Source organism: Paramacrobiotus metropolitanus, unplaced genomic scaffold (genome assembly GCF_019649055.1).
Source record: "Paramacrobiotus metropolitanus isolate TYO unplaced genomic scaffold, Prichtersi_v1.0 Parri_scaffold0000233, whole genome shotgun sequence".
Taxonomy (NCBI): Eukaryota; Metazoa; Tardigrada; class Eutardigrada; order Parachela; family Macrobiotidae; genus Paramacrobiotus; species Paramacrobiotus metropolitanus.
Window position 1 is genome coordinate 1 of NW_026570453.1, and position 71,335 is coordinate 71,335.

At 44.6% G+C, this 71,335-nt stretch overlaps 5 protein-coding genes across 5 annotated transcripts; all 5 read right to left on the reverse strand.

Annotated features, from left to right (window-relative positions):
• Positions 1–9: 9 nt before the first annotated feature.
• LOC129601393 (uncharacterized) lies at positions 10–996 on the reverse strand (the record flags this gene model as incomplete). Its single annotated transcript, XM_055500189.1, has 4 exons — positions 678–996; positions 551–592; positions 305–329; positions 10–177 (listed from the first exon to the last, which is right to left on the reverse strand). Coding segments are annotated over exons 1-4 (554 nt in total), but the record flags the coding sequence as incomplete, so codon positions are not given.
• Positions 997–2,397: 1,401 nt separating this feature from the next.
• LOC129601389 (atrial natriuretic peptide receptor 3-like) lies at positions 2,398–6,346 on the reverse strand. The gene is made up of 13 exons (XM_055500184.1): positions 6,329–6,346; positions 5,828–6,227; positions 5,273–5,314; positions 5,030–5,054; positions 4,598–4,902; positions 4,318–4,361; positions 4,201–4,239; positions 4,039–4,125; positions 3,740–3,880; positions 3,568–3,618; positions 3,189–3,365; positions 2,778–2,937; positions 2,398–2,486 (listed from the first exon to the last, which is right to left on the reverse strand). Exons 1-13 carry the CDS (start codon positions 6,344–6,346, stop codon positions 2,398–2,400), a joined length of 1,578 nt encoding a protein of 525 aa, XP_055356159.1.
• A 592-nt stretch (positions 6,347–6,938) lies between these two features.
• Positions 6,939–10,447, reverse strand: LOC129601390 (atrial natriuretic peptide receptor 3-like). Its single transcript, XM_055500185.1, has 12 exons — positions 10,129–10,447; positions 10,002–10,043; positions 9,758–9,782; positions 9,326–9,630; positions 9,045–9,088; positions 8,928–8,966; positions 8,766–8,852; positions 8,467–8,607; positions 8,295–8,345; positions 7,916–8,092; positions 7,505–7,664; positions 6,939–7,213 (listed from the first exon to the last, which is right to left on the reverse strand). The coding sequence occupies exons 1-12, from the start codon at positions 10,445–10,447 to the stop codon at positions 7,125–7,127; spliced, it is 1,479 nt and encodes a 492-aa protein (XP_055356160.1). The 3' UTR covers positions 6,939–7,124.
• Positions 10,448–11,414: 967 nt separating this feature from the next.
• On the reverse strand, positions 11,415–19,834 carry LOC129601391 (atrial natriuretic peptide receptor 1-like). Its single transcript, XM_055500186.1, has 13 exons — positions 19,567–19,834; positions 19,444–19,485; positions 19,208–19,232; positions 18,942–19,076; positions 13,782–13,951; positions 13,468–13,511; positions 13,343–13,381; positions 12,929–13,015; positions 12,656–12,796; positions 12,485–12,535; positions 12,143–12,319; positions 11,758–11,917; positions 11,415–11,488 (listed from the first exon to the last, which is right to left on the reverse strand). Exons 1-13 carry the CDS (start codon positions 19,832–19,834, stop codon positions 11,415–11,417), a joined length of 1,413 nt encoding a protein of 470 aa, XP_055356161.1.
• A 7,194-nt stretch (positions 19,835–27,028) lies between these two features.
• LOC129601392 (uncharacterized) lies at positions 27,029–27,644 on the reverse strand. The gene has a single exon (XM_055500188.1). The coding sequence runs from the start codon at positions 27,623–27,625 to the stop codon at positions 27,029–27,031; it is 597 nt and encodes a 198-aa protein (XP_055356163.1). The 5' UTR covers positions 27,626–27,644.
• Between the last annotated feature and the right edge of the window lie 43,691 nt (positions 27,645–71,335).

A 71,335-nucleotide genomic window follows, 5' to 3' on the forward strand; every position in this document is an offset into this window, starting at 1 on the left:
GGCACATACAGTCCTAAATTGTCTTGTTCATCATCACACATTATCACCACGTTGCTGTAGTTGAAGTGTGCCAATAATCTGCCCAAGAACATATCCAGGCTGTAATCAATATAGGGCGAGAACATGGTCAATGTGGGATAGCGCTTCTTGTTGGAGAAACCAAAATCTCCCCATTTGCTGAAAAGACATAAGGCAGTTTAAGGTGAATGCAGATAATTAAACACTTATTTGAGCATAATGCAGTTACCATAATATCCCGAAAATAAGGATTTACCGGTTACTTTGAGCTATTACAAGTACTTACGTGACTAGCATCTGTTTGTTCCACGCTGCAAAGCACACGTTTGTTGGTTAATGATAACGGTATTCGTTTCGCTCTTCATGCGTACATATTAAATCATATTTATGTCTAATAAAAAAGGAAAATCAATCGCAAGAGTGGAGCAGCAGTTGCCGTATTGTTAGTGCATTACTGCAGACCTATCTGTATTGTCTGTGTTTTTTTTTCCGCAAAAATTATAACATTATGTGCCGTTGATGCGTAGCTTACTTCTCGCCAGTGCAGCTATGGAGGATGCTGCTGCTGGACATTCTATAACAAACAGCAATTTACAAACATTAGCAGGGACATGTATTTGTCAACTTCAATAACTGTCATATTTTGTTCCGTTTATTACCTGGGCTGAATACCCCCATGACCGGATTACCATCCGCCTCATGGTAAAAATAGCGCGTAATCCAGAATGCTGCTTTTTGATCCATCCCAACGCATGTCGTCACGTTACGGTCATAGATGAGAACTCTGGTTATATTCAAAGTATCCTTGTAAGGTGCCATATCTTCCTGCGCCTTAGCGATCACGGGACCAGCAAAGCTCAGACTGGTTGGTGTCTTGTCGCCCCATAGAAAAAGCTGCACCAATGCAACGTCCACGGGGGATGTCGTTACGCAGCGGATTACAGCAAAAGCCGAAAAGAGTGCGAAAGGAGGATGCATTGGGACGCAGTTACACGACTGACTGATAACCGGGTTCTAAAGTTTCAACACCAGTTACGATAAAAAATACACAAAAAGTTACATCAGAAATTTGTGGTCCTGAATTAAGTTACCGGGTCCAAAGATTCCCATAACAGGGTTGCCGGTAGCGATCTTATCGTGATATTTCGTAGCCCACAATGCTGCTTCCTTGTCCATCATGTCGCAGGTGGTTACATTGCGTGTAAACAACAGGATTCTGGTTATATTCATTAGTGTCTTGTACGGAGCCAAATCTTCCACGGCTTTGGTGAATGCAGGACCAGCCAGGGTCAGACTGGTTGGAGTTTGATCTCCCACAGGTAAACCTGTACCAACGACACATCCAAGGTAGATGCCGGTACACAGCTAAGTGCAGTGAAAGCAGATAGGAAAAGGAATGAAGTCCTTTGAAGGCCCACTGGACGAGGGCTGGGATCCATGAGTAATAATGTCACACTGACAACCAGAATCAAGTAATATTGGGATTTCTACCTGGTAAGATTTTCAAATCGTCAAATTTAGCCGTTATGCATTGAATTTGGTAATAAATGCTGGTTGAGTTTGGTACACAAAGGTGGACAGTTAAAACCTACTCTAAGGCACAGAGGCATTACTGGAGTTTTGTCAATGATGATCTTTGTCGAATGTCAAGTTTTGTGGTTATTGACATGTTCACCACCTTGACTTGTTTGACTTTGTTGGCAGTTCTGTTAAACGCAAAGTTTATGGTGTTTCGACTGGCAGCCGGTCTAATTAACCGGTTGTTACATAACACTAAACATCAACCGACAAAAGCGCACCAATCCGTACTTTAAGTGAGCTAACGACAATTACATTCTACTGATATATGGACATGGACGACGGCGGTGTATACGACAGGACTTGTAGCATCCTTTCATTCCTTAACGCATGCATGAATAAACATACAATGCATGAGAAAAAAAAAACAGGTAACTCGTTTAAGCGTACATAGTACACTGCACAAACAACTGGTTCTTCGTTCGAAGTTCGCACGGTTTTACTGCTTAAATATTAAATTTATTAACCGCGTGTCGGTTTATGCTTGGTCTTGTCATACACTTAAGCTGTGGTCCAAGACTTAATACGGGAATCCCTTGTTCATTTTGCAGAGAATCAATAGCAGCAGTAATAAACAATAGCCCCGAAGCGATCTTAATAATCCTTAACATTACGTGCAGTGTTTTGCGTAATAATACTACCAAAACGTTCAAAAATGTAGCTGACAGTGACTTTTTACCAGCTCCTTACCGTTAAAGTGTGTCAACGACCAATATCAAAATCGTTATGATAAAAGCGGAACAAAAGCTTCGATGTATCTCTTGCAAGTCAGGATAATGAAGCCGGCAAATAAAATTATGCTCAGGGCATTCCTTTCACCGCTTGGAATAAGTTTACGACAGCGGCTGCAAGCTGCTGATAGTGGTTCCCTTGCTTGCTTGCACCTTGCTCTGAAAATCAAAACAAATAGTAACGATAAATTGAATTAATGGCCAGTGTTGTAAGTGACGTTATTCGATTTTTCCCGAATTTTTAGCAGTTATGTATCTGTACACGGCTACATCGGCGTGTGCTAGGGCGTCCTTCTAAATTGAACAGTTTTTGTCTGTTAAATGCAGCAGCGTATGGAATCAGATTCATTAACTCCAGCCGTAGAAGTATAAATTAAACAGCGGCAAAAACAAAATACGCAAATCACATGAAATCCAGTTATAGCTTTTCCCGTTTCGAGGCGCACATACTTATAGCATCGCACTCTGGTTTAATTCCACGATAGCCGCATTTTGGTTCATTAGGAGGCGGGCTATTACGGTTGTACCAAACAATCTGACGAGTGCCGTCATCCGCTGGGTCACGAGAAGGTGTCACGATATTGCGCTTAGCGGAGTAGTCCATTACAGGCTAGAGACATATAGAAATGATAACAGCCGTTCGTAAACAAAACAGCAGTTTGTAAAGTCGGTTTAATCCACAGAGTACAGCAGCAGAATAGCAGAGTAAAGCGAGAAAAGAGTACCGCGGTAAAGTAAGCCGCATTCCACTGATTCGACATTATTTTAGTCTTCAGCGTGACGTTCTAACTTCGCATCTCCTAATCAGGATCAGTGGCGAATATAGTTCAAGAAATGGTTCTAGCGCACTGATTAAAGTACCAAAAACATTCCGGTTTCGGCATTCATCTGGTTCATTGACCAGTCCGTCTCGCGATCGCCATTAGGGCTGATGCTGATATCTTGACCTAAAATGGTGTATGTTCGGTTCCACATCAGCTTGCTAAGCAGGTACCCGTCGTTGGGATCCCGTCCACTGGCTATAGTTTCATTCAACACCTACCCAGTACAGTAGAAGTCACAAACTGAATTTAGGCAAAAGTGACATTTTGAGAGGCGAACAACTACGATTACCATTTTGGCGCGCTGTTATACTTGTAACTGAGGCAGTCAAACTCTACCACGCTTCTTGATTCGAAGAAAGTTGCGAAGCAACCCCGGCTTGTCGAAATCGTCTGGTTGTTAAACAGTTGACCGTTACCTGGGCGTAAATGGCGAGGGCGTAATAGTATGCCATGGCAAATGGGTTGACCTTTCATACAATGAAGCAGAAATGTTTACAAGATTTTCTTTAATATTAGTGCTGCGTTAGACTGAATATTTTTTTAATAGCGTATGATCGGTGGTGTTTAATCAGACTTAATTCAGCTTACTTTCTCCCCGGCGGCATATGTATAGCCGGATGTACTTCTAGAGCGCTGTTTTATTTCATCCGTAACTTTGCGGTATTCGGGTGTGGCATCCGGATTGCGCGGAGATAATACGAAGAGGGAGCGAAAGGCGGTACGGGCATCCTGAGAAGGACACAAAAAAGCAAAATGAAACGAGCTTTCTGCGGTTCAGCACAGCAGTACTTGCACAGTATTATGCAAGGGAAGAATGCAAAATAAGCTAGAAATCCAAAAACTAGCAGTGGGCACTGATCTGATTGTTAGTTGCAGCTGGTTCTTACCGCATCGCGTTTATCTCGGTCTCCAGTATTCCAGGTAACGCTGCCGTAAAATTTACTGCGTAGATAAAGTTCAAGTGTGAAATAAACCTGCAAACCAAAACGAATGATTAGTAGTTTGCACAGTATAAACAGATTCGGTATATTAGTACTCTAATCGCTCACATAATCGCCCTCCGTCATCTTCTTATCAAACGCTGCTAACTGAAAATACACAGCGAAACATTTAAGATATCAGTAATCAGTCACGCTGTTGCAGGCGATGTCCGCGGATTGGATTACCATGATTGGACGAATCCGGTCGCCATGGGCAATGATGATGATAACTGCAAAGACAGGCTCTTCCGCCATCACGAATTATAAAAAACACTACAACAACCACACTCGTGGTAAGCTAGCTGAATTGGAAAGTTAGCATAAACAGCACAAGGAACTGCTGCCGGTCGTACGTTACATGCAGTGATGCAGGTATTACGTCTGTCCAGTCACAAAATTAATGATTGTATTAGCCTGGTTGTAAATGAAGCAGAAAAGCATGTGCTGACAGACTATTGTCACTTACCTCGAGTCAAAGCTTTTATCTTGTCCAAATAATGCCTGACATTGTACTCGTACGTGGCATTCACATAGAACCGGCTGGCGCTGACATTATACTTCAAACGCAGCGTGTCGAATACGGATGTACACGTGGGCACATACAGTCCTAAATTGTCTTGTTCATCATCACACATTATCACCACGTTGCTGTAGTTGAAGTGTGCCAATAATCTGCCCAAGAACATATCCAGGCTGTAATCAATATAGGGCGAGAACATGGTCAATGTGGGATAGCGCTTCTTGTTGGAGAAACCAAAATCTCCCCATTTGCTGAAAAGACATAAGGCAGTTTAAGGTGAATGCAGATAATTAAACACTTATTTGAGCATAATGCAGTTACCATAATATCCCGAAAATAAGGATTTACCGGTTACTTTGAGCTATTACAAGTACTTACGTGACTAGCATCTGTTTGTTCCACGCTGCAAAGCACACGTTTGTTGGTTAATGATAACGGTATTCGTTTCGCTCTTCATGCGTACATATTAAATCATATTTATGTCTAATAAAAAGGAAAATCAATCGCAAGAGTGGAGCAGCAGTTGCCGTATTGTTAGTGCATTACTGCAGACCTATCTGTATTGTCTGTGTTTTTTTCCGCAAAAATTATAACATTATGTGCCGTTGATGCGTAGCTTACTTCTCGCCAGTGCAGCTATGGAGGATGCTGCTGCTGGACATTCTATAACAAACAGCAATTTACAAACATTAGCAGGGACATGTATTTGTCAACTTCAATAACTGTCATATTTTGTTCCGTTTATTACCTGGGCTGAATACCCCATGACCGGATTACCATCCGCCTCATGGTAAAAATAGCGCGTAATCCAGAATGCTGCTTTTTGATCCATCCCAACGCATGTCGTCACGTTACGGTCATAGATGAGAACTCTGGTTATATTCAAAGTATCCTTGTAGGTGCCATATCTTCCTGCGCCTTAGCGATCACGGGACCAGCAAAGCTCAGACTGGTTGGTGTCTTGTCGCCCCATAGAAAAGCTGCACCAATGCAACGTCCACGGGGATGTCGTTACGCAGCGGATTACAGCAAAAGCCGAAAAGAGTGCGAAAGGAGGATGCATTGGGACGCAGTTACACGACTGACTGATAACCGGGTTCTAAAGTTTCAACACCAGTTACGATAAAAAATACACAAAAAGTTACATCAGAAATTTGTGGTCCTGAATTAAGTTACCGGGTCCAAAGATTCCCATAACAGGGTTGCCGGTAGCGATCTTATCGTGATATTTCGTAGCCCACAATGCTGCTTCCTTGTCCATCATGTCGCAGGTGGTTACATTGCGTGTAAACAACAGGATTCTGGTTATATTCATTAGTGTCTTGTACGGAGCCAAATCTTCCACGGCTTTGGTGAATGCGGGACCAGCCAGGGTCAGACTGGTTGGAGTTTGATCTCCCCACAGGTAAACCTGTACCAACGACACATCCAAGGTAGATGCCGGTACACAGCTAAGTGCAGTGAAAGCAGATAGGAAAGGAATGAAGTCCTTTGAAGGCCCACTGGACGAGGGCTGGGATCCATGAGTAATAATGTCACACTGACAACCAGAATCAAGTAATATTGGGATTTCTACCTGGTAAGATTTTCAAATCGTCAAATTTAGCCGTTATGCATTGAATTTGGTAATAAATGCTGGTTGAGTTTGGTACACAAAGGTGGACAGTTAAAACCTACTCTAAGGCACAGAGGCATTACTGGAGTTTTGTCAATGATGATCTTTGTCGAATGTCAAGTTTTGTGGTTATTGACATGTTCACCACCTTGACTTGTTTGACTTTGTTGGCAGTTCTGTTAAACGCAAAAGTTTATGGTGTTTCGACTGGCAGCCGGTCTAATTAACCGGTTGTTACATAACACTAAACATCAACCGACAAAAGCGCACCAATCCGTACTTTAAGTGAGCTAACGACAATTACTGTACTTACATTCTACTGATATATGGACATGGACGACGGCGGTGTATACGACAGGACTTGTAGCATCCTTTCATTCCTTAACGCATGCATGAATAAACATACAATGCATGAGAAAAAAAAAACAGGTAACTCGTTTAAGCGTACATAGTACACTGCACAAACAACTGGTTCTTCGTTCGAAGTTCGCACGGTTTTACTGCTTAAATATTAAATTTATTAACCGCGTGTCGGTTTATGCTTGTCTTGTCATACACTTAAGCTGTGGTCCAAGACTTAATACGGAAATCTCTTGTTCATTTTGCAGAGAATCATTAGCAGCAGTAATAAACAATAGCCCCGAAGCGATCTTAATAATCCTTAACATCACCTGCAGTGTTTTGCGTAATAATACTACCAAAACGTTCAAAAATGTAGCTGACAGTGACTTTTTACCAGCTCCTTACCGTTAAAGTGTGTCAACGACCAATATCAAAATCGTTATGATAAAAGCGGAACAAAAGCTTCGATGTATCTCTTGCAAGTCAGGATAATGAAGCCGGCAAATAAAATTATGCTCAGAGCATTCCTTTCACCGCTTGGAATAAGTTTACGACAGCGGCTGCAAGCTGCTGATAGTGGTTCCCTTGCTTGCTTGCACCTTGCTCTGAAAATCAAAACAAATAGTAACGATAAATTGAATTAATGGCCAGTGTTGTAAGTGACGTTATTCGATTTTTCCCGAATTTTTAGCAGTTATGTATCTGTACACGGCTACATCGGCGTGTGCTAGGGCGTCCTTCTAAATTGAACAGTTTTTGTCTGTTAAATGCAGCAGCGTATGGAATCAGATTCATTAACTCCAGCCGTAGAAGTATAAATTAAACAGCGGCAAAAACAAAATACGCAAATCACATGAAATCCAGTTATAGCTTTTCCCGTTTCGAGGCGCACATACTTATAGCATCGCACTCTGGTTTAATTCCACGATAGCCGCATTTTGGTTCATTAGGAGGCGGGCTATTACGGTTGTACCAAACAATCTGACGAGTGCCGTCATCCGCTGGGTCACGAGAAGGTGTCACGATATTGCGCTTAGCGGAGTAGTCCATTACAGGCTAGAGACATATAGAAATGATAACAGCCGTTCGTAAACAAAACAGCAGTTTGTAAAGTCGGTTTAATCCACAGAGTACAGCAGCAGAATAGCAGAGTAAAGCGAGAAAAGAGTACCGCGGTAAAGTAAGCCGCATTCCACTGATTCGACATTATTTTAGTCTTCAGCGTGACGTTCTAACTTCGCATCTCCTAATCAGGATCAGTGGCGAATATAGTTCAAGAAATGGTTCTAGCGCACTGATTAAAGTACCAAAAACATTCCGGTTTCGGCATTCATCTGGTTCATTGTCCAGTCCGTCTCGCGATCGCCATTAGGGCTGATGCTGATATCTTGACCTAAAATGGTGTATGTTCGGTTCCACATCAGCATGCTAAGCAGGTACCCGTCGTTGGGATCCCGTCCACTGGCTATAGTTTCATTCAACACCTACCCAGTACAGTAGAAGTCACAAACTGAATTTAGGCAAAAGTGACATTTTGAGAGGCGAACAACTACGATTACCATTTTGGCGCGCTGTTATACTTGTAACTGAGGCAGTCAAACTCTACCACGCTTCTTGATTCGAAGAAAGTTGCGAAGCAACCCCGGCTTGTCGAAATCGTCTGGTTGTTAAACAGTTGACCGTTACCTGGGCGTAAATGGCGAGGGCGTAATAGTATGCCATGGCAAATGGGTTGACCTTTCATACAATGAAGCAGAAATGTTTACAAGATTTTCTTTAATATTAGTGCTGCGTTAGACTGAATATTTTTTTAATAGCGTATGATCGGTGGTGTTTAATCAGACTTAATTCAGCTTACTTTCTCCCCGGCGGCATATGTATAGCCGGATGTACTTCTAGAGCGCTGTTTTATTTCATCCGTAACTTTGCGGTATTCGGGTGTGGCATCCGGATTGCGCGGAGATAATACGAAGAGGGAGCGAAAGGCGGTACGGGCATCCTGAGAAGGACACAAAAAAGCAAAATGAAACGAGCTTTCTGCGGTTCAGCACAGCAGTACTTGCACAGTATTATGCAAGGGAAGAATGCAAAATAAGCTAGAAATCCAAAAACTAGCAGTGGGCACTGATCTGATTGTTAGTTGCAGCTGGTTCTTACCGCATCGCGTTTATCTCGGTCTCCAGTATTCCAGGTAACGCTGCCGTAAAATTTACTGCGTAGATAAAGTTCAAGTGTGAAATAAACCTGCAAACCAAAACGAATGATTAGTAGTTTGCACAGTATAAACAGATTCGGTATATTAGTACTCTAATCGCTCACATAATCGCCCTCCGTCATCTTCTTATCAAACGCTGCTAACTGAAAATACACAGCGAAACATTTAAGATATCAGTAATCAGTCACGCTGTTGCAGGCGATGTCCGCGGATTGGATTACCATGATTGGACGAATCCGGTCGCCATGGGCAATGATGATGATAACTGCAAAGACAGGCTCTTCCGCCATCACGAATTATAAAAAACACTACAACAACCACACTCGTGGTAAGCTAGCTGAATTGGAAAGTTAGCATAAACAGCACAAGGAACTGCTGCCGGTCGTACGTTACATGCAGTGATGCAGGTATTACGTCTGTCCAGTCACAAAAATTAATGATTGTATTAGCCTGGTTGTAAATGAAGCAGAAAAGCATGTGCTGACAGACTATTGTCACTTACCTCGAGTCAAAGCTTTTATCTTGTCCAAATAATGCCTGACATTGTACTCGTACGTGGCATTCACATAGAACCGGCTGGCGCTGACATTATACTTCAAACGCAGCGTGTCGAATACGGATGTACACGTGGGCACATACAGTCCTAAATTGTCTTGTTCATCATCACACATTATCACCACGTTGCTGTAGTTGAAGTGTGCCAATAATCTGCCCAAGAACATATCCAGGCTGTAATCAATATAGGGCGAGAACATGGTCAATGTGGGATAGCGCTTCTTGTTGGAGAAACCAAAATCTCCCCATTTGCTGAAAAGACATAAGGCAGTTTAAGGTGAATGCAGATAATTAAACACTTATTTGAGCATAATGCAGTTACCATAATATCCCGAAAATAAGGATTTACCGGTTACTTTGAGCTATTACAAGTACTTACGTGACTAGCATCTGTTTGTTCCACGCTGCAAAGCACACGTTTGTTGGTTAATGATAACGGTATTCGTTTCGCTCTTCATGCGTACATATTAAATCATATTTATGTCTAATAAAAAGGAAAATCAATCGCAAGAGTGGAGCAGCAGTTGCCGTATTGTTAGTGCATTACTGCAGACCTATCTGTATTGTCTGTGTTTTTTTTCCGCAAAAATTATAACATTATGTGCCGTTGATGCGTAGCTTACTTCTCGCCAGTGCAGCTATGGAGGATGCTGCTGCTGGACATTCTATAACAAACAGCAATTTACAAACATTAGCAGGGACATGTATTTGTCAACTTCAATAACTGTCATATTTTGTTCCGTTTATTACCTGGGCTGAATACCCCCATGACCGGATTACCATCCGCCTCATGGTAAAAATAGCGCGTAATCCAGAATGCTGCTTTTTGATCCATCCCAACGCATGTCGTCACGTTACGGTCATAGATGAGAACTCTGGTTATATTCAAAGTATCCTTGTAAGGTGCCATATCTTCCTGCGCCTTAGCGATCACGGGACCAGCAAAGCTCAGACTGGTTGGTGTCTTGTCGCCCCATAGAAAAAGCTGCACCAATGCAACGTCCACGGGGGATGTCGTTACGCAGCGGATTACAGCAAAAGCCGAAAAGAGTGCGAAAGGAGGATGCATTGGGACGCAGTTACACGACTGACTGATAACCGGGTTCTAAAGTTTCAACACCAGTTACGATAAAACTGCCGAAAGTTTGATTGTCGATACTGGTTTGTGTAATGGTTGCTTTTGTATAAGCAACGGGAAACTGACGCGCAGCTCAGTGTTGCGCTTCAGAACTGAACGTAATTTTTCATGATAGGTTCGGCACTTCCATGAAAATCCTTATAAGCAGTCTTTGTCGGTAAACTTGATGTATACATCTAGCTGGAGGTTCTTTGCTGGTATTATTTTCGCCATAAGCGGTTTTAGCATAATTCTAAACATTCTGTTAATTGTTAAATACTGCATGATTGCTGATTATAAAGACGGTGAGTGTATGGCCTCACTTTTTTCTCCAGTAATTCCAAATGGTTTGCTGTCGCAACAAACCGGAACAAGAAGAAAGTGGAGAATTCGATGGCGCTATAGTAAGTAAACCAAGCAAATTAATTCGTAATTCGTCGGCATTTAAACGGGTTTACCATCGCGTTTCTGCATGATTTATATCCCCTAAACAAGAATGTTTTAATTGTTTCATTTATACATTGGTTCAACATAACATAAACTAGTGATAAATGCGAGTTGTCATCATCGCCATTCATCGGGTTCTAAGATTCGTAGCCTAATATCGCGCAATTGTGGATATAGTTTTTATGTGGTTTGGTGGTTTTTTTATAATAATATTATTGTATGCGCAGTTTACTTGTCGTGGTAAAAACCGGTAACACATTGATAATTGTAATCACTGAAATTTTTTCTGTGCAGTCGATGGCCGTGGATTGACTGGTTCGAATAAATCCGAGGAACATGACGTCGGTTAGGCATTGCGTACAACATCGTACTAATTAATTTTTATTGCAGGAACGAGCATAACAAAGCAGTGGCTAAAAGATCTGCCAGACTTGTAAATCAATAAACCATGGAGCCGGGCAGATAAGCTGTCTTAGAGCATTCCTTTCACCACTTCAAACAGGTTTAAGACAGCGGCTGCCAGCTGCGGGTATTGATTAGGTGGTTCTGCAATCAAAACAAAATTTAGTTTGCAGTGCAGATTGAAAAACGCAATACTCTGAAGCTGCCCGTATTTTAGCGGTTACGCGCGCCAACGTTCTCAACACCAGCTTTCATGCTGCCATGCGCTACATAAGGTGTCTTCCAAAGATTCAGGAGTTTTCTGTTTGTGAAATGCAGCAGTGTATAGAATGAAGATTCACATACTCAAAACGTTCAAGCTAAACTGCGGGCAAAATCCAGTTACAGTTTTCTCAGTTTATTGATGCACGTACTTATAGCATCGCATTCTGGTTTAATTCCACGATAGCCACATTTTGGTTCATTAGGAGGCGGGCTATCACGGTTGTACCACACAATTTGGCGGGTGCTGTTATCCACTGGGTCACGAGAGGGTTCCACGATTTTGCGCTTGGCAGAATATTCCATAACTGGCTAGAAGCAGATCGAAGACAAATAGCAATCTGAGGTTAGCAGTTCGCAAACGTAGAAGTAGTAATTCGTAAAATTTGTCAATTATTATGCATAGTAATGATGAAAGCGATAGAAAAATACAGTCACCCGATGCGTTACCTCAGTTTTCTGCATAATTTAATCAAGTTCAGTGGTGAATATGCAGCTTAAGTAATGGTTCTGTTATTAGAACACTGATTAATTTACCAAAAACATGCCGGTTTCGGCATCTAACTGGTTCAGTGTCCAGTCCGTCTCGCGATCGCCGTTAGCGCTAATGGTAATGTCTTGGCCTAAAATGGTGTACGTGCGGTTCCACATCAGTTTGCTCATTGAATACGCATCATGAGGATTTCCTCCAGCCGCGATAGTGTGGTTTACCACCTAGAGTAGAAGTCATAAGTTCAATTCAGACGAAAATGTACAACATAGTAGCCCACAAAAATCAGCAATTTTGTTCTGTGTCGTAACTGTTGCAGTCAAACTCCACTACACGAATTGAACCCTGGACTGTTAACCGACTGGCTAGAGCAGTTTACTGATCATTACCTTGGCGTAAATGGCGAGGGCGTAATAGTACGCCATGGCAAATTGGTTGACCTTCCATAAAATAAAACAGAAGGGGTTACGGTGTTACCAAGTGTTCGCTTAAATTCGTTTTGATTAACAATGTATTAAAGGGTACGAGCGCTGGGTTTTATTGGATTTGGTTACACTTACTTCCTCTCCAGTGGCATACGTGTAGTCGAAGCTGCTTTGCGACCGTCGCTTTATTTCGTCTCTAACATTGCGGTACTCAGGCGTGGCATACGGTTTGCGTAGAGATAATACGAAGAGTGAACGAAATGCGGTACGGACATCCTGGCAAGCAAACCAAAACGAAAAACGAAACAAGCTTGAATACAGCAAGACTTTTTAACAGAGAGGTTAAAGAACAAGAACAATATGGGAAATCCACAACTTTATTGATCTGGTTTTGGAAATCGTTCTTACCGCATCACGCTTATCGCTGTCTCCAGTATCCGAAGGAATACTACCGAAAAATTTTTTGCTTGGATAAGGTTCAAATGCGAAATAGACCTGCAATTAAACGAAAACTCAAACTTTTGAGCTCACCACGAACACTACTCTTTTAAGTTTGTTTAAACCCGTTTTACATAAAGGCAGAAATTACACTATAAAATATACAAAAAACACACAAAGAATTGTTCGCTAAAAAAGGTCTTCACAGGCAGTAGCTGCTGAATTCTTCTGGACGCAATAAAGGACTCCCGGCTTAGATGCTGCTGGATTTGTAATGAAAAGTTAGTACTTCAGATATGCAAGGACGAAACGCGTTGCAGAACTAATCCTAATTTATTTTGCTAACTGCCCCAGCTTGGCTGAGTGAGCAGGGCTGCAACTCACATAATCGCCCTCCGTCATCTTCTTATCAAACGCTGCCAGCTGAAAATACACCACAAAATCTTTATGGTATGTGTAATAATTCACACTCGTGTAGACGATACCGGCACCAAGGTTACACGGTTTACCATGATCGGACGAATCCGGTCGCCATGGGCAATGATGATGACAACTGCAAAACATTCTTGTTTACCGTTAAGGAAGAAGGGAAAATTTCGTATCCCAGTCAAAAGAAGAATAGGTAAAAACCGCATTCTTTATTAGGAAAGGAGCAGAACAACCCTCGTGGATTTCCACGAATGAAAATTTGGAAGCCCAGGGGCACTAACCGTTAATAATTTGTTGATATAAGTGAACATACGTAATTGTCGTATTATAGGTGAATAATAATATTAAGACGAAAAGCACGGGCTAACCGCCAGACACACATTTTTTCACGCACCTCGAGTAATCGCTTTTATCTCTTCCAAATAAAACTTGACATTTTGCTCGTCTGTAGCATTTACGTAGAACCGGCTGGCGCTGGCGTTATACTGCAGACGAAGAGTATCGAATACGCCTGTACACGTTGACACATATAAACCCAAATTATCATTGGCATCATCACATAAGTCCGGTTCAAAATAGACCGGAAATTTAGGAAATCCTAGCAATTGTGAGAATTCTGCAAAAGCTGAGTAACGCACGAGATAAGATAAGCGCTCATAACTGGTCCATATTGCGATGATGTGTCTTTTGCACGTTTGTATCCACGCCCCAAATATTCATAAATGTTGCTCTAGAAAAAGCTACTCGAGAGTAGCATATTCGAGCGTCAAAGGCGCCAAAGTTGATAATTTTCTCAGACAACAAAAGCACGCACCAAACTAGAAGTGAAACGCAGTCTACGTAAACTGTATTCTGGTGTACTTACTTTCTTATAGAAATTAATTACGATCATTAATACTCTCACTCACTCTCACTGGATTCTTTACTACTGCCAAAAATTGCTGCTTACAATTATCTAATTACTGCCATGCCTCCTAAACCAGCAACAGTATCGCAACCAGCTCGCAAGAAGGGCAGAGCGACTGCCGCACAAACCCCACGCATCATCCCAGCTCCGCTTCTCACTTCTGCCCAGTCTGCTCTCCAAGTCTCCGCTTCACCGGCGCTGCCAGATAATCCTGCCGCTCGATCAGATGATGCCGGTGTGCGCGCTTATGAGAGATGGTCAAGGGAGGAGGAGAGAGCATTGGTGGACTGGCTTACTGATTTGACCAACTATGAAAGATGGAAATCAGCTGGACAGGCTGCTGGCCCGGAGAATGCGACAAAGAAGACCGGCGGAGAAACCAAGATAGCTGTAGCACATGCCATCTCCTTACATATTTCTACGGCCTGTAAGAAGGAGCGGATCGATGGCCAAAAACTCAAGCTAAAGATAATGGTTCGAGCAAAGATACAAAGCGGCAAACGACTGGTTAAACAACACCGGCGCAGGCATCGAGCCAGACCTGGATCGCGCAGGAAGGCTGCAGTCGAACAAAATTAAAGGTAAATAAACAAACGCAAAGAACTTATTTTAAAAAGGTTTAAAATTTAAAAAATGAAAGTTTCTCCTGAATTCGTGCTTATTATTGTCTGACTTATTGTTGCAACACACTTTTCATCTTTTTAACAACTTTACAATGTCATCACTTTAAAATTTGTTTCTGCTATAGCAGACAGTTTAAACTAACCATGAAACTGGGAAATGAAGCAAAATGAATGAAATTTAAATTTTAAAAAAATTGTTTTTTATTAACTTTTTAACGTTTTTTGTTGATGGCACCAAATGTGTTGTTAGTGCTGTTAACTATTGCAGTGTTCATTAATGGTCGTTGACACTGCGGATTAAACATTTTATTATTGTACATAGCATGATAGTACATACTATAGTACATGCAGGAAGGCGTAGTACTTCAGGTATACAGTATACTGTATAGTTATGTAAATAATACACAGTATGCATGCAGAACATGTAAAGAATAAAGAATTTAAATGAATACGTACATGCAAAATTAAATCATACATTCATATGCGCACCATTTGCAATAGCATGTATAATTGCAGATGTTCTAATCAAGATGTTCCCTTATTTTTACGATCTCGACCCGGTCTTCAGCCTTCGCGCATCGTTTCAGCCGCCGTATGTAAAAGAGACAGGCGTGGAAGCTGCGAGCGCGCAAGAAATTATGTACCCTGGAGCAGATGGGACAGATGCTGACATCGATGATAGCGCCGACGCGGATCCACAAATGCCGCCGGCACAGCCATCGTCCAGCAGTAGTACTGCGACCAAACAGACTGCAAGCCCAGATGAAGATCACCGCAGCCATGCCGACAAGCGTCTGGAGGGCGACGCAAGTTCAGATTCCGACGGAGAAATTTCTGCCCGTCATATAAAAGAAATTAAGGGACGCAAAAGAAAACGTTGAAGAAACCACCATCTGCGAAAGCTACGATGTCGTTTTCGGAAACGCTTATGCATTTGGATAAGGGCCGATCGTCTCGGTTGGAGAAAAAAATGGAATCCACAAACATGCGCGCCATGGAAAAATCTGCACTTGAACGAAAAAGGTTGGAGCTGCAGGAAAAACAACTGGAAGGAGAAGCGGAAGAACGAAAGATCCGGTTAATTGAGGCAGAAAACAGACGTATGGAATTTCGACTAAGGTCAAGAGAAACTGGTTTGGATTTGTAAGAATAAATGTGCTGTTTTAATTAAATGCCGAACAACTGATTAATTATTTTCCACTTTTTTATTTCCATCAGCACTGCATCGCGGTTAGAAATTACACCTGCATACAAAATTATTTTATTCTGCCATACTAGTGAAAACCGCGTTTTTCATTCCTTCCCTTTTCTGCGGCCCTTCTTCTGTTTCTGGAATTGAATCTGGTGCTTGGTTTCCCGGTTCGTTCGATGCTTCGTGTGGCAGCTGCCCCCACTGCATATCGTATGGATCGCTCATTTCGATACAAAAATTATGCAATACTACACAGGCGCGGAACCATAGAACAGCACGAGCGTGGTCATTTTGACAAGTAATTACATTTCTTAGTCCTTTCAAACACTGAAAACGATTTTTTAACATGCCGATACAGTGCTCTACACGTACTCTAGTCTTTGAATGCTGCTTGTTGAAGCGCCGGTTAGCCAAACTTTTGCGCTTTTCCGATTTCCGGTATGGCGGCAAAACTGTTGTGCTGATTGCGTAAGCGCTATCCGCCAAAATGTACTAATCCTTTCTGAAATATTTGCGCGGGTTCCGGTACAGGTCAGTGCTCTTGTAAACACGGCTATCGTGAGCAGAGCCGGTGAAGCCACATGACGTATAAATAATTTGCTTTGGATAATCGCATACGATCATGGCAGATAAAGCGTACCGCTTCTTCCGGTTGAACCTCATCGTTTAAGGAAGGTTTCGCGGCAAGGGCAATGTCGGTACCGTCAACGAAGCCGATGCAGCTGGGAAAATGACACTTATCTTTAATTCGTTTCTTTATTATCCGTTTCTCCGCTGTGCTTGGCCACCGTACCATATCCTTTTCTAAGGATACAATCGCAACAATAACACGCTTCGTAAACCAGTCAACAGTCCCTTCCGATATCCCAAATTTGCGAGCCACAGTTGCGACAGCAGCGGTATTTCCGCATGAACCGAACCGGCACAGGGCTACTGCGAGTTGTTTGGCGACAAGTGCTTGGCAGTGATTGGACTTGCCTTTAAAAATTGGATGGTCGATGATGCGGCCAAGTACGGCATCAAACGTTGCTCGCGACATCCGCATCTCCTGTCGAAACCGGCTTTCATCCAGGCTGAACAGAAGGTCGTCGTAGAAGGCGGTGTTCTTTGGTACAAACGACCTCGCAACATACCGTACATTATCCAGGTAGAAACGCAACATCAAAGGCGAAATTAAATCAGAAAATTCATCATCGCTTCTGTCTTCACTATCGGAATCGCTGCTACTGTTATCAGAGTCTCCGGACTCACTACTACTATCATCAAAGTAATCCAAGTAGTCACGTAAAATAATATGCTCAAGTAATTTGATGGCCGGAAGGTGTTCATTAACTCGCCGCGACATTTTTAAAATTAATTTTCTGCACTGTTGTTCTGCAGTAATAAGTCCAATGCAAGCTGTGCCATCATTGAAAACAAAACTGCGCTTTCTCTTAACTGCACGATTTGCCGCTCTCAAAATTGGGTACTACTAAAGTCTGTGACTGTGACTGGGTGGGACTGGGTGGGACTGTGAGTCTATGTGACTGGGACCCTATGTGACTGTGACCGTCTGTGACTGTGCCACACTGGGCCTGGGAATGATTGGGACTGTGACCTTTTGGGAATGGGGCTTGAGGTTGTAGCAATCCGCTAACCAACTGACAGGGCACTTCCGGTCAAATTTTTTAACTGGCTTTTTGTGTTAAAAGGCAGTACTTGCAAGCTTCTTCTGTAAGGCAGTACTTCGTAAGGCACACTTTTATCTTGCACACTTCCAAGAAAATTAGAATTACAGCAGATATTTTTAAATTGAATGGTTCAGGAAAAGCGAAGCGTTGAAATCGGTGGCAGACTGCGCCGCGTGCTGGTTGAGTATTGGGTTTACTTTCCGAAAAACGTTAGTGTGATAGAATCATTTCACATATACGAAGACAAAGCAAAGAAGCCGAAAACAGGTGCGCTGTCTGGCTTCCAGTGTTTCCTTCAGTCGGTCTTTGAGACGCCTGCATAGTTCGAATCCTTATCTCACAGAGCAAACGATAGGATCAAGACCAGATTAAACCTACGTGTGACAGCCTAGGAATTTGAAAGGCTTTTGTTTGTTGATGTTTGCTGCTTACGAATAATACCGCTCTGTACCCTAAAGTGGTAGGCAGACAGATAAGAACACAGCTGAGGGATACCGCATACTCTGTGTAGCGTCGTGATCGACGACTAAGTTCTCCCAAATAGGCTAAAATAATGTGTCGTGATACACACTTTGTATACATGTGTAGCTTGTATTTTTAGTTGACCAAGTGTGCAAGATAAATGAACTTCAAACCATTTAAAAAAGCGAAGGAGGGTCTGTTGAAGATAAAAAAATTATGATTAATGTTACTTCCTACTAATTTTCTTGGAAGTGTGCAAGATACGAGTAAAGTGTGCCTTACGAAGTACTGCCTTACAGAAGAAGCTTGCAAGTACTGCCTTTTAACACAAAAAGCCAGTTAAAAAATTTGACCGGAAGTGCCCTGTCAGTTGGTTAGCGGATTGCTACAACCTCAAGCCCCATTCCCAAAAGGTCACAGTCCCAATCATTCCCAGGCCCAGTGTGGCACAGTCACAGACGGTCACAGTCACATAAGGTCCCAGTCACATAGACTCACAGTCCCACCCAGTCCCACCCAGTCACAGTCACAGACTTTAGTAATACCCCTCAAAAGTGCCCGCTCGATGCAGATATGTGATGCATCATTGCCGTGCAGTTATTTGCTGTTTGTTAAGGTTCAAAGTGCGATTTTTTTAAGCGTGTGTCACAGATTTCGATCGTTGAAGTCTTCGTGATTGAATCTTGAGCCTAACTATAGTATTCCCACGGTGCTGTAGCTGAAGTGATCTAATACTCTGTACAGGAACACATTCAGATTTTGATGAATATAGGGAGAGAAGTTGGTTAGTGTTGGATAACGCTTCTTGTTGGATAAACCATAATCTTCGAATGTGCTGGAAAGACATAAAGCTGTTTAAAGTGACTGCATATAAAACGCTAAAGACAACATGCTTTTTAAAGATGTTCCGAAAGAAGCTAAACTTTTACCGGTAACATTCTGCTGCTGCAGCCTACGGGTACTTACGTAGCTAACATCAGAGTATTCCATTCTGCAAAGGATTTAATTATTATTTGTCGTTCATAACCGTAAAGATTTCGTGCATACATATTTAGGTATGCCGGTAAATAAATAAATGAGTGACGGAAAAACGGGCCAGTTGTACCGTACCGATTTTAAATACGAACTATTCTGCAAACTTTTAGTATCACTTTTTGCGATTAGCTACGATTATTTGCCAACGGCTCCTTGCACTTACTTACCTCTAGCCAAAGAGGCTACAGAAGAAGCAGCTGTTCGGCATCCTATAACAAGAAATAATCTATAAAAACTAATAGCGAAATTTATCCATCACATTTGATGCAGTAAGCATTTCCCTGTATTACCGGGGCCAAATATCCCCAGGACAGGATGTCCAACCAAATTATGGTAATAATAGCGTGTGGCCCAGAATGTAGCTTTCTGGTCCATCCCGTCGCATGTTGTCACGTTGCGGTCATAGATCACGACTCTGGTTATATTCATAACATCCTTGTAAGTCGCCAGATCTTCTTCTGCCTTGGCCATCACAGGAGCGACGAAGCTCAGACTGGTTGGGGTCTTGTCGCCCCACAGAGAAAACTGCAATAACGCAACGTCCACGGTGGATGCCATTGCAGGCCTGACAACAGCATAAACCGAAAGAAACCGAAGAAAAGAAACTGTAAATATGGATGGATACATTGCGGGTGCACGTGACGAAATGATATACCGTAATTGCCACCTTAAAGTTTACTAAATGGTTGGAGTATACTTCATGATAAAAGTAGATAACTGTCCGCTTTTCGTGTGTTAGCTGACTGAATTTACAGTGACAACGGGAAACTAACGCGCCGCAAAGGAAATTAACAGAGAACGACTTTTTACAAAGTTTTGCTTAATAACTGTGTGTGAAAATGGTTTACTGGTAGGCTAGACAGTCTCCTGATGACTTTTTTTAACGGCCCTTGACAGCGAAATTGGTATATGTAATTGGCTGGAGGATCTCTGCTAGTGTTATAGTCGAAACCGGTTTCCGCATAATCTTCAAAATTTTGTTAAATGCTTGATTGTTGCCTAATTGTTCTTGGTTATTAGTGGAACGATGAGTGCATATCTTGTCTCACGTTTTTTTCTCGCGACCAGCAGGTTTGCGATCGCAGCGACCCAAAACAAGAAGAAAATAGAGAATCTGATGGCTCTATCAAGCACGCAACAAAACTAGTCGACATCTAACGGGTTTTGCCAATGTACTGCGGTCTTAGCGAGTACACGACGGCTTTTAGTGTATTCGTTATTTTTCTCGATTGTTTCGGCATATCGTAAAATGATGACAAACAGCTCCATCTCTGCCTTACGGTGTGAGATTATATTTTTTGTGTACTTACTAACTAAATAAACGACTATTTATTTTTCTGTTTCCCGTTCGCTTTAAATAGTTGTGACACAGGCATTAACGCTTCCAAGATTCGTACTACTGTATGTTATCGCGCACTGACACAATCATGATAATTGGTAGTCTTTTCAAAATAATGATAATTGGTAGTTTCTTTTCAAAATGATAATAATAATGATAATTGGTAGTCTTTTCAAAATAATGATAATTGGTAGTTTCTTTTCAAAAAGACAGAGTGCAGTGTAAATGTTCTGTTGTGAAACTATGATTGGCAGCTTGGTGGAAAATCTACATCTGTCAGTCATTTCTGGACCGAGCGAAAGTTTATCGAGGCCACAGAAACCGCTCGTCAAGTGTGCTTATACATAATCATGACATTCTCAAAAGCGCCTGTTAAGTCGTACACTGCGTTGCACGGGATACGTAGAAACAGCCGTCAAACTCTTCGAAAATTTTTTGCAGTTCTCGTTAAACTTAGCTAACAGCAGACATTTCGGGGAAAATTCATGCATTGTGGAAACGTAAGAGCCGGTCAGTTAAACTCTCACCGCTTCAAATAAATCCAGGATAGCGGCTTCTAACTTTTGGAATTGGTCACGTTGCTCTGAAAAGCAAAGAAAAGTGCATCAATTTTAGCGTAAAGCTTTTCTGATGCAATATCTCGAATGCGCCTCATTCTGAACGGTTGCATAATAATTTTATGCCCATACAAGGGGGCCGGGACAAGTTGGCACAGTTGCATAAAATAAAGGTGACCACTCCGTACACTTTCTTCACACCCCTTTTACTTACACACAACCTTTTGCAATTCCTTTCATTCCGTGCACAACCTTTTGCGCTACCTTTCATTCCGTACAACCTTAATTTTTTTTTAATTTTTCACAGCAGAGTTATTTCTGGAATAAATAAAACGCGCAATCTCGACCGTTTTTTGATTTTGGAATAAAGCAACGTTTTTCACCTAATCTCCGCAAGATCTGCCCGTAACACTGTATATTCAATCTTCGCTTGCCACTTGAGTTATCTGTCGACGCTGTCATACACCAGGACGTCTTCGTCGGAACAGTCCCATGATGTTGCAAAAAGTAGTAATAGTTTTTTTTGTAGTTTTGCTTTTCTGTAGGGATATAGATTAAAAGTATTTAAGTGTAATATATATACTTAAATATATATATGAAAGTTTGGTAGTGCACCGAGTGAATGGTAGTGCACAAAAAGGTTGTGCACGGAATGAAAGGGAGTGCAAAAGGTTGTGTACGGAGTGAAAGGGTGTGAAAGGGTGTGTACGGAGTGATCACCTAAAATAAATTAAAAAATAAATATGTATAGCAGATTTTGTTTCCCCTTTTGCACATTTTGGTATAACTTTTTATTGGTGATTCAATGGTTCAATGGTGTTGCCTAGAGCAGCTGAACGCCTAAACGCACTAGATAAAATAAAAGGAAGGAAACAGAAAGTGAGTGTTTAGATAAAAAGGTAGGAAGCGACCGTAAGAAATCCACGCTATTACTTGATAATTATTAAACTTCTCGAGGTTTAAAATGTTTCTCGGATGAGTTTGATTTTTCTCAGTAAGCAATGGCGATTTTTGCACAAATAACTAAATTAAAACTTTAGCTCCTGTTCTCTCTCTGTACTTCAGCTCTTTGCATCAAAATATAATTTTAAAGATGTCACAGACCAAGAACTATTACGGAACAGTTAAATAAAAATTGTGGACTTCATTGGTAGAAGTAAACGAATTTCGTTGGCTGTCCCAACTTTGCCAGGCAGGGCCGTATGATTTCTACCTAGGTATCTGTACTGTATTATCCGACGTTCTGGACGCTTTGCCATGCACCTTTAAGCTAGGGCGTCTGCCAAAGCAGCCTCACCAACGCAAAAAGTATAGAATGAAAATTCATGAACTTAAGCCGTTTTACAATAAATCAAATCTAATGATACATGGTGGTTTGCGTAAGCCTTTATTCCATGTATTGCTCAGCGGTAGAATGGTTATTAGCACCAGTGAAAGTGGTGGACTTATATACCAAACGGTAAACAGGAGAATGACAATGCATGCATGTGATTACGCTTCTAGCGTTCTACACTTCTGACGCTTAAGGCGGTTTGGGGAAATGCATGATGTAAGAACTTTCACTGTAAACAAGGATCTGCTTAAGGGCATATCATTCATACTATCGTAACACTCTCCGTCTTTATTTCGAAGCTGTCCTCAGCTTCATCCGCGGTCGTAAATTGTAACGTGGCGTGAGCGGTTCATCGTCTTCGGGTACGTCGTCCTGTGCTGGTGCGTTGGCTTGATCGGTAGATTCAAGTTCTATGGTTTCTTCATTGTTGAGGATTTCGTGAGGGACTTCCGGTGGGCCAATCTCAGTGTCGTTGGCGTAGAGGATTTCATTGTCTGCATCCGTTTCTTCGCGTTCAGTAAACGGTCGTAGGCGTTCAACATGGACGATGTCGGTTTTCTTTCTTCCGTGTCGATTCCGGATTTCGTAATTGACGTTAGAAATTTGACGAACTACTTCCCAAGGTCCATGCCATTTTTTGAGTAGTTTTGTTGTCAGTTTTCCGGGTTCTTTGGAGGTCGTTGGTTGATGATCTGCGTTGTGTAATTTTGGAGGCGTCCGTAGTAGGACTAGGTCGCCAGGGGTAAGGTTGTGGTTTCGCGTTTCTCATTGTGGCGAGGAGCGGATTTATCTTGAGCGGAATTCACGCGTAGTTTGGCGAGTTCTTGAGCTGCTTTTAGCCATGTATGGACTTGTTGTACGTACTCTTGGACGCTATGGACTTCTTCAAGACCGTCGTATTGCAGTTGGAGGTCCATGGGAAAAACTGGTTGTCGTCCATAAAGTAATTCGAAAGGCGAGTGTTTCGTCGTCTCATTCTTCACGGTGTTGATGTACCATATAATTGCGGGTACATACTTATCCCAATCGCGGTGATTCGCGGACACGTAGTGGGAAATTGCGATGCTAATTGTTCGGTTCATCCTTTCCGTTAGACCGTTAGTCTGAGGATGGTAGGCGGTCGTAGTAGAGTGTTCTATGGCAAAATAACGTAGTAGACTGTCAATCAGGGAGTTGACGAAATGTTTGCCTTTATCTGAAAGAATTCGTTTTGGCGTGCCGTGGCGGTACAAAACTTGTTCAACGAGAAAATGGGCGGCGTTCGAGGCGGTAGCGACTTTTAACGGGTCGAGCTTCTACCCATTTGGTAAGGTGGTCGATCGCGACTACAAGGTACATGTTACCTTTGGAACTTCGGGTGAACGGGCCAAGGTAGTCGATACCGATAGTGTGGAAGGTCCGTATACTGGAATTGGTTGAAGGTAACCTGGCGGACGGTAGTTTGGAGATTTGGCGATCTGGCACGAATGACAGGAAGTAACGTAATTGAATACGTCACGTATGCAATTTTGCCAGTAGTATTTTTGATGGATTTTCTCGTACGTGCGGGATATACCGAAATGTCCAGAGTTGTCTTGAGCGTTTTCGAGGATCGTTCGCTGGAGGCTTTTGGGAATTACCATAAGAAAAGTTATCTGGTTATCGCGGAAACTATGCGATAGAGGACGTCACCACGGATGCAGAAGTGAATCCTTTTCAGTCGGTAATCGTTCGTAGTGGTGTCGCCTTGAAGAATGGCGATGATTTTTGCGCAGAAGTCGTCCTCACGCTGCATTTGTGAGACATTGTACGTTTTCAGGAAGAATAGCGGGGCACTTAACTGGTGTTCCTTTGGAACGTTTCCGGCGTCAAACGGAAATCGGGACAAACAGTCTGCCATGTTGTTGGCTTTGCCAGGACGGTAGCCAATTTTAAAATTGTAAGGACGTAAGCGTAACACCCATCTTGCTAACCTGCCGGTGGGATTCTTGCTCTTGATTAACCCACAAAGGGCGTTGTGATCGGTGATGATCTGGAACGTTTTTCCGGGGTTTCCCAAATACGTGTGGAAGTGCTCCACTCCGAAGACTACTGCTGCAAGCTCTTGTTCAGTGACAGAGTAGTTCTTTTCGCTAGGCGACAGGCTTCGGGAAGCGTAGGCCAGTGGCTTGACGTTTCCATTTTCATCCACTTGGTTCAGGACTGCTCCGAGTCCAAGCATTGACGCGTCGGTTTCAAGAATTAATTCTTTATTTTGGTCAAAGTGGACTAGTAACGGTTGATTGGTCAACAGCTTTTTAAGTGTTTCGAAAGCAATTTGTTGATCTTCACCCCAGTCGAAAGGTTGATCTTTTTGCGTAAGTTTATTAAGCGGATTCGCAATTAAGGAAAAATCCTTAATGAACTTACGGTAATGGTTCGCTGCTCCAAGGAAGGAACGTAGTGTTGTGAGATCCGTTGGTCTTGGAAATTTGGAAATGGCGGTGACCTTTGACTTGTCCGGACGGATTCCTTCCTGCGTAACGGTGTGTCCAAGGAAGTTCAGGGTCGTGCATCCAAAGAAGCATTTCGATGGTTTTAACATTAAGTTAGCTTCTTGAAAACGAATGAGGACTTCTTCTAGATGTTGGAGGTGGTCTTCGAAGGTGGGACTGTAGACTTGTACGTCATCTAAGTACACAATTACGTGCTTGAATTTGATGTCTCCAAGGACACTGTCCATGAGACGGGAAAACGTGGCAGGTGCATTACAGAGTCCGAATGGCATGACCTCGAAACGGTACAAACCGTCTGGAGTTAGGAAGGCAGTTTTATCTTTTGAATTTTCAGCCATCGCGACCTAGATGTATCCGGAAAGTAGATCCAATCCTGTGAACCATTTTGCTCCTTGGAGGACATCTAGACAATCGTCTATCCTTGGTAAGGATAGGAATCCTTTTTTTGTAATGTCATTGACTGGTCTGTAGTCAATACAGAGACGGAGGTCCTGTGGTTTCTTCGGCACAAGGACTATGTTGCATGCCCAATCCGAGTTACATGGAGAAATGATACCTTCTTCAAGCCATTCTTTTATCTGTTTGTTAATGAAGTCTCGCTGCCATGGGGCGTGGCGTCGTAATTGTTCGCGTATCGGAGGTGTGTTCCTGTGTCGATGCTGTGTTGGATCTTATTCGTTCTTCCAACTTTCTTTGTCTTCGAAGGAACAGAACGCGGTATTTGTAGAGTAGCTTCTGCATGGCATCTTTCTGAGCAGTGTTCATGTCACCAAAATTGAACTGCTTGGCGAATTCGTCTATTGGGACTTCGGTTCCTGGATTTTCGGAAGCTTCCTTGAGTAAGTCAGTGGGACTTATCATAACATTCGATTTCTTTATGTTCGGGTCGGACGTGTTCCACTAGCGCTATCGAGAGGCGGCGAAGGGTTTCTGTGGAACGCTCATTACCTGGGGCCGCGCACAGAGAGAAGCTGCAGTCTTCTGGATCCTCTGGCTTTCCATGGTATCCGTGCTAAAGACGTTGGACTCAGGACAAACGGGATTGGTGTAGTTTTGCGCGCATTTTGTTTGTCTTGAATCTTCCGTAATCGGCATGGATCCTGGAATGACGGTGTAAGACGTCGGTGGACGCACACAGTCGACTGGAAGAGTTTCCCAGGTTTTCGGGTTAATTAACAATTTCTTTGCGAAACTGACCAGGAAAGGTGACTGACTAAGAAAATCGTTGCCCAATAGGATTTGAAAAGGAAAATCTTTAACGATTCCGAACGTAACAGTTGCTGAATGGCTAAGAATTTTTAGTTGAAGCTTACATGCATTTGCCGGCTGTATGATGCTATTGTTCACTGTTGCGAGAGACGGTCCACTCCATTGGAATTGCTCGAATTTCTGCTTGAAGGCGAACTTATCGTTGATGAGAGATACTCCTGATCCGGTATCCAAAATGACAGTAGTAGGCTCATTATTGATTGCGAGCGTAAATGCTAAGGCACCGGTTGCGAAGCTGCATAGGGGAATAAGCGGTGTGTTGCCGTCAACTTCATGAGCCGTGGAAGCTGCGGCTAGAAGTTTAAACTATTCTGCGGAAGTTCAGTGATCTGAGCGCGGGAGGCCATTGCTGGTTGGATTGCTCGTTTAGCATTTTGACGGTTGCGGCATTCTTCGAAAGTATGGCCAATGTATTTGCAAAAACTGCAGAACTTACGTCGATTTCCATTGAAACGATTTCCTCCTCGTCCTCCGTATCCTCTTCCCCGTTGATTTCGATGATAGAACCCTCTGTTGTACGTCTGGTAGCCACGACTGTCGCTCCGGCCAAAGTTCATTTGCGAGAATTGACGTTCTATGGCAGCCATTCGATCGTCAAGTTTTGACTCATTCTTACCTTCAAAGGTACTGGTGAACAAAGCGGCGACAACCGGATTCTTGATGTACTCGGCAACTTCCTTGCGGGTGTTGCTCGCTTCATATTCTTTCTCACGACAACAGTTTTGAGTTGTCCAAGGAATTCTGTAGGTGTAGTAGGCATTTTCTGTACAAAACCGGATTTTATGTTAGCTGGAAGGCCATCAAGAGTTTGTTGACAATTTCTCTTTGACTGGGTTGGTCGCTAATGGAATTGAGGTAGCGCATTACGTTGGAGTAGTATTCATTGGGATTTCCGGCGTACGTCAGGGACTTTTTCGTGTCTTTCGCCAGATCGTAGTCGTATATCTGCTTCGCGAAGGCTTCTCTTAGGGCTTTCCTCATCAACTGCCATGTGTTGGTGGTGGCTGGAATGGTGTTGTATATTCGCAAGGCTGTTCCATTGAAGCATCGGTACAGGTTGTGAAGGGCGTCGTCGTTGGACCACTGATGTTGCTTGGCACACATCTCGAACTTAAGGAGCCAGTCTTCAAAGTCTTCATCTTCGTCGTTGGAAAACTGCGGCAGTTCTTTTGTTGGAACTTTCTTTTTGTTGGCGGCCGACATCTGTTGGATCACGTCCGAGGTCTTGCTGGCATTGTCAACGAGGTTCTGAAGTTGGTAGTTCTTGGTGGTGAGCTGTGCGACATTCCGTTGTAAAGCATTGATGGCATTAGCATAACTGCTAAGAACGTTACCAGGAGTTTCCTGGGTTTCCTCTGTTGTATCCCTCATATCCATGCCCGTGATGCGCGCTGGACGGCACTCTGTGCTTTTTCCAAAGTTACTGACAACTGTCTGTCCGTGGATGATGGAAGGCGAAACCTGAGCCTTTGTTCCTTAACGTCGTCGAATTTCTGGACAATTGCGATGTGGTCGTGGTATGTAAAGCCAGGGAATTGCTGATCCCTGGGATCAGGCGCTGGACATGGCGGAACTGTTGCTTGCATTAGTTTCTAGGGTTGGCTGCGTGTCGAGAGAAGCTGGCGGTAAGTTCTCAATGGCTGGTTGCAGTAGCGAATCCTCGTCGACTTCCAGGATAGCGGGATTCTGGACGGTGTCGGTTGGAACCGTAGGTAGCTCGGGTTGATCCACTGGGACGGCGGTGTCCTTTATGGGGACGATTGGCTTGCTCTAAATTGGCGTATTGTTCCTGTAGAGTAAGTGTAGGAAGTGGACACGAGACCTTGTTGCGGGTTGTGTGGCGACTGGATCGGAAGGAGGTGAGGGAGGAACAGGAACGTTGTCGGGGTCACGAGAGAGACGTTTGTCTCGGAGAGATTCCTCAATAATGGTGCGGTCGTCGTTTCGTCTTTTTGGTTTTGACGATGGAAACATGGAGCTTAACCAGAGCGGTTTGACTTACGGAAACATGGAGCTTAACCATAGCGGTTTGGACTTACCGAAAGGTCAAGGCAGAGTGCATAGATGTAGGTGATACTGTTGAGCTATACGGGTAGCGTGTATAGCGTAGACCGAAAGGTCGTGAGCTGTAGATGTTGCAGATGTTGTAGGTAGGTTCGTGCCATACAGGTAGAATGTATAGCGAGCACCTGGAGCCACCAAGTTGATACATGGTGGTTTGCGTAAGCCTTATTCCATGTATTGCTCAGCGGTAGAATGGTTATTAGCACCAGTGAAAGTGGTGGACTTATATACCAAACGGTAAACAGAAGAATGACAATGCATGCATGTGATTACGCTTCTAGCGTTCTACACTTCTGACGCTTAAGGCGGTTTGGGGAAATGCATGATGTAAGAACTTTCACTGTAAACAAGGATCTGCTTAAGGGCATATCATTCATACTATCGTAACAACGAACGGCAAAAATGAATCCCAGTCCTTTTGGTCTTCTGACACAAACATGGCTAGCCCTTCGGCAAGTGGCGACATCTGTCGCTCGACTGGGGAATTTCCTTCCGGGTGGTACGCGGTGGTCCTAATCTGTTTCACCCCTACTAAGTTATTAATCTCTCGTATTAACTCGCTCTGAAAATGTCGACCACGATCAGTAAGCAACCTTTTTGGCGTTCCAAAAACGAGTAAAATATTATGGACGTATACTCTAGCCACTTCGGCAGCAGACGCGTCTTTTAACGGGAACGCCCATATAAATTTATTCAGCGCATCTGTCAATACGCATACATGTACGTTATCGTTATGGCTCTTAGGTAAAGACCCCAGTAAATCCATACATATAGTATGTAACGGGCCGTGTACAGGCAACGCTTGTAAGTAGCCAGCTACCGGCTTGCGTGTTACTTTACGCATCTGACACTGTGGGCACGTTTTTATATATCGCTCCACATAATTCACCATGTCGGGCCAGAAAAATCGGCTCTTTATTAAGCTACAAGTTTTATCAATGCCTTGATGGCCAGCCAGCGGTATATCATGGCATGTCCTCATTACGTCGTCCCGTAACTGTTTTGGAACCACTAAACAGTTGAAGTCATTGCCACCATGGCGTCGCTTGCGGTACAAAACTCCCTCGCGGAAAAAGTAATGCTTCTGCACCTTCAAGTACTCGCCGTCCGCGGGGGGGTTCATGATGTGGATGAGCTTATTCACCGCCGGATCCTCTTCTTGCTCTTTCCGGAGCCACTGGGCGTCTTTCCAGTCAGCGTCGTCCACTGTAATGGAGTGTATGTAGAACGGTAGGCTGTCGGTCATATCTGGCTGAGGTGGTGCCACTGGAAAACGGCTTAAGCAGTTTGCGTTATGGTGAGCCACCCCCGGGCGGTACTGAATATCCATATCTAGAGTATTCAACAATATCGCCCACCTTGCCAACCGGCTATTATTGCCTTCGTAATTACGGATTGCCGTTAAGGCGCGGTGATCTGTCTTGACAGTAAAATGATTAAATTCAAGATATTGCCGGAACTTCTCGTAAGCAAAAACAATAGCTAACAACTCGAGATGTGTGGCCGGGTAGTTCTTCTCTGCCGGACTGAGGGCGCGGTTACAAGTACTCACGATACGGCCTTCCTGGCTAAGTATAGCGCCGACACCTATTCCACATGCGTCGGTTTCTACAATTATCGGTTTTGCAGGATCAAAACGAGCCAAAATAGGCGGGCTAGATAACAACCCTTTGATTTTATTGAAAGTGCCAAATGGGCGTCAGACCATTCTTTCTTAAAATTTACGTTCTTCCTCGTCAACGGCGTAGCTTATGCGTCGCGTGTGTCATTTCGACGGTAAACTTACGGTAAAAGTTAGCCAATCCCAAAAAGCTTTTCAACGTAGATGCCGTCTTTGGCACTGGAAAATTAACGATACTTGCCGTGATGGCAGGATCTACTGCTATGCCTGTCTTACTTATTATGTGTCCCAGAAATTTAATTTCGTTAAATGCCATGCCACACTTTTTTGGCTGAATTTTCAGACCAGCATTTTTCAGTAATCCGAACACAATATCCGCGCGCTGCAGCCACTCATCGAAGGTATGGCCGAAAATAATTATATCATCAATATAAACCAATGGCATAACCCACTTAACACTTGCTAAAATCGTGTCCATCATTGCTTGAAAGGTGGCTGGCCCATTGCATAAGCCAAAAGGCATGCGTAAGAACTCGTACAGCCCGTCCTGCGTGCAGAAGGCCGTTTTGGCGCGATCTTCTGGAGCAACCGGTATCGACTAATACCCCGAGTAGCAGTCTAAACTTCCGTACCATTCACAATCGCCCATGGCACACGATAATCAATACAGAACCGTACGCCACCTGACTTTTTCTCGACTAGCAATATGCGGCTAGACCAGGGCGAATTCGACTTACGTATTATGCCTTTGGCTAGCATATCTTCTACCTCCTGCATGACTAGTTTACGCCCTGTCCAGTCGTACCGCCGCGGTGTCTGCTTAAACGGCTTTGCGTCGCCGGTATCTATTTTATGCATTTCTTCTTTAACATCGCCAAAAGGCATATCCTTTGTAGGGAATACATTTTTATGTTTACGCAAAAGTGCCATTAGGCGATTAAACTGAGCTGATGTTAAATTAGGATTAACTTTAACCTCTTTTAACATCTCTTCAAATTCACTATCTGCCTCATCTGGCTGCTTCTGACCTACCAATTCCATTATTGAAATTGATAACTCCTCTGATACCTCAAAGAAATTTTCAAGCGTGCCAATTAACACACCTTTACGAATTACGCGCGATTTATTACTGACATTCATTATAGCCAAAGTAATGGCGGAGTTATTACAGCTCACTACAGCGTTACCCATCAACAGACCTGCGGTGGAGACTGTATTATTATTAGGAAAAAATACGTAATCGCCATTTGGCACAAATTTATTTAATTTAGATTTAACGGTGAACACTACTTCTGACCTCGCTGGTACTATCACTTCCTTGGACGTGTAAATCTTAGCTGGCCGAGCCAAGTTACTGTCCGCGGTATCGTTCGACGGCCGTTCTGGCGACAGGTCCACGAAAGCCGGACAGGCGGGGTGATCAGTCCCGTTGTCCAATCCAGTCACTTCCGGAGCGCACACTGGAGCCGGGTGGTCCGGAGCGGCGGTTACCTGTAACTCAGAATACCGTGTGGTGATCTCATCAAACAGTTGTGACCAGTCGCACAGACGTGCGAGCTGTTTCTTCATGTCCAGGTCGAATTTCTGACTCCGATATTCATTATCTAAGCGTTCTTCTTCTGCCTCGAGGTCTGCCAATTTGGCCTGATAATATTCCGGCTCATCGAATCGCATTCTGGTATTTTGGGGGTCGCAATGAAGCGCCAGACTGGCGACGCTAGCGTCTGCCGGTTTAAATTGAATTAACGTACTATCGCCATCGAAATCAATAGCTAACGGTTTCCCTTTAAAGAACTTTATGCCTAATATGAACGGCAAATGATGACTATCCTCCCTGACAAACACGTTATGCGGCCAGATAATATCACACAGTTGAATGCGTAATCTGGCATAATATCGGAATGGTGCCATGCGATGGCCTGAAATACCGACAACCGACCAAGGTGGGTAGCCTTCTGGCAATACTTCCATTTTAATACCGTTATCAATACAGAACTGTTTCGAGATTATCGAAATACCAGCTCCTGTATCTATCACAGCCTCTATTGGCACATTATTAATTTTAATAGCGTAACGTAAATCAGTAGTATACGAAGGTAAATCACCACATTTATCTTCAGTTAAGAAATCCGCTAAAGAATTAGCCACAGTGGCGTCTTTCAAAGCCGAATAAATTGGCAACTCAGACTTATCTGGAGGTAGTCGATCCTGACGCACAGCAGTCCCTCCGTCTACTGTGCCGGTCCGTTTTTTGGGCCGTAAGGGGAATTTCCAGATACACCGGTGCCATTCTTCTGGGCCATGGCGTAGGTCCGGCGCCGTTCCCTCATTTCCTCAATGCCTTTCGGAAGGGTCATAGGATGCACCGACCGATAGGGACACTGCGGTTGGGCGTGGTCCGGTTGCGCACAAAGTAACACCGGAAGTCGGGATTTACCGGCTTCGCGGCGCGGCTGCTGAGGCAACGGCGCAGACGGGTAAGAAGCCATCGGGGCGTACGCCGTCGGAGAAATCTGCGCATAAGGGGCCGAGCTGGCATAAGAGGGTCCGACAGACTGCATAAATGAGCTCGTGCTTCCGTATTGAGGTAGACTTGGCTGTGATGGTCGCAGCATGGGAGCTGATAGCATTAGCGAAACCGGTTCCGCCTTCACCGCTAAAAACGGCCTCTCGCTCGCATGTCCCGCGACGTATGCCGGCTTTCCAACCTTTGGCGGTCGTCGTTGTCCCAACATGGATCCCGATGTCGGTAAGATTGTCGGGCCGCTACTCTGATCCTCCATTGGGCGTAGAGTGCGTACTACTGCCGCCACTTCGGACGCCGAATTCGGCCTACTAGAGATGATGAAATTCTGCAACATCGGATTATGGCGAAACGTCTGAATCAGGTAGTGCACCTGCCTAGCTGGCAACATATCTGGATCAACATCAGCCATTAAATCACACGCATGATCCACAAAGTCATCTATATCACTTGCGCCATCATAGGCGATACGTAACAGTTTCTGTTCCGCGCTGAAATCTCGGGCTGCATTGTGATACCTTGCCTGTAAACGCGCCCGCCAGTCATCCCATGACCATTCATCTACGCCGTGCTTGGCAATTAACCTCCCGTAAAATCGCTCGGCAGCGCCTTGTAGAGCAAAGCTCAACTCCGAAACCATCGTGGTATCTGACCAACCATTATGCTTCGCTGCTGCCTCATATTTGGCCAGAAAAATCTCGATACGTTCATCCTTAGTGCCTTTAAATACTGGCGTTCTGCGGAGCGGAGCGACTTCTCGTACTGTATGCCGAATTGGCTGACTTACTTCTGGCGAGGGAGGCGATGCGTTTCTGTTGTCACGTATTGTTGCCGGTGAGCGTTGATCCGGCCCAGACTTTATTTCTTGCAGCTCGTTAGCGAGTGACGTCACTTGTGCCGTTAACAAGTTGACTTTGTCCGCATGGAGCGCTTCTGCCTCGCGTAACTTCCGATCCAACTGGCCCAAATATCGGCTGACGTTCTGATCGGTTTGTTGTTGATCATTCTTGATATCTTGAAGAAGAGCCATAATACTGGCGAGATCCGTAGTAGGATTCGACTGGGAGGCCGTATGATGCGCTGGCAGTCGCTGTGTCATTGGCGCATTAGGTGGCGCCACAGTCGGCCGCGTGCGCGCCACGGCTGCGCGATTTCGAGTAGGTGGCGCAGCGGACGCCGGTAAGAAAGCGACTGACGGCGGACCTCGAATTCGGGACTCCGCTGAGTGGGTTTCCGAAGTTCGTTCCCTTACACGTCGTGTAGGCAGATCATCATTACGGTGTACGTAGTACGTACTCTAGGGCCGATGATGGCAAGTATCCCGCACCGCTGCTGACTTCCTCCACCGGGGAACCATCGCTGGGTCGCCGCGGATATGCCGCTGTGTGGCTGGGGGAACCTCTATTTTCCCCGTCTTCATGACCATTCCGGTAAACAACAGTCTCGGCTTCAGGCGCAAACATGCTAGGTGACGCACAACGTGACACTACAGGCGATCCCGCCGGAGTGTACGTGGCCTCCATGATAGGACTGGATGTACGTGAAAATTCCTGTTGCTCTAGTAATCGATGATCGATCGTCTGATTAAGATTAGGGACAGACATGATTACAGCCAAAATGAAAGGCAAATTATCGTGTAATTATGACGAGAAATTACAGTTATCCAAGAGAAAATACTAGAGTGCCACGTTGCGGCGATAGATATTCGTAAAGAAAATTAACGTAACTCGAACTGTACCGAGAAGGTTGTTAAATTAAAGAATTCGATCGTTCAGGAGCGCCATATGTAATGGGTTGACTACCCATACATAGAAATATGTGCCAAAGGGGGCTAAATGATATCTCAATGGTGAAGATAATGAGAGAACTCGAGAACCTATGAAAATACAAATTTATTGATAACTCCCTAGCGAGGCTCCACCTCTACTGCCGATACACCATCTTCTGCCATCCCAGGCTTACATCTCTCCGTAATATCGTCCTACTCACACCACAACGTAACAACAGCCGTAGGGTGGCTGCCCATTACACCAGCACAAAACGGAGATCAGCCAAATTCCCCTGCATTAGCCCATACGTCACATTATCGCATATCAATTTGAAATATACAACAAACCGTTCTGCATGAGATAACTAAAGAATATGTTTCTAATTACCAGAAATCGTTGGTCGCTGGTATGACAACCTCCCCAGCTCCCGGGGAGGTACACCACGCCCAATCGGCCGTCCACCAGGTCCACCAAGGAAAGCTCCTTCTCCAGACCGAAATGGTTATTCCATTTCTTGATCAGCGCATCCGCCTCTCCTGGTGATAGGGAGCCAAACTCCACATCTAGCTGCAAACTGCGCTTCGCAAACGCTCCCGGCTCGACGCGGTCCGTTTCTTGCTTGGGACGTTTGGCTCTTCCAGCGCGAACAGTCCGGATCGCCCAATTAAGGGGCCGGCACAGTCGTTCGATAGGGACGATATCGGTGTGCAGAGCTCCGTGCATTTTCCATTGGACAACGGCCGCTCCATAGCGTTGGCCAAGCACACCGCATCCCGAACTGATCGTTTCAACAGGAAGCCAAATCCACGGACCGTACGGTGTCAAAGGTACCACCACGTGTACGCCCTGTTCCCCCGGCAGATTGTATTCCATGATGCTTTGACCGGGCAGAAGACCCTAACAAATGGGAAAAATTCACGCCTCCGATTTCGACAAGCTAGGTCAATGAAGAGTCCGTTGTCGGCTACGTCCACCACGCGGCCGAAACACATGAAGCCGTCCTCGCCCAGAACCTTGACGCGGTTGACGCAGTCCATTCCGCTGGGCATTGTTAGTCGGTTTGCTGTGGAAGGAAATATTTGCTCGGTTGCAACGGAGAAGCGACAATTGAATTATTAAGTGAAAAGAATTTTCGCGCAGGGCAACGGCAAAAGGTGAGAAGCGAAATGAATTTTCTACTGGCAACCGCGATCAGAAATGCAGAAGGCCGTTGCGCCTTATGTTGTCTTGGGTCGCCATTTTTCTGCATACTTGCTCTTGCACTCAGCTGCCATTGGACGATTTTGCGCACTGTAAATCCCAGGAGGCGTGCCATTCTCTGATTAATTTTTGTGAAATCGTCGAACGCACAAGTACGAGAACCGTTAGGTGCTGTGAACTGGGCCTGCACGATCGGGCTGCCTTAAACACCCGGTCAGCCGTAGCTCGCGACGTTACTGACGGCACTGTCTTAATGTGAGGTAACATCAAACCTAACTGTATTTCCACCTTGAACTGGTCAAATCTCAGATACAGTACATGAGCGAGAGACACTACAGCGCGTGCGCATCGTTCAGTTCTCCGTTATCGCAGTTTCTTTGGTCAGCCTGAATAAGCTGCCTGATCGATTTTCAATGTACTTCGGCCGATCGTCAGTCTGGCACTGTCATATTTTTATCAGCAGTAGCGAAAATTTTTAAACCTTGCATTTTTTAGACCGTGCCAAATAGCTACGTCAAATCGTCAACCATGCCTAGCGGAATTCCCCGCTGCAACAGCGTCAGTGTCCTGGGCAACGACGGTTTCTTGCGTTTCGGCCGCGTAGTGGACGTGGCCACACAAGGACTCGATGTCGATTTTCTGTGTCCAGATCGGAGACGCGAGTTTTTCCATTTCTGTAGCGTCTACCGTCCCCAGCCAATCCGAGAGCACGATCTGACCCCGATGCCAGCTGAGAAAATTTGCGTGGAGCTGCTGGTACCGGAGACCCCGTCGGGTCCGCTGGTGGACGCTGAAGCAACCAGTGTGGGACGCGGTGTGCGGTACTAGAACAACGATGCGGTCGTTATTCAGTGGCGAACTAAAGAGAGCGACGTGCCGTGCGCCGAAATCGTGCCCATGCCTGGTCATATCGAACGGGGATCGTGGGCGGATCCCCTGATATCGACAAGATGATGAGGCAGACGCCACCGCGCGAATGCGTCCAAGCGAGAACGTTTCTCAAGCGCAGCGTGCAGCTGCGCGAACAGTTTCGTTCTGTGTCTACTGAAGAAGCCGAAGCGCTTATGAACTACAATTACGTTCCTCTCTCCGGTTGCGTACGGAGGAATTCTGCATGGTGGATCTGGATTACGGTCGTCTCAGCTTGGTAGGACCTGCATATTCTTGGGAACACTGAATGCCAGCAAAGAGTCCTGCCTAGTAAGTAAAATCTTTTTAGGTGTACGATTCTATGACGTCGAATATCTGACTGTTATTTTGGCGGTTATATGAATGTACTGTTTGTGCTGCAGACAAACGTAGCTGGCACGTTAGAACTAACTCGCCGCATGAAGTTCTCAGAGGAACTACCGGAACAGAAGGGACGCCAAAATGTTGCCGGCTGATTTATGCATGGAAGCGTTTTCCTATTTGGACACACTGGGACAGACTGCGCTGCGCATGGTCTCGGTTGCATGGAACCACATCCTCACCTCGTTGACGCTGGCGACCGCAGTCGTCATAACCAGCCGAAAACAGGAACCGTATGCATGCTTCTTTCTATCGGCAGTCTTCTATAAATGCCTGCATTTCGGAACTAAATACATTGTCATGGCCGGACGCAATGGGGACTTTTAAATGGATGATGTGCTGGCGGTGGCGGGCATGGTCCACTACATGGCTGAGCAGCAGCCCGCCATCCGGCTGCGGACACTGTATTTTCACGGTGTGACGTTGCGCCGGCTGCTGATTGCTGAACCGCTTCACGGAGGACTTGGAATGGAAGGAATGTTTGATGCACGAAACGGATGCGGACTATTAGGCGACCGCGAGTGAGCATTGAGGAGTGCTCCTACGATCTCTGCTGCCTGGAGGATTCTGTGGAGTTAGTCTGCCGTCATCCACCGTGCAGTGTCGTGTGACGCCATCCGCATGTCCAACTGCCCGGTTCGTTTGCACTACAGCACCCGTTGCACGCTGATCAATGGGTGGGGCGAGGGCAGTTCGCCCAGCATTCGCACTTCTCGGATGTCGTTGGGTGCCGTCCTCGGCTGTTCTCTGTGGAATGCCATGAAAGCGACAATGCCTCCGCTGCGCAAGGTGGAAAGCCAGGTTGTGTCGCAGTTTTGGAATCCGCAAAAATTTCCAACAGCGACGATGACGCTGCTAAAATCGCTATCATGGTAAGAACTGTGTATAAAGCACTGGTGGAAATGAATCCAGTAGTATGACACGTATTATAACAAACCTGGAAAGTGGTGAACGTTTGTTTTTCCGCGTGAACACCGGAAACGGCTACTGTTTACCTTGTTGTTGGTTTATATCCTTTCTTCTCATCTCGTGTTCCTAAAGTAGTTCGTTCTCTGGGTTACTCAGCTACAGCGTACGCTCTGCGAACACATAGCACTTTAGAGTGTCGTTCCCGGTACTTCTGCTGTCCAAACCAGACGTTCGACCTTGATTCGTCTTGCAGTTGTTATGTGCCGTGCAATCGGCTGATCCGCGATTTTCATCGCACTACCGTGGAAAAAAGTGGTGCGGTGATGGCGTGGACGGTGTGAAGCTGGAGAAACTGTCGCGTCTGACGCTGCAATTCCTCCTCAATATGTGGGTGCAGTCATCCGGAGGAGCCAAGCGGCGAGCCACTTACCAACCCTTGATTTTCCTCTTGAACTGTGCTAGATGAATTTATCTTTACATATTAACGCTTCATTTACTGTGGCTTCTGATAATTGTTAATTCTAATCGAAATTGTATGACAAGTTGTTAGAAAGTAAGTAACATTTCCTTTGTATTTAACCCTTGCATTACCGACCGCCTTTGGCTGTTTCAAATACCACGGTGGCAAGTTTTAGTATGTAGCACACAACCGCCTCATGGTAAGAGCTAGGTTAAGCGCAGCTACTCGTTCGCTACCGCACGCAGCAGCGGTTCCAATGCCAGTTTTTCGCACTGAAAGTGCATTCTAAATACTCCCTAGTTTTCCGTGATATCTTGGCAATCTTTTAGGGTACTTTGTCCAGTTGGGCAGACTGGGCAGTATAAATTAGAAAACAGAACAAATAAATCAAGAGTAAAATAAGACTAGGAAAGTGCACTCGCTTTTTGCGGGCACTGCATGACCGAAGCGTAGCGTGCTCGCATCACGGTTTTTTTCCGGAATGAACCATTTAAAGCTGCCTTCTTCAAAGTTAATATTTTGTCAAAGAATTAATAATCGCGCAGTTTTCACAAAAAACGAAGAGTGCATTTCCTGATATGGTCAAAGAACCGCCTCTTGTATTTCGACACAGTTATTTATTGTAATCAATTCCCAAAATCAATTTCTTAATTTATCTGGTGTGTAGATTCTACCTTCTTTGTTTCAAAACCGGAACGGCTGACCCTCCTTGTATGATTTGTCCCATGAACATATTACGCAGCATGTCAGTACAAAACTTGAATCGAATAACGTTGTATCTGTGCACGAGCCTAATTTTTTTATTTGCTCCCTATTGAAGTTAATAACTTTCCCGGCATAATATCAAAATTTTATTGTCGCAACTCGGGCTGGTGGTAAAATATGGTTTTGGAAATACTTGCAGATTAGAATAATGACTACTGTAGCCACCCCATGAAGTTGCTGTCAGGTAAGGACGCAGATACCCATGCCGGTATTGCGCTTGTCACATCGAGCAGCTGTGACTTTTTCCGTACTTTCGGGCAACGTAATATTTATAATCTTATCTGCTAGATCGTAAGATTGAGATCGTGACGCGAAATGCCAAAATTGAGGTACCAAAGAAATATATCCCTGAAAATTTAATTAAGCAGCGCAGCACTTGAATATGGCTACCGTACCACTGGACATTTTATCAAAAGAGATGGTGACCAATAAAGACAAATTTAGATGCGGCCTGGACATGTTCGGACAGCGCGCATCTCTGTATGTATCTGATAATAGGGGGACCATGTATGTGTGCCTTAGGTGGTGGTGGCCGACGGACACCATAGTTTGCTTGCGGCTTGAATATATACGGCCAGCGCGCATATGTGCGTTTGATAGTGAACCCGCGCATATGTGCATTAGGTGGCGGTGACCGACCGACACCATAGTTTGCTTGCGGCTTCAGTATATACGGCCAGCGCGCATATGTGTGTTTGATAGTGAACCCGCGCATATGTGCATTAGGTGGCGGTGACCGACGGACACCATAGCTTGCTTGCGGCTTGAGTATATACGGCCAGCGCGCATATGTGCGTTTGATAGTGAACCCGCGCATATGTGCATTAGGTGGCGGTGACCGACGGACACCATAGTTTGCTTGCGGCTTGAGTATATACGGCCAGCGCGCATATGTGTGTTTGATAGTGAACCCGCGCATATGTGCATTAGGTGGCGGTGACCGAAGGACACCAATGTTTGCTTGCGGCTTGAGTATATACGGCCAGCGCGCATATGTGCGTTTGATAGTGAACCCGCGCATATGTGCAGTAGGTGGCGGTGACCGACGGACACCACTTTTTTTCATAAACGCTTAACATAGAGGACCTCCGCTACGCTTCGGTCGACAAGGCATTCGTAGAATTTAAATTATCGTCTTTTTTTAGCGGAACGTAATTCACATTCGCTAACCAGGTACTTAAATTAACCGTCCCACGACGGCAAGATTGCTATGAAAATGCGAAGCTCTAATTTGGCAGACAGCGTTTTTCGCATCTTCGTTTTTCTTATTGACAAATGCGAGAATCTCCGACGCATGCTGCAGCTCCATTCGTTCAGCACTGGCAGCGCCTGATTCAACGAATTCCGGAGCGAACAACCGAAACTTTCCTTGAGCGGCATCCCGCGTGTTGAGGCGATTCTCCACGAAAGGCCGCGAGACGTATTAAAATTGTTATGACGCATCCCGCAGTACAGAAAAAGTTGGACCTCTTTCATGCGGATTGCTTCACACGGCAGACTGTCGAATAGTCCCACAAAAACATGCAGGTAACAGCAGAACATGTCGAAAACACGCAAAATCACCTGCTTGGACTGTGAATATGCTCGCCGCACCCCACAATCCGGATTGCCACTTGAAGGGATCTTGTTCACCATGAGGTACCACGTCATCCCGCAGAAATGCAGACTTCGCAGGCGGATGTCTGCCGTGTGCTCGGCCATATAGCAGATCATGCCCAGCACCGCCAACAGCTCTTCCTGGTTGATATTGTAGAAGTCGGGTCCGCCGATCATAAGGTGCTGGGTGTGGGCGCGCAGGCATTTGTAGATGACCGCCGAGATGAGGAAGCGCGAGTAAGTACCACCTTCCCGGTGGGTAATGACCATCGTAGAAATCGGCGTCGGTGAGGTGATGATTTGGTTCCATGTCGCCGAGACTGCGCGCAGAATATCTTGCGAAACGGTGTCCAAATGGTAGAACACATCCATCCGTTATTCCGGTGGCAGCAAACCACTGTCAGCCGTCTCCGCATCATCGCCGGACAGTTTCAAGGAGCGTGCCAGCTTTAATGCGTCCTCAGCCAAGTCCACCTGTCAAGCAGCAAGATATAAAGGCAACCGCGCATTAAGAGTTTAGTACTCAGACCGCGGGACGTATCCTCCTTAGAATTGTTCCCCAACGTCCAACCGCCCGTCCACGACATACACCATGCAGAAATCGGTTTTGTCACGGTGGAGCCAGCAATCTGTCTTTATCAGCGATTTGGCCTCTTCAGGTGACAGCGAACGAAAGTATTTACCCAGTTGGACGCTGCGTTTGACAAAGGTTTCCTTCTCGACGCGCTGATTCGGTTGATCCACCTTCAAACGTTTGGCGCTTCCATCCCGAACCACGTCGGTGGTCAACTTGACCAGTCGCGCAATGGAGACGATATTAGTGCAGGGTACTTCGCTGCCTGGGCTCCGCCAATGGACGACAGCCGGCCCGTAGGTTTGGTCCTGCATCCTGCAGCTTATCTTTTTAACAGGCATCCAAACCGACGGTCCAAACGGGGTCTCGGGGACCTACACTTGCAGGGGAATGTTTTCATCATATTTCTCAGGCAGACCGTATTCACTGATGCTTGGACCGGTCCAAAAGACGCCACCAAACGGGAAAAAATGCACGTCTCGGTCTCCCATTTCGACAAAGAAGGTCGAAGAGTCCGTTGTCGGCCACGTCCATCACCCGGCCGAAACGCATGAAGCCGTCGTCATCCAGGACGTTGACGCCGTTGCTTTGGCCGATTCCGCTGGGCATGGTTGCCTGGAAAGTTGCTCCGGTTTGGAAACGGTAGCTTGTCTGCTGATCACACCACAGGAGCGACATTCGAGAAAAGTGTATTAAATTTGCGCGCTTAAGCTCACGCTAAATGGGGTGATTAGTTTAGCAATGACTTAGTAATAACTTAGTTCTGTTCAGTCTATTTAAATAGTGGGTTCAGTCAATTCACTGAAGTGACTGAACCCACTATTTAAATAGACTAATTTAGTAGTTAGGTTCAGTTAGTTTAGTCAGTTCATTCAGCCTAGTTCAGTTTAGTAGCTTAGGTTAGTTTACTTTAGTTTACTTTAGTTTGCTTTAGTTTACTTTAGTTCACTTTAGTTTACTTTAGTTTACTTTAGTTATACTTTAGTTTACTTTAGTTTAATTCAGTTCTTTCAGTCGGTTGATTGAGTAGTAAAATATTCAGTTGTGTTTTTCGTTTATAAAGTTTTATTCGTGTAATGATTTGTTTTAGTTGATTTTATTTAGTTAGGTAAAGTCCGGTTTAGTAGGTCTAATCGATTTAGTTACATTAGTAAATTTAGGAAGAGGTTTTGTTTTGACCAATGAGAGCGAATTAGAGGCAGTTGCATCAGGACATCCAGCACTTAATTCCTTAGAATTTAAGTAGGTTGGTTTAGTGCGGTCTAGTTCGGTTAATAATTGCGTTCCGCAGATTCAGTTTATTTAGTAAGTTAGTTCTTTCGGTTAGGAATTTGTTAGTATTTGTATGCGTTAGGAATTTGTTTGTTGTTCAGTGGGTTCAGTTGGTTTAGTAAGTTCAGTTAGTTTAGTGAAATGGTTCAGTAGTTTTAGTTTGTTTCGTATTCCGGTTCAATAGTTTCACTTTGTTTAGCAATTTGGTTCTGACCACGAGAGCGATTTAAAAACGTTAGCTTTCAAAGATCAAGCGCTTGATGATGTAGTCTCGTATTAAGAATTATAGCTTCACCATAACGCGTACAGTCGTACCCGCTGATTACCCTGACTCAGCTAAACTGTCATCAAGCCTAGTTTTTATACGATTTAAACAGAGAAGCACCAAATTCGCCTCCGTGGGTTTCGTCCCGACCCCGTTCTGCACTAACATGGATGACGACGTGGACGTCGTTAATCAACGAAATCTCGCAATGATAAGCAGACGAGGAACGAAGACAGCGCGGTTGCTATATGCTGGGCGCAGCATTATGGTGGGCTTATGGGACATCGTCCGGAGGAAAGAGAAAGGGTTCGCCGTGGTTGAAACATCGAGTAAGGCAAATCTCTAGTATGTATATCGGTACCTTATAACGTGACCAATGCTCTTTAAGCCTCTTTTTATCTCATGAACGTAATGAAACTGCGCACTAATGATACTGCAAACATTCCATTTGCAGTGGATTTTCTGCATTTTCAAGACGAGCTCGAGCAGGCCTACTTAAAAGGATTCTGGTTCGGCGTTTTGGAGGAAACCACGCTGACCAAGCAGGTATTGACAGTTTTGATCTTCGGGAGGAAAAATCGTTTGGACGCTCTCAAGAAGAAACAAGAAGGCGAAGCCGCATCAGGGTAAGGCATGCATCACGAATCCCGAACGATTTATGACGCAACTGAAGCAGACTTAAAAGGCAATCTACGCCCGGATTTCAACCGATAGCGACTTGTTCACATGAAATGAAGATGGAATGCAAACTAAGATTGCGCGTCTTTCTGTTGCAGAAAGGGCCGCTTTGGGATAGCCAAGACAAAATTTTTCCATACCGTACTGGATGAGTTGCGCAACGGCAACCTCGTTGTGCAGACGGGCGAGAACACCATGTCAATCCCGAAACTGCTTCACTCTGCCGCGCTGAGTGCTTGTTCGGTGTTGGAGCCGTTCTTTAGTACGTATAATACCTTCAGATAGTTGGTCACACTATGAAAATTAGTTTCTGGCTGAAGTGGTTGACAGAGTGTTGCTTTATGATTTCCAGCGGATCTAAATAGCTTCGGGATCGAGAGAATGCCTCCGACGGTTTCTGCAAACCCAGCTGGTGCAGCGGGGACTGGCCGAGCTCATGAAACTCAAGACCCGGGGGCGGGCGCCATTGCCGTTGCAATGACAGAGATTCTCTTGTCTGTTCGGAACTCTAACGAAGATAACTTTGAAGTACGTTTAACCCAAATAATTTTGCTATCTTATTGCTTTACGTTTTAAAGTTATGCGTGAGTTAGGTTGTGGTGGATAATCCAGCGACAATTCTTTCCCCGTGGATCGGCACAGCGAAATCCGCGGGAGTGACGGCTATTCTTCAAGAGTATTTGAGATCCAAATTTTGTGGACGCTGCCGAAATGCCCTTCTAGACAGAGTTACAGTTTCCACCGCATCGAAGGAGGAGAATTCACCCAAGGCAGTGTACAGCTGGATGAAGATTTTCAGTCCGTGATTGGCGAACAAGCGCAAGCTTTAATCAAGCGGCTTAGTGACGAGGCACAGTATCGTCAACGGTGCAGGCCACAGGGTACCATTGTGGATCTCATGGATGGCCGAGTGGGGTACATTTAAAAGCCCGAATATTCGCCGTTTTACGATAATGTAAGAAACCTCGATTTTATCTTTAAATTGACGGATAAAATTTGATATTAATTTTGGTGGTTTGCTTTTTCAGATTGCCCCGTATATAGTACAGTGTGGATACTTTCGACCGGGAATTGAAAAAGGATTCGCAGCAGCTCAATGACTTATCTGAAGGCTATCGATTTTTAGTACCGAACCAACTGTTGCTTCCGGCGGAGCCCAGCTGAACACTGTAGCATAATCACGGTTGAGCATAGTATGCGCTTCATGGAACCAAATTCTGAATTCTGGAATCGCCATTGCTGGTTACGACTATAGTTATCAAAGGTTCACCAGATTTCCGGAAAACACGTACGAATGACTATTATTTTGATTTGGCCGCTTTCTTCAAGCGCCTTCATCCGTGCACGCAGCACGTTCTGGTGTCCGGGGATCGCTGGCAGCCATCCTCGGATGACATCTTGAAAGTGGCAGAGATGATTCACTTCGTCGCTGAACAGCAGCCGGGAATCCACCTGCGAACCTCGCACCTGAACGACTGCAGACTTCGGCGGCAACGTAACTGCGACTGGGATTTTGTGTGCAGCAACGACTCCAGCGAGCACCGGTCGGATCGAACGCAGTTCCAGTACTCAATAGTAGGCAACTGTCGCTGGCTGGATTTGAATGCACTGTGCGGCACTCTGCCGTGTGATGCCCTTCGCATTACCAACTGTTGCGACCCTGACTGTGTTGAGTACGGAGGGACTGCCTACGCCTTCGCAGCGGTTGGCACAACTGCTCAATCCTTGGGAACTACACTCAGGAAGGCCAAAATCATCGTGTGCAGGGTAGAAATGTGGCGGTTTCTTATTGTGTGCTGTAATGTGCGTTGCTGATTCCCGGTGGAAACCCGGGTCTGTCTGACTACTTCGACGCTTTACGCATGCCGGACGTTTCCGCAATATAAATTTGCGTATCGGACACCAGAGACAATTTTATCAGGAAAATGTTTTGCCATGTAGAATAGCGTAGCAATTACCGTGTCCGACATTCGAACACATACTCCGAAAAGGTCCGGAATCCAAAAAATGTAAAAGTACAATCGAATACTATTTTGTGTAGATTGCGGATTAGCAGTTTTTTAGCGGATCAGCAGATTGCAGTTTTTTTTGGGGTTAAAAAAGCTGCGTTCGACAGCATCTTGTGAATCAATTGTGATTAAGAATTCTGGGAAGTCTGTGCGGCATTTCCCTGCCTCCATTTCTCCACTGGACAGCGGCCGCATGGAAGCACTGGCCCGGTACACCGCATCCCAGTCTGGTCGTCTCACCGCTCAGGCAAATACACGGACCGGAAGCGGTCCAGGGTATCATCACTTGCGCAAGAAGCTTCTCCACATGCTTCTCAGTTAGGTCCCGCTCATTTTTAGGACGATCCAGAAGTCGCTACCAAATGAGAAGAGTTCTTCTTGCCTATTGGGAAATAGCAGGTCAACGAAGAGGCAGTTGTAGGTAGGCAACGGCCACAACGCGTCCGAAACACAGAAACCCAGCGCAGCAAAAGAATACTAAAAATTTGCGCCGTACTGGAACCAAAACTGCTGCCATTTACGGTAGTACTTACTTTGGTTCTGCATAAGGTAACGGCGACAAAAACAAAAGCTTTACTAATGCTAATTTACGAGCTTTGCTAATTTACGAGTAATATGTTGCTGATACAGGTCCACCATTTTGCAGTATGGCGCTAAGACAACCACTAACAAGTGGTACAAATTTGCACCGTACTGGTACAGATCATTACCCTTACCGCTTCATGTTTATTGTAATTTTTGTCTTGATTCATTTTTTCCTAATTTATAGTATTAAATCTGCAAAAAAAGGAGAGATGTTTATAAGTAAAATTTCGCGATTTCACAATTCCTGGATTATCTTTGCAGATGATCTGCTCGCTGCAGTCAGATGATCCGGGTCCCCCGTTACACTACCGCGGACAATGACTGAACGAATTTCAACGTTCAGAACCGCAGTATATAGGGGGAAGTTACCTGCTGAGGCCAGCAGTCCCCGTACTTGCTGCCGTCACCCGCCTAGAGTGTCACATTACGGCAATACATATGGTTAAATCAGGCGCGGTACATAAGCACCATGTTTAGGTACAACGTAAAACTCCAGCCGGCTGACGACAGCAAGTACAGGGAGGGCTCGCCTCAGCAGTTGAATTTTTCCTGTACTTTATATTTACGTTTGGACTGCAGCTCATTTTATTACGGATTGTTCGACGAAAAGCATACGTTCTTCTTCTTACCCATCTCCTTCTCTTTCCATAGTTTCGCGCGAAGCGGTACAGTTGAAACCGCTGGGTTAAATTTTTAACAACTTACCCGATGTGACCGATTTTATTAAATGATTGGGGAGTTTTCATGTCCTAACTTGTGTGTAACACTTCCGTTGGCGTTAAGTGAATTTTACTGGGTGTTACGAGTTACGATTAAACGCGACTGAAATTAGGTACATACCGGAATAGCACGATCTTTTGAATTTTTGTGTCAACGCTTATCTCTTGAAATTCATAGGGGTAATGCGGCATTCATTTTTGGGACAATGGAGGGAATGGAAAGTTTAACTGAGATTTTGTTGTAATAATTTATAAAAACCGTATCTATCTGTGCTGTTGAATGAATAAAACTTTATCAACAAATTAGACGCTAAAAGCGAACTCCGCACTTTGAATCTCTTTTCTTGGATGTTTTCGTCAATAAGTCGGCCTGTGTCAGAGTAACCGCTCGATGTGTGGCGTTCGATGTGTGTCGGCGTTGGCGCAGTGTACCGATTACACCTTTTCCATTAAGGTCGGACGAATAAAAATACAAAGATCACATTTAAGCGAAATGGCCCGGAACGAGGTGTCAAAAATGGCATACATACACTAAAACTTTCGCGCACTCCGAATCATGTTTTTGTAATACTTTATATCATTCTAAAGCTAAATGATATGTATACATTGCTCTGAAAAGCGCTTACGCGCGCAACATTCAGAAGACCATCGGAAGCCCCGACCAGCCAGCATCCCGACATCCGCTGGTGACGGTTACACGAAGCACAGCCGCGTTGGTTGCAACCACTGCTGCCAAATTGGCCCGCGTCCGATCACTTCGGCCGCGTTACATTTCGGCCGCACAAGTTCACTTCGGCCAACATTCATTTCGGCCGTGGCTAAGTTTTTCATGGTCAAAACCCCGCCAAAACTTTTTCCGTACGTACGCGACCACCGCAACAAAATGCACATATGCAAAGTAGTGTTTGTTGCGAAATGCGGTTTGAATGGTTATGTTCAGTAATGCCGGTGACAGTTCCTAAAACGCTACTGATCGACCCAAAAAGCAGCTTTGTCCTGTAAAGGATCGCCATGTCACTAATCTAGCCACGGGGTTACCATTTCGGGGCGAGGAAAAAATTCCATGGGTATATGTTTGCCACAAGATGTAAGTTTTTTTGGGTTACTTCGTTTTGTGTGGTTTGTTCAATGCCTGGTGACCGAAGTGGGTGTCTTCGACCAACAGGCTTTCGGGCCGAAGTCCTACGTTCGCAACATCCAATTTAAATAATATAGACTATGAAAATATGTTAAGCCAAAACATTCATTATGGGCTAACCATTCGGCTAATGGTAACAAAAACAGTCCCCTGCGACTGCCAAAACGGTTCCAGGAAAGTTTTTGCAGTGCTCCCCAACCAACTTTACTAAAAACGTTGACCTTTTGATCAAGCTGGTCACGGAAAAGACTTCAAGGGAAGCTGATTCTTGAGTAAATCGGTGACTTTAGAAAACTGCCAGTAGCATCATCAATTCCAAAAACTTGCACTATATTCGGTGACACGTATGCCGTTAATAGATGCATGTTTTGTACTCGAGAATACCTTTTGTACTCAAGAATATTCTTTAAAATTTATTAATAATTAGTACGGATCCAATGTGCAGTCTGGCTACATTTGACTAGTTCTTTTATACCAGCTTTTTACTTTTGCAGCTGACCGCCGGTTTGTCCTGCCCACAGTGCTAAACTGTGCGCGACTAAGTTCTTTCGTGGCAATCTTTCCAACGCTGCAAAAGAAAAGGTCTTCAAATTCTGTGGTGGCGGCACTCTCCATCTGAAAATTAATAAACAACACTGTTAATGATGGCACCGGTCTGTGTGACACCTCAATTGCCAATTAGATCAGTTTTCAGCAGAGCAAAGGGGATGTTGGAATATGGATTAGAAGTGATTTACTAGCACAGTTAGACAGCCTAAAATAACTTACTGCTTAAAACATGATAGAAATGTTTTCCAGTATGTTCCCTTCCATAATCGTGACCTCTTGGACAGAAGGGAGATACACGACAGTATCTCAGTGTACCTCGCTTGTTGTACTGGCTTGGCCAAATCATTGAGGCGATCGAAAAATTCTAGCTGAAGGTCTTGGGAAGATCCAGCGGTAAACGAATATATGAAGTCGAAGCTGTTTACTAAGCCAGGCCAATTGTGGAAACCACATTGTTTCAAGGCAACAGAACGGCAGATGCAATGCAAAGGATGCACAGACAACGTAACATCGAAAGCAAACAAGTTTCTTGTACCGGCGGATTCGTTGTTAGCAATCACTAGCCAGTCTAATTTGATAGACATGTAAGAAAGAATTATCGCTACCGGTTCCATGAAATCCTGCCAAAGTCCCGTTAGATAAACAACTGAGGTCCTCTTAGTCACGAACATTTGAATACGATAGGCTAAATCGTGGGCGGATTCCCATCGATAGTAACGATGCGGTATCATAGTATCAAACAGCACGAATGGGGACTGCATGGTTATTTTCCAGTTTGTAGAAACTCTACGGCCACAACAAAAGCAACGGTTGCAGAAATTAGCTAGGATTTTTGGGGAAAATAGCTAACCTTTGAAATAATGTCCGGTCGTAGATGTCCAGATAAGAAAATATGACAGCCAGTATCTCGAAGGATATGCTTCCGATGGCCAGCACTGGAGGTTCACGACAATCAGCGCTCTCATTTAAGGACAGATGGCGACTAACTAGATGCTTGTGTGGAACTACGCGCAGAGTGCATATTGTGCCGCTTTTACCTATAGTACACCACAGATCCAAGGACATCAAAATATGATTTCAAAATCGAACCAATACTTCAGTTCTGCTGCCTAAGACATCAATAATCCAACTAAAACAGTAAAGAATGTTATGCAATGATTAGAAATTCCGTATCCTTCTCAAATCTCGAATATTTTCGATCACCCGTTCTCCACACAATTCCTTATTTTAGTTCCATACTTTAAGAGCTGGCATTTCAAGGCGTTCACTAAGGCCAGTTGTCCATGGCTGTTATGAAAATCTCACTAAGCGATACCGCTCAGTGCTGGCTAATTACGACAAGGGAAACTTTTTTCGCACTTACGGTAGATCCCTACCTGCTCTTATAAGCTGCCAAGGGTCAAAATTGTTTATCTTTAATACGTGTCTTTATGACGATGAGCCGATAACAATTTAATAAATAATCATTATTCCTTGACTATTCTCTTTGCTTATGAAGAGACAAATATTCGGTACATAATATACGGTATACCAAGATTTGGGAGTTCGTTATTCATCCAGTTGCGCCCGGCTCAAGAAGGTATCTGGCTGTTTGCATTGCGTCTCCGCAGAAATTATAGAAAGAAATCGCTATACCGTACATCAACGTTCCTGCGATTTCTATAGACACCATGTTTGCTCCTCGTATTAATGTAACACCAGCCTCCCTTTTTATTTGTTAATATTTGCACCAAACAACAGCAAGCTTCCAGTCATTTTGTCAAAGGAATCTATTTGACGATTTTTGTCAGTCATTCTGAGCTAATGGATGCCAAGCAAACGGATTCCATGACCCGGCTGACCGCTCGGAAAATTGATGGTGAATCGAAAAATACAGGATAGTTGCCCCTTGCTTGGGTAGCGCGTGAAAGTATTTAGTGCACTGACTGAACGTGTGTTGTTTCAGCATAAGTACCCTATCGAACTGAGGTTATCTTCAAAATAATTCTCGCGGTAATCAGCAGAACAAGCTTTACTGCCTTATCCTAATTATTTCAGTATAATCAGAAGTCAGAACCAAAACAATTTCACGTGTTGTTGTTTGAACGAATCAATTAATTTGAAACTAAATCGGTTCGGCTTTTTTCGTTTTACCTCTTCTGCGGAAAAGCAGCCCAGGGTCGAGTAGAAATGATTGTGCTGTGAAATTCAACGTGGGAAGAAAACGTGCTACCCAAAATAACTTCTCAAAGGCGTCAGCACTCGTGAGTTGTTCGATGCGCCACTGTGCCCTCCTATTCATTGGACCACGACTCAGCAATTCCATGTTGCCGTTGATAATGGCTATCATAAGGGTTCCGGTATCTTCCAGCCAGTACACACGAAATTTCCGAGACTGCAAACATTTTTGCATTGTCGTGGCGACCAGCGGCGCTAGCCGCACGGTCGTTTTGCGGAACGTCTGCTGTGTCACGTTTGCCACTGGGCGTACCAATCTGCGGTAGCGGTAACGCTGCTGCACACCAGACCGTTTGTCTTCGCCGATAAGAAATTCGGCGCTGCCCACACCGTCGACGCTGACTCGAATACGCCGCAGCCACCATGAACGGTTATCCCCACCTGTACACATATGCAGCTGCAACCCGCGTGCCGGTAGCCAAACGGCTGGCTGATCGGCTCCCAGGCTGATCAGTGCCTCGCTTGGGCGCCCGGTCATCCAGCAACCGATGCTCCGCACAGCGTTCAAACAGAATCCTCCCGACTGCACAATCAGACGGTCGAACGGGATCCATGTGCCGCTTGCTTCCCAGAAATTGGTCTTTACAAGCAAATACCCGCCCTTCATATCGAAGACATATCCGCGGATCAGAATTCCTCTGTCGCTGATTATATCAACCAAGAACTCGTCATATTTCCCTTTAAAGAATGCTCCAATGCACAGATGCGGTGTAGGCATAAAATTCGGTGTCAGAAGAGGGCACGAGAACGTAGACATGGTGTAAACAACATACCTAGGAGGCTTTGTAATAACTCTTCCGTTTGCAATGATTCTGAGCAGTTAATGGTATTTTCTCCATCAATGAATAAATAATCATCTGCGTCGTTCTCTGGCACATTTGATGTGATAGTTTGAAGCTAACAAAAAAAAGGTTCTGGTTGAGTGCAGTATGATAAGATGCTTTTTGTTGGATTGAAAGTGAAAAGCCTGCGAAAATGCTAATAATTTCCCTGAACACTGAGTGCCAGAGGCAAGCTGCACTGTACTATCATTCCGGCTTGCAGTATCGTAGCGGCACAGTCTGCTTAGCCGAGGATGGGATGCCGTTAAATGTAGTACGAAGTTAATTTCGATCGATACTTAATGCGGAAGTTGGCGCAAACACGCTGCTGTAAAGCGCCGCTACGCGCTTACAGCGATGCAGTCGCTCTTGCAGCTGCAACTGTGTTGTTGGTCTGCGCCCTGCAGTTTTTTTGAATATTACATCGGTCTGCGATTAAAGTTTGGTTTAGAAAAAAAAACCCAGCATATTGCTAATTTTAATTTTTTTTGCTAATTTTAATTTTCCCCCCAGTTTACAAGAATGCGTTGTGTGCAAGCTGGTAAATCGTCAATAAGCAAAACAAACTTTCGCCTGTTTGCTATGATTTTGCTCTCCATTTTTGTTTAGCGTTTTTAGTGCCCATGTGCAAACTACAGATGCTGTCAATCTAATTATGCAGATTTGTCATATAATATCTGCTAAGTATTCGTGGAACGAAATTCTCGTGTACTAGATATGAACACTTTTATCGGAATACAGTATGTGTAACAGCGGGATCTCACTGACCGACAGTCAATTCTACCCAGTTAACCATACCGTTCTGTGTACATCGTAGTCCGTAGAGTCTATGCATTGTACAGACCCAGATTCTTTGGATGGGCGTTGATTTCATACTCATGCATCCCATTAGCACCACATGCTTTCATCATCGCTGGATTACTGATTTTCTGCAACCGTAGACATTCAGTGCCCATATTCCTTGCTTGGACACAACGATATTAAAGTCACAGTTGGTTCACACTTCACAGCGATCGATATTTTCGATACTACTGTATAATAGTAAAATATTGTGCCGATGAATAACCGCCAGCAAAGAATTATACTGTAACTACACCCTACAGATAGGAAAATAAACCGACTGTGCATTGGCGGACCTGAGCGCAGCATTTGCCCTTGCGGGGATCAAAATTGAAAATGCAGTACTTCCCTTGTATTTTCAAGAAGCCTTAAAAATTACCCTTGTTTGCAGTTATACATATACTGTAGTAAGCTTACATACATAGATTTTTGTTCATGCAAAAATACTAGATGAAAGATTACTGTTAAAGTTAGTAGAAATGGGAATAAAAAGTGAAACCTAAAGAAACGAGTCAGAGTTGAGTTGTTTACTGAAAAACCCCCCCATACCCATTCTACTAAAAGTATTACTATATATGGAACTGCTGATAAAAGGTTAGTAATAACTGAAGCTCCTCAGTATGATATTTGGCCTCAAGGAAGAACGTAACCTAAGAATCCTGTTAGTATAGACAATAAAAAAATTCCCATGATTCAAGTTATTGTTAATATAAATGAATGGAAATATAGTCCGCGTCCGATATGTAAAAATATAACAAAAAAGAATAGGGAGGCTCCATTAGCGTGAATAAGACGAATAAACCATCCGTAATTTACATCTCGTATAATATGGTCAATACATGGAAAGGCTAAGGAGATGTCAGAAGAATAATGTATAGCTAAGAAAACACCTCTTAAGATTTGAATGGTTAAACAAGTTCCAAGTATTGAACCAAAGTTTCAGAAATGTGTAATATTAGAGGGAGCTGGTAAGTCAATTAAAGAAGCATTTAAAGTTTTTAGAATTGGTGTGGTTTTTAATTTTCTCATTAGTTTAGTTCTTGCTTTAATGGGGTTTTTATCTTTCTTCTAATTTTGTGTATCTTCAGTTTTTTTTGTGTATAAATGTGCCTAGTACACGTTATTTGTACAAGACGGTAGGGTTTCAGTTTGTATGAGCTCGCACGTTGGAGAAATGACGGGTTTTCGTTTAACCCCGTTTCATGGTTCGGGCATATAGAAACCATTTCTGAAGTTTTAAAGACGTTGCAAAGTTTTGATTCTTTATGACGACACTTCCATAAAAAGATGTGTACGAAGAACAATTGAAAAAGATAATGGCTGCTGGTGCATGACGGTAATTAATCGACTAACCATAAGCTGCGCTCCGGTCTGACTATGCACGCCATAGTGCATTTTCCTAGGAAAATGCACCGATTGGTTCATTGGCAGACCGGAGCGCACCTTTTGCTTTCTCGGGTGGCTTAGCAGCGCGCCTCAGTTTTGGCTTGTTATATAAGTTTTTGCTTTTTTGTTTGCTTAAAAAATAAGGTGTAGAACAAAACGGAGTGCATTTGTGAATCGCTTTAAACAGCAGGCTGCCTTTTATAGTATTTTTGAAATTTCTGAGATACGACACATAAAAATGGTAACTACGGTAAATGGACGGAAACCAAACAGCCGCAGCTTTTGTTGCACAACAAAAGCTAGCCGGGCCTAATTTTTCAAATGCATGCATGCAAAACGGTTTTTAAATCCCTGTAATATTACGCATTTTTATCAGCAAAATGTTATAAACGATATTAGAAATTAAGTACTTCTTACGCGGGAAAGTCCGACAAATCCGGGCACACAAAATGGCTACCCAGAAACGGCAAATATCGTTCTGATAGAAATACGTTCCATTGTTTGTGTAGCCGTCAAAAGAGTTTGTGCATTTTATCGTGCATTTTTCGCGAGTAATTACGGCCGTTTTACATTTGATCACACGCGATCATTTCGGTTAATCTTCATTTCGACTGGTGCTCATTTCGGCTAGCTTTCAATTCAGCGACTGCTCATTTATGTGACAAATGTTCTTAGTTTTTTTTTCTGGTGTTTTCTGATGTTTCTACGCTTGTCTACGCTTTATTTTTGCATAAATTTTCTTCGAAAAAGCTTCGGTCTCCGCCGCAAACTTCGGTCGAAATCAGCACAGTCTAAATGTTAGCGGCCAAATAGTAATTGGAAAGGTGCCGAATTAAATAGCACGTACATACCGTAATTACCGAATTCGTGGCACTTCTTTGATTAGATCACCCCCTTAAAACACACCTACAGTCCTGTCAAGGGCGTTCGAACTGCTTCCCACCCAGTGCCACAGGTTCGATGATTAAGGCATTCGCTACACGCCAGTACACTGCGCTGATTTCCGTAAATTCTGATTTGCGGACATGGCGCTAGCCGTGGATAGTTTCAGTTTCTGAGCACGGATTCAAATAAGGCACCCGTGCGGTAGTCCATGGCACCGCTGCTAAATAAGACTTTCATTTTCAAAAACTGGTTGGTTAATTTTCATTCATTCTCGAGTGGCCACGACCAATGCGCCTGTCCCAATGTACAAGCTTGTCCGGTAATTTCTTACGTAAAGGTACAAACAGCACATATTTAGCGCTGAGTTTGCCCAATGGCAATTGCCACTACACTACGTCGTAAATTTGTGTATTTCGCTGTATTGATTCGTAAGAAATTACCGGACAAGCTTGTACCTGTTTTAGTACATGTCCCAGTGTGGTTAGTTAAGGAAGGCGTTGAGTGTTTCATATTGGTCTTAGTTCTCCCCGAGCTGTGGATTACACATTTTTTGAGTTACGCTACAACAGCTACTGTGAGTCAATGGGGCTTTGTTTTCTGTATTATTGTAGCCGCGTAACGAAAAGGCACTACAATCAAGTCACACCGCTGCGTGCTTCCTTTTTTCCTTCGCTCACGTTAAGCTTGGCTATCCCAAACTCCTACAAGTATGGTTATCATCCCACCAGGTTTTGGAGACGGAATGTAATGGAACTGTGAACAAACAGGAACTTGTAGGCTACAAGTTCATCCATATACTTCGAATACTGCCTTATATGGGCTCCCCTTATATTACTCTCCCTCAGGGGCTCCACGAGACCCCTGACGACCTCGGGACATTTTTTTAGAGCAAATCTGACCTCGGGATAATTTTCAGCGCATTTTTCTGATATAAAACCATTTCTCAAAATTTTTTCGGAAGAAAAAATTTCTGACTACCAGGGCCCACGCCCCTCAAATACCTTGGGCGGTTGCAATGGCGGCACAAAAACATCTTTTATTTTGGCCTTTTGAACACTTTTTCTAGGTAAATCGATATCGCTGATTCTGAATATGTTGTCAGAAAAATTGTTTTAGTTATACGAAGAAGAATTTTAAGTTTTAAAATTTTTTGGATTGATTTCATAAAATTTTGTTTTATCGAAAAAATATTATTTTCTTCAGAATTAAACCATTTTCTGATAGCATATTCAGAATCAGCGATATCGATTTAAATAGAAAAAGTGTTCAGAAGGCCAAAATAAAAAGATATTTTTGTGGCGCCATTGCACTTCCAAGGTATTTGAGGGCGTGTAACTGGTAGTCGAAATTTTTTCTTCGAAAAAAATTTTGAAAATGGTTTCTATATCAGAAAAATGCGCTGAAAATTATCCGGTCAGACTCTAAAAAATGTCCGAGTCGTCAGGGGTCTCGTGGAATTCTCTACCTATCTGGGCTCCCGGCTAGTTAGCAATACCCGTCAAATTAAATTTATCGGATTTATAGCAGAACCCTTTTCTACTTCTTTCAACCAGATTTACCAGTGAGCATCTTCACGGTCCATTTAACAAAGTTAAAAAAATTTTAGAAAGATTTTGAATCTGTCGTCCATGCAACCTGAGCACTTTGACACAACCTAAATGCTACAAAAGTACTGGCAAAATAAGCATTTTAAATAAATCAAAATTTTCAGTGAGTCATAATGATATATGATGTATGTTACTACATACTCATAACGCAAAAACCGATTCCTAATGAGACTTTACTTCCAAGATGTTCCTAACTCGAATGAATCGTCGTGGTTTTGCAAGAACATACAAGCTATGAAATATGCATAAGAAATCATCATTGCAAAGATATCAGTTCAAACGTGACATAAACAACAAACTGTTGCATAACCGGCTACATCACTCACAAGAGTATCGGTAGCACTACAGGTGATTACTCATCACACAGCACCCGTATCTTAAGAACTTTGGTCACCAGACAAAGTGACAACAACAGGAAACATAGACAGTGAATCAAAATGAGCAAGTACAATAATCACAAATAAGCAAACAATACAAGTATATTAAGGCGATGAACTGCGGATAGCACGGTTCCGGAGTGTCCGGATAACGGGTCGATGATCATCATCTTCCATTGGCGACGGGGGCTCGTGCGCAGGAGTGGATGGTACAACGGCGTCGCGCTCAATATCGTCCTTCAGCTCCGGATCCACGGCTTCCATCGGGATGCTCCACTGCGAATCAGAATCGCCATTAAGGTCGGCGTCAGTTAACGGTTGCGTGAATAGTTTCAAACGCTTTACGTGTACAGTCAATACACGTTTTCCGCGTTTGTTACGAATGGATTCAATTTCATAATTTAATTTTGACACGCGGTTTACAATTCGGTAAGGACCAAAATAACACATCCGTATGGGAGGTACACATCCCAATCTTTCTGGTTATCGCTTACGTACAAGCTGAGCATTACAGCTAGTATTTTATTGAACGCTTCTGTCAACCCGTTGCAAGCCGGGTTGTAGGCAGTAGTGTTTAGATGTCGTACCTGACACATTTCTGTGACACCTTTTACAACTGCTGACAGAAAAGGACCACCTTGGTCAGATAACATTTTTGCCGGCGCACCATGTCGCAGAATAATTTGTAACACAAGGAAATTCGCAACTGCACCAGCAGTCTGTGCCGGAACTGCTTTTGTTTCAACATACTTGGTCAAGTAGTCTGTACACACAATTATGTACTTATTACCTTTGGATGTGACAGGCAACGGGCCAAAACATCAATGCCTATCATCTCAAATGCTGTACCCACCGGGATACTTTCAATTAAACCACCCGGTTTTTCTTTATTCACTTTCCGAAACTGACAGTGTTCACAACCACGTACATACTTACGTACATGGTCACGCATGCGCGGCCAGTAGTACCGTGAGCGCAATCTGTTATATGTGCGCCAAAAGCCAAGATGACCGGACGTCATTTCATCGTGGCAAGCATGCAAAATTTGACGTCTCAGGTGTGTTGGCACAACCAACAACAACACTTCTTCTCCGTCTACGAGAGCGATTCGGTATAATACATTACCGCGAAGACAATAACGTACAGTATCTTTACCGACTGCACCAGCTGTCATCCGTGATACTATACGAGTAATTTGCTCATCTAGCCGCTGCTCTGCGCACATGTCAGCGGAAGCGGTCATGGCCACTAGCATATCGAAGTCAACATCAGCTGAGTCGGCGGCTTCAACAGGATGCCGCGACAACGCATCAGCATTCTGATGTTTTTTGCCACTACGATAGACTATAACAAAGTCGTATTCCTGCAGATATACTGCCCACCGGCTCAACCGGCCGGCCAGCACTCGTCGCGACATTAGCCAACATAAGGCGCAATGGTCGGTGACGACACGGAAACATTTACCATGCAAATACGGACGCAGTTTTTTAATACACCATACAACAGCAAGACACTCTTGCTCGGTCACTGAATAGCGCGATTCCGCTGCACTAAAGTTTTTGCTAACATAAGCCAAAACACGTTCACCGACGTCAGTTTTTGATATCAAGCACGCCCCTATGCCTAGAGCGCTCGCATCTGTGTGCAGTTCTAACTCAGCTGCCGGGTCGTAATGAGTCAGCACAGGAGAGCTTATCAATGCTGACTGCAGCGCTGCGAAAGCTCGATATTGTTCATCCGACCAGATAAACTGTTCACTTTTACGTGTGAGACGCACCAGCGGCTCAGCAATGGCAGCAAAATTACGCACAAAGCGACGGAAATAAGAACAAAGACCCAAGAAAGATTTAACATCAGTCACATTTTCTGGTACAGGGTAATTAACAATAGCCTGTAATTTGTCCGGGTCAGGGCTTATGCCGGTTTTGTCAACAATATGACCTAAGTACTTTGTATTATTGGATGCAAACTTGACGGCTTGAGCACGACCCCGGCTTCTTCAAGCTTAGTTAACACCGCATCCAGGTGAGCCACATGCTCGTCGAATGACTTGGAGTAGATCAAGACGTCATCTATGTAAACAATTACAAATTGCCACCTGAATTCTTGTAAAATTTGGTCCATTGACCGCTGAAACGTAGCACCAGCATTGCACAAACCGAAGGGCATTCTGTTGAAATGGTACAAACCATCTGGTGTGATAAACGCAGTGCGATCTTTACTCGCGTCGGCGACGGGGATCTGCCAGTATCCCCACGCCATGTCTAAATTAGTGAAATACGCACACCCACCTAAACGATCTAACGCGTCGTCCAACCGTGGCATAGGATACACATCCTTCTTTGTGATCGCGTTGATGCGCCGATAATCAACACAGAAACGGGTGGAACCATCCTTCTTATACACCAGAACAACAGGGGACGCCCAAGGGCTACAGGATGGCGACACAATGCCTTGACGTAACATCTTATCAACTTTGCTGCGGATAACTATGCGTTCCGCCCAGGACCTGCAGTAAGGCGGTTGCGACAACGGCGCAGCACTACCAGTGTCTATGTGATGAGTGACACCGGTCACTTCACCAACTGGCCGTTCTGCCGTAGGAAATACTTTCCAGTGCTTACGCAAAACTGCACGAAGTTGCTCGGCTTGTCCCTGTGTCAATTGACTACTAATATTCAACTCGGGCAACGGATGGTCATCAACAGCACGATTGGTCACAAGACACATCGGCTTCGTCGTCGATGGTAACCCGGAGCGGCAGACGCAATTGTTTCGCTCAACGCCAACTTTTGCCGTGTTCGTGAGAAATTAGCACAACTTATGTAACAACAATTGTTTACAATTTTTATTAAGGAATGCGACGTTCGCAAACCTTTTGTGCGAATAGTTTTGCATTCGGACTAGTTATGAAATCCATATTTTCTGAGGAACACGACCTGGAAATGTATTATGCCTAAGTTTACATTTCACCCAGGCGACGTGACCAGCTGGTATGCTGACACGTTCGCACACCACTAGATCTCGCGCCGACCACGGTAGGAATTTCTCTCCGGTCGTGTCATTAAACCGACGCACACTGCGCGTTGCATAATCGATCACCAGATCGGTTTGCATTAGGAAGTCATTTCCGATAAGTAAATCACGATCGTAAGAGTCAAGTATCAACACTTTGATCCGTCTAGTGCAATTAGCAACTGAAATTTCAACTGAAGCGATACCAACCGGCTCCACTAATTTACCAGAAACTCCTTTAATTAGACGGCCTGTGTAGCGTTCTACTAACGCATTCACTGAGCGTGCACACAGCAAACTCATAATAGTGACTGCTGAACCTGAATCTACGATTGTGTCCACCTGGGTACCATTAACATATGCATTAGCTTTTACCGGTGAGGACGGTGAAAACTCATCACTCTCCTCGAAAACAGGATATACAGCAAATGGTGAAAGGTCACTTTTGTCGGGAGGGTCGTTACGAGTAGCTACGCCCCGAATATTAGCTACTCCCTGTAGTTTAAATTACGCTCACCCCGATCACCCCGGGCACCGCCATTTGCCTGCACGTCCCGCATTGCACGCCGCTTGTCGAAGCAGCGGAACTCCAAATGCCCTTCACGCTTACAGAAGGTGCAAAACCGTTTGCCTTCTTCAGTTGTTTCTGCCGGAATATCGCGTGACGTCGACGGCATTGGTCCACCAGGTGCAGGATGAGGTGGTCTGCCTCGTCCACCACGGCCACGCCCTCGTCCACGGTATCCATTGAATCGACCACGTGGTCCACCTCCGCGAACGTACGTTTGAGTGAGCACCGGTGCTGCATTGTTCTCCCGCGCGACTTCCATGGCCTTTTCGACTGCAGCGCGGACAGCGTTATCCAGTTCAGACTGAGAATACGTCTTTGAACAAGGCGGTGACACACCGGTATCCGGTTGCTCACCGGCAGGGATGACCTCATCACTCTTGCGTTTTGGCGACGCGCCGGCTGCCGACATCACAGCTAAAACATTATGCGAATCAACATCAGAACTACTCGCATCAAATTTAAGGATTTTCAGTTTCGCCAAAACATCTTCCGGAGTTTGTGGATCAAGCAGTGCAACGTGGTTACGCAGCTGCATACTCAAACCATTGAGCAAGTAGCGCACTTTGAGGTCATTAGCCATAGCGGCATCAACTTTACGGCACAAGTCAATAATGGCGTAATAGTACTCAACAAGAGTTTCACTATCTTGCTTGAACTTCCTTTTTTGTAATTTACTTTGAACTTCCCATTTTCGTCCTGACTGACAAATTCCGCTAAAAGCCTTGTTTCAACAATGCCCAGGTAGCAAACGGCTGCTTGAGTGAATACCATTGCTTGGCTGCACCGGCAGACAAGTAAAACGAAAACAGTCTTTTTTTATATCGTCTTTCCAGTTAGACAGCGTGGCCGCTTCCTCGAACTCCTTCATCCAGTCACGAGCGTCATGCTCAAAGGTTTAAACTTGTCCATGCACTGCAATGGACCGCTTGACGGAGCATCGAAGACAACATTTGTCAGACGCTGAAACCCGTCGGTCATTGCTTTAATCGTTGCTTCACTCATAATGCCGGTTTCAGCAATTACAGTATCAGTTAAATCAACTATGTCCGGTACAACCGGGCGAACATGTACTGTATCTGTACTTTCCGAATGACTACGCGAAGAACTACGCGAATCGGTATCAGGTTTTTCAGTTCGAGGTTTACGCTGATATTCTGAACCTTGCAGTCCTTCTGAAAACTGAGATTTACCGTCAGAACGCAGGTGTGGGCCACTTACACCTGAAAGGTCACCTTCAACTGACTGTGTGCTAGAACTACTAGCGGCTTTTGTGGTAGCGACAGTAGCGGTTTTTGTTTTGTCGGCAACCTTGCCGGCTTTCTCAGACTTATCGGAACTGCTCGACATGCAATATAAACAAAAGATAAGATTAACCGAGAATTTGACTGCAGATGTAGCTGCTCTTTGCCTGGTACAACATGTATCCGAGAACACCGTTAGCGACAACGCTAGAAACGGTTACAGCCAGCAAGACTTTAGTGGTAAAAGAGCAACAAGAAAAATTTTACCGACCGCGGCAGTCAAACAAGAACAAATAGAAGGCATTTAGCAGTTCTGCTGACCTTTCAACTGCTGCTCAACAACTGCAGACGGCGATCAGTGTCGAGTTGAAGAGTGGTAATGCGATCGTTAGCATCCAACATGGCATAATCCGATTCGGGCAAAGTCAACTGAACTGTCATAATGAAATAGGAAGGTCACCGGTCCTTATACCAGGAGCGCCATGATATATGATGTATGTTACTACATACTCATAACGCAAAACACCGATTCTAATGAGACTTTACTTCCAAGATGTTCCTAACTCGAATGAATCGTCGTGGTTTTGCAAGAACATACAAGCTATGAAATATGCATAAGAAATCATCATTGCAAAGATATCAGTTCAAACGTGACATAAACAACAAACTGTTGCATAACCGGCTACATCACTCACAAGAGTATCGGTAGCACTACAGGTGATTACTCATCACACAGCAATAACACTGATAACAGCTGCGAAAGTGTGAGTAATAACGTAACCGCCCATGTAGAGGTTGCTCATATTGCTCGGGAGCCCAGACAAGGGAGAGTAATATAAGGGGAGCCCATATAAGGCAGTATTCGAAGTATAGATAACATTATAATTATGACATCCCTTTTCACTTCCTTATACGACGCCGTTTTACTTCCTTATTGACGTTGTTTACTTCCTTGTATAACGTAATTTACTTCCTTGTATGACGTCATTTCTTACTTCCGTAACCGACAGACAGACAGACACTTTTTAGTTTTGGCTGAATTGGAGGACCTTCGCTGCGCTCCGGTCGAAAAAGTACGTGCTACGATGAATCTACGGGAACCGTGCTGCTCGAAAGAGTTTAAGGTCAATGTCACTTTCCAGGAAGAAGTCACGCTCTTGTATATCGCCTTCCGTGGCGTCTTTGCTTTGGAAACACAATAAACTGCGAGCTCAGATCGACTTGTTGACATTGCTTCTACACACCACGCGAGAACAGTTATTTAGTTACTGTATAACCATTTTCAGTATTTTAGTCAAGTGGCCTTTTTGACCTAGCTTAACCTTTACGACTGAAAAAGATTCTGAGTAGAACGTGTCATTTATGACGCGCTATGACGTCATCAGTAAGAAGGATTATTAAGTCCAGGAGTATTTCTTAAATCCAGAAAATGATTAAATAATCTCATAACTTGGTCACGTAATTTCCGATCCACGCGATTCACATATTATTTGACTCAGAATATTTTTCTGAAAAAAACTGTCTATAAAACGTGAGTTTATCAAAGGTATTACGTAGAAAAACTATGAAAAAGCACCCAGTATGCAAAATGGCCCATAGCTCACTCACTTGACGTTGGATCCGTTCCTGTCCCGTCTTATTCGATTCTAAGCAAGAAAAATTCTAAGTAAGAAGCATCCACAATTTTGACATTTCAACCTTTTTTAGGCCATAGGCCCATATCCCTATCTTGCGGTATTGCCCATCACACGGAAGTTGAAGACCTTTCCAAACAGGATAAGCTGGCATTCTCGATCCGGACAGCGCAGATTGACGTAGAGCCCGTTGTCGGCCACGTCCACCACTCGGCCGAAGCGCACGAAGCCGTCGTCCCCAAGAACCGCTACGCTGTTTATTCCCTCCATTTTTCTCTGCCTGGTGGCAGCTTGTTCTTTCGCTAACGAGTGAAAACACTGGAGTACTTGACAATAGCCAAAGAAACGGGTTTCGCTGAAAATGACGGGGTACCAGCGCACTCAAAATGTAAATAATGCGGAAGCGAAAGCTAGCTTTGACTATTAACCTCAAATGGCGTAGTTTCTGCAAAAAATATGTCTATACTAGGAAAGTGCACCGCTGTGGGCTTGCACTAAAAGACCCAATCGAAGCGTGGAACCAAGCTTAATAAACTGCTTTCATATTACAATTTTTATATTTAAAATATTATTTCAATTTAACATTTTTTGGTGTGTCTTTCAATGTTTTATTTAGAATTGTTAATGCGTGACTGACATGACCGACGTGACCGACAAAATTCCAGTTTTCCTGAAGATAGAGAACCTTCGCTTCGCTTCAAACGACAATTTATTGGTCAAATAAAAAAAAACACGCAAAACGCAAATAGAAGGAGAACACACGCTAAACTATAAAATATGATGGGCAATGTGCTGACATGTTGTTCTATACAAGCACTACCAGATGTCCTGTCGTATAGTCCAGGATCATGAGACTGCAGCACCGGTACGGTAATATGGTGCACAGAAAGGGCTTAAGTTTTACCATCACTTCAAGTTGGGATCAGATGTTACGACTTGCAAACAAATGTCTGTATAAAACTTTCTAGCATTTGTTCGAAACTTCCGATTCCAACTATCCGGCTTTTGTTTGTAACATCTGTTTGTAAAATTCGTTTACAAACGTTTGTTTGGAAATGAAAAACATTTGCTGATCAGATATTAAGCAACCCATTAACAATGAGTAATCTCGAAATTGTTTCTAACTGTTTTTTCCCTAAAGAATATTCTATGCCCATGCGTAGTGGTGCGCAGAACTATCCTCGCGGGCCGAGCCTGTTGTTATTTGGATATTAGTTGAGTTAATTTTTGATTTATTTGAAATACAGTATAAACATCAGCGCGTACTGCTTAACAAACACAGTCAAAATTTATGAAGAATTTGGCCCACTTAACATGAGAAGGGACTATACACAGCACATTCACAGCAATGACAGCATTACCACGCTGGTCCACAGTCCACACCTTATCTCCAATCTCAAAGGCTGAAACAGACAACATGTGGAACGACCCTCGCCCGGTCTAACGAACAGTTTCTCACCGATCTTCTTCAACAAAACAACGGCAGCATCATCCCAAGTTGGAGATTGCAGCAGCGCAGCGTCTGTACGTTTCACCAACGAAAAAAGGCTTTGTGTCATTGCTGATCCTGCCAGATTTTACACTGAAAAGACTCACATGTTAAGATTTTATTAACGATCGCTTAGAGGAAAGTTTTATATACATGAGTAAGAAACGCGGCCTTAGTTTTTGGAACAATGGAAGGAGAAGAAAAGATAAACGAAATTTCATTGTTGTAAAACTTGCAATGTTTTCAGTCATCGCATAATACAAAGTAAGTTGTAGCACAGGTGAATGAACGTAATATACAGCAAGAAAAGAATTAATTTGTAACAGCTGTTTTAGCAGCAGGTGCAAACAAAGCGGTAGTCAACTGCGGTATCGTGTTGGACCGGTTTTTTTCCGCCTGCAGAGCCGGAAAAAAACCGGTCCAACACGACACTTGGATTATAATTAGATCTGGAGGATATTTGAATTTAGATTTCATGAAATGTACATAAACCCGATAAACGCAAAGAACAAAAAACGGCCGGTCCAAAACGAGTGTCGAACGGCTTACTCAGCCGTCTTTAATGCCCGTTCACGAAGATCGATAAGCAAGCGAATGGTCAGGCGCGACAGCTTCTCCAGCTGCAAATCTCCAAAACCGTCCACACAGAACTTCTTCCCGCGGTAGTGTGACGAGGGACGCGGATCATCCGACTGCATCGCACACAACACCTGCAAAGACAATCCAGCAGTTGTACCACCGCCCTTCACTCAAACGTGCCACGATTGCCATGAAAATGCCAAACTCTGACCAGGCACACTGCGTTTTTCGCATCCTTATCCTTCTCATTACCATCCGATTTGCTGACAGACGCCAGGAACTCCGACACAAGCTGCAGCTCGGCATCGCTCGGCATTGACAGCTTCTGCTCCAACGCATTCCAGAGCGAACACCCGAAACTTTCGTTCAACGCCATCCCGACCGTGGTGGCTTTCGGCCAGGAAAGGGCGCGCGACGCGTTGATTATGGTATAACCTAGACTGTAGTGCAGAGGAAGGCTGATGTTCTTCATGCGGATGGCGTCACACGGCACTCTGTTGCATAATCCCACAAAAACATGCAGGCAACAGCAGAACAAGCCGAAATAGCGCCAGATCTCCTTAACGCACTGAGTATTGACTGGATGCAGCACACAATCCCAATTTCCATTCCGGTGGATCTTGTTCATCATCAAGTCCCAAGTCATCGCGCAGACTTGCAGACTCCGCAGTCGGATGCCGGGCTGCTGCTCAGCCACGAAGCGGATCATTCCCAGCACCGCCAACAGCTTTTCCAGGTAGAAACCGTAGTAGCCTTGTGACCCGATGATGATGTGTTTGGTGTGAGCGCGCAGGCATTTGTAGATAACCGCGGATAAACGATAGCCGGAGAAATTGCCTTTTTTTGGCTGGTTACGACCATCGTGGAAGTCAGCGTCGGGGAGGTGATGATTTCGTTCCATGTCGCCGAGAATGCGCGCAGTGCATTCTGCGAAACGGTGTCCAAATGGGAGAACACTTCCATCCATAATTCCATCGACAGTATACCACTGCCAGCCTTTTCCCGACCCTCGCGGGACAATTTCAAGGAGCGTGCCAGCTTGAATGCCTCATCAGCAATGTCCTCCTGTAAAGCACGCAGCACATGAATGTAATCGCGCATCAGCTTCTCACAGTATTTCGACCGGTTCTGCAAGACGGCAAAAGAGTTTCGTACTCACCAGAAAGGACAGATCGTCGGATGGCTCCTCCTTGGAGTTGTACACAACGTGCAACAGCCCGTTCACGACATCCACCATGCAGAAGTCCGTTTCATCACGGTGGAACCAGCAATCTGCCATAATCAACGATTTGGCCTCTTCAATGGAGAGCGAACAGAAGTCTTCGCCAGTTGCACGCTGCGTTTGACGAAGATCCCCGGTTCGACGGAGCTCATCGGTTCTTTAACGTTCATACGTTTGGCGTTTCCATCCCGAACAACATCGACGGCCATCTTGACCTCGCGCAAGCGTTCAATGGGAACGATATCGGTGCAGGACAGTTCGCTGCCTGGGCTCAGCCATTGGACAACAGCTGCCCCGTAGGTCTGGTTCTCCACACCGCGTCCAACGTCGATCTTTTCCACCGGCAGCCAGGTCCACGGACCAGACGGTGTCTCGGGTACCAACACCTGCAGGGGAATGTTCTTTACATGTTTCTCAAGCAAACCGTATTCCCTGACGCCTGGACCGGGCTAAAAGACGCCACCAAACGGGACAAATTCGCGCCTCCGGTTTGGACAAAGAAGGTCGACGAAAAGACCGTTGTCAGCCACTTCCACAACCCGGCCGAAACGCATGGAACCGTTGTCACCCAGGACGTTGACGCCGTTGCTGCGGCCGATTCCGCTGGGCATGGTTGCCTGGACAGTTGGTTCGGTTTATAACAGTTTTTCTGGCTGCCGATCACGATACAGGAGCGACAATGGCTCAAAGCACAATAAATTTCGGCACGCAAAGTTTCGATAAATGGTATTTTGCCAAATAAGCTTCGCAACCGAACCAGCGATCAGAAAAACAGAGCTTTTGGTTTTCTTGCGTCGTCAATCGTCATTCTTCGGCGCACTTTTATACTCTGTTCCGAACTCTACGCCCGCAGTCATTGGCTGATTTGGCGCACTGTAGAGCGGAGTAGGCGGTCGTTCTCTGAATGCTATTTGAGAAACCGCCGGATGTACGGAGGGGCTTATTATTTTTACGTGGAAAGTACCGTACCGTCTGTTCGGTATACGTGTACCTAACAGACGCCGGCGCCTCTGGCTTGAATGGGTTGCATGTCATCTCGTACGCTATACTTGCGATTTCGCCCACAGGACAAATACATTTACCAAAGCTTTTGGTGCAGAGTTACAGCGTATTTCATTAGGTTCGCCTCGGCATTCGACTAAAACCAGGTGGGTTTGATTCGCCGTAGAGTTCACGATTTGTTCTCTTGCTTTCGAGCGCAATCGCCCAAAGTACCTCGAAGAAATCTGATGCATCCTCGTTTAGGCTTGTTTACAAAGCGTCGGTTTATCCGTGGCCTTTATATTCGGCAATTGACTGTAGTTAGTCACAACTTAAAATGTGGCGCTCGTTAGGATTCGTAGAGGTGCGCACAATTGTGGGTACTACCGCACAATTATGTATCAACTACAGTTGCGTTTGCTGATAAATATTTTGATCACTTTTACACGGAAATTCGTTCACATATTAAGTAGTTTTCCGAACGACTTTGGTATTTCACAAGATTGAGGCTGCTGTTTTTACATCGCCAGTCAACGATGACACATGTACTAGCAACCGGCCAATGGGCACCGTGACATTTCGCCGCGGACAACTAGTCGCAGGACTTTTGGTCGCAGACATTTCACCGCAAGGCCATCTCGCCGCGAGACTTTCCGTCGCATGGCTGTTTCGACGCAAGGAAATTTCGCCGCAAGGATATCTCGACGAAGCGACATTTCATGAATCAAATAAATGATTTACTAGGCTAACTAAAAGAGTCAGAAAATGAAAAAACTAAAAACAAAACCAAACGAATAGCCTCAGAAACCTAAGAAACCCAAGAAACCTAAGAAATCTAAGAAAACCAAAGAAACCTAAGAAAACCAAGAAACCAAAGAAACTTAGGAAAACCAAAAAAAACCCAAAAAAATCTAAGAAAATTTAAGAAAACCTACGAAAACCTGCGAAAACCAAAGAAAACCAAGAAACTTAAGAAATCTAAGAAACCTAAGAAACCCAAGAGATCTAGGAAATCTAAGAAACCTAAGAAACCTAAGAAACCTAAGAAAGTCCAAGAAAGACTAAGAAAACCTAAGAAAAACTAAGAACAACCAAAAAAACTGAAAAACTAGCGAGATTTAAGCGCGGTGAATTATTTCGCGCCGATTAGTCGCATCGTTCGGAAAGTCCCAAGACGAATTATCCGCGACCAGACGTCTTGCATCGGAATGTCGCAAAGGTAAAATGTCTCAAAGTATAAGGTCCCAAACCAAAGTGTCCCAGCGCCCGATTGTCCGACGGCGAATTGTCTTCGCGGCGAAAAGTCGCGCGTCGAGTTTGAGTTTGGCGAAATGTCACCCTCCCAGTGGTCCAGGTGCGGGCCAATGAGACCTGGCGTACATAGCGCACCCAGTTATCAGGGCCGAGTCAAGACGAAGTACAGGATGGCACATAGTAACCACTTACATCAGTTACCGTACATGCATAAATGCAACGCAGTGAATTGTTTTGGCTTGCTGATATCACGTTTCATCCAATAACAGGCAAGCGCGGGGAGCTTACAGAAGTCTTTATTGACAAATAATGGGAGCAGATACCGCGTGATTGCGGGAGAGAAAGAACAAAGGAGCCAATGTCTGGCATGAAAATCAGCACGCCAAGTATCTGAGAGCAAGTTCTATCGCGTAATGAAATGTAGAGAAAGAAGTGCTGGCGCCAACGTCGTGCTGTCCAGACACACGTGGTGTGATGCGCAGACCGAACTCGTATCCAACGCGAGCGTATAAGCGCTGAGTCATACTGCGAGAGAGGAACGAGAGACCAAGTATGCTCAGTCAGTGCGCTCGCGGGAGATCCGCATAGGCGGACAGTGCAGTGCAGCCACCCACGTACGTACAAGAGGGCGAATCAACATGTGTGCGTTGGTACGCAAACGCAAAGTGGCGTATCTACTACGCAGGCTGTCGTGCCTCTAACATGGCTCTGGGCGGGAATCCGAGCTCCTGCAAGGATGCTCCGCCTCAGTACCGCGCCAGTGCCGCACCTTTCCGGTCGACCCAAAGTGGGGTCGCCGTTACGCGTCCTCCTGCAGTGGGTGTCCGGCGTACTGTTGACCGTCCCATCCTTCACTTCCAGACCCATGAGAGGTGAGCAATTCACGGCCGAAAATCTGGAAGCCGCTCGGGCGTTTCGTTGGACCGGTAATGCTTCTGTTTGGTTCGAAGAACGTAAAGAAAAAGTGTAATGACGGTTATACAGCGCGAAGAAAAAAAATGTAATAAAGCTTAATCACAATTCCAGTGAGCAATAGGTTAAACAGATCTGGCTAGAGATTCAATTCAAGTAAAAATGCAATTCCGTTTGTTAGAATGTGTACAAAAAATAATCAACAAAAGATCTGTCCGGGGCCCTATTCCGACTAGGATGATGTCCACGGAGCTTGAGTCTCCACGGTGTCTCCTGTCTAAATGCAGTCCGGTGTATCAGGTCCGGGGCGTCGGTTCCCGGGTTACCCGACGTAACCGGTAAATTCATCCGAGGTCGGGTAAGCACGGCTTACACTTACGTCCGACTCGTATCCATTTGTCCCGGGGAGAAAGGCACTGTCGCTGTTGCGAATGCCGAAGCATCCTCTCTGAATAGGGGAGTTGGACCGAGGTCGGTTGACCAAGGTCGGCCTACCGGTAAGTTAACCGGCGGCAAGGGAATCCGGCTACGTCCCGAGTTCCAAAGTTCAGGTCGGACCAAATCGTACTTTTGTCATGCGACTTCTGTGGTCGCCAAGTGGTAATGCCGATGATGTTGTCGGTCGAAACCGTTCAATCTGCTACCCGAGCCTGGTTATGACTAGATCCGATACGAAGTAGCTAGAAGGTCCGGTCGGAAATTCTTGTTCCTTCCATCCGATGATGACTCGTTGTTGTCATCCGACCTTCTGTCGGTAAGGATGGACATCCGATCTGAGGTCGGTTATACTGTTATCCGACCTGAGGTCGGTGATAACGTGCCTCCATGGTCAACCTCGGTAACCCGTGTTGTTTAGACTCAAAGGGACCTGTTTTGCCCCGCTTAAGTCGAATTCGTCCATTTCGAGGGTGTTTCCAGCTCCATTCTTCCATTTCATTATACTTCACCGACCTTTTATCGGGGAGTTCTGATGTCCGACCTGAGGTTGATGGTAATGTTGTACGACCTCAGGTCGGTTACCATGTGGCATTGGTACGGGTCCATTCAAAGGTCGTAATTCAGCTAATCTGCTGGTGTTCCGAGCGGTTCCAAGCGATCCAGTGTTCTTAACCGAATCGACCTGGATGAATAATCACCGACCTCGGGATGGATAACATTATACCCGACCTCAGGTCTGATAAAGTGAAGTCACCGACAACAGATCGGTTATGAGCATGATTCGACCGAAACGGACTTGTATGGCACCACTTTGAGCCCGCATACGGTATGCGGCATACCGTAAAACATCTCGGTTTAACATGGAATCACCGACCTTGAGTCGGATAACATTGTACCCGACCTCAGGTCAGACATGTGAAGTAACCGACAACAGGTCGGTGGATGGATGCACCATGGAAGATCCCCGCGGAAAACGAATTCCGGACGGAAGAAATTGACCTTGATCGATCTGGAACGCAGGATAAACAACTTTGGGTTGGATAATATTATCACCAACCATAGGTCGGATAACCGGCTAAACTAATGCAAGCAGAAAGTGTGTTCAAGCTACTGTGGGATTAGTTTCCTTACCGTCCTTGCTTCATGAAGGTCGCTAACTTGACTGAAACTGGACTATGCACACGGTGGGCACCGTTCGATAGTTTTCAAACAATTCGGTAGCACTACTTCCACAAGACGTCATGCTTTATTTACAATTACTTAACGATTTGCAGTTAGAATTGAGAAACGCGACCGTAGTAACTTATGCGTTTTATTAAACGAAATGTTCCGGGACAACTTTGTTTTGGCATTCCTTGAAAATATAAAGCTTAATTTTTGCAGCAAAAAAATCAAAACAAAAATGAAAAGGAAATGAAAATGAAGAAGCGCAAATTTCTATACAGAAACCACCCCAGCCAAGATTAACACTCTGAAATTAACACTCATCCTGTTGCATCCACGCCGTCCTCCCTGATCGGCGTTTACCATTTTCATCCTGCTGTGGATTCCAGTTCTGCATGCAGCGCGATAAGGCAATCAAGCAGAAACGGTTCAGTTTGCGCACGTCCACGGCGGCTACATTGTAGAGC

What these genes read in the sequence shown, in the direction of transcription:
- LOC129601389 (XM_055500184.1), bottom strand. An exon ending in GATAAAAGCTTTGACTCGAG is followed by an intron (nt 4,362 to 4,597) that starts GTAAGTGACAAT and finishes CTGTCTTTGCAG; the next exon opens with TTATCATCATCATTGCCCAT. An exon ending in ACCGGATTCGTCCAATCATG is followed by an intron (nt 4,240 to 4,317) that starts GTAATCCAATCC and finishes GTGTATTTTCAG; the next exon opens with TTAGCAGCGTTTGATAAGAA.
- LOC129601390 (XM_055500185.1), bottom strand. Translation starts at nt 10,447, where the DNA reads ATGCATCCTCCTTTCGCACTCTTTTCGGCTTTTGCTGTAATCCGCTGC. An exon ending in ACCGGATTCGTCCAATCATG is followed by an intron (nt 8,967 to 9,044) that starts GTAATCCAATCC and finishes GTGTATTTTCAG; the next exon opens with TTAGCAGCGTTTGATAAGAA. An exon ending in CATATGCCGCCGGGGAGAAA is followed by an intron (nt 8,346 to 8,466) that starts GTAAGCTGAATT and finishes ATTGTATGAAAG; the next exon opens with GTCAACCCATTTGCCATGGC.
- LOC129601391 (XM_055500186.1), bottom strand. Translation starts at nt 19,834, where the DNA reads ATGGCATCCACCGTGGACGTTGCGTTATTGCAGTTTTCTCTGTGGGGC. An exon ending in TGTAGCCTCTTTGGCTAGAG is followed by an intron (nt 19,233 to 19,443) that starts GTAAGTAAGTGC and finishes AATCCTTTGCAG; the next exon opens with AATGGAATACTCTGATGTTA. An exon ending in ACCAGAATGCGATGCTATAA is followed by an intron (nt 11,489 to 11,757) that starts GTACGTGCATCA and finishes TTTTGATTGCAG; the next exon opens with AACCACCTAATCAATACCCG.
- LOC129601392 (XM_055500188.1), bottom strand. Translation starts at nt 27,625, where the DNA reads ATGGATATGAGGGATACAACAGAGGAAACCCAGGAAACTCCTGGTAAC.